Source organism: Tamandua tetradactyla, chromosome 8 (assembly GCF_023851605.1).
Source record: "Tamandua tetradactyla isolate mTamTet1 chromosome 8, mTamTet1.pri, whole genome shotgun sequence".
Lineage (NCBI taxonomy): Eukaryota > Metazoa > Chordata > Mammalia > Pilosa > Myrmecophagidae > Tamandua > Tamandua tetradactyla.
In genome coordinates this window covers 64704226-64776314 of record NC_135334.1, presented here as the reverse complement: position 1 = coordinate 64776314, position 72089 = coordinate 64704226, and the positions used below count along the sequence as shown (strand labels likewise).

The 72089-nt window shown below is 38.1% G+C and overlaps 1 non-coding gene across 1 annotated transcript; it reads right to left on the bottom strand.

Annotated features, from left to right (window-relative positions):
- Window positions 1–49256: 49256 nt before the first annotated feature.
- On the bottom strand, window positions 49257–49363 carry LOC143645323 (U6 spliceosomal RNA). Its single transcript, XR_013157047.1, has one exon. It is a non-coding gene; the product is annotated as a U6 spliceosomal RNA (small nuclear RNA).
- Window positions 49364–72089: the final 22726 nt, after the last annotated feature.

Below are 72089 nucleotides of genomic sequence, written 5' to 3'. Positions count from 1 at the left end.
AGAACTAAGTCTCTTCTGCCATGGAGCTGATAATGGAGAGAAGAGAATTTCATGTAGAGGTAACTGCTATGGGATTGAGAATAATTCCTGTGTGTGCATAGAAGAATAATGCTATTTTATAGAAGATGGTTATGGGAAGATTTAATTGGTGAGATCTGTATAGAAATTGGATTGGCACGTGGCAGGAAGCCATGCAGAAAACTGGGGGAAGAACATTCATGGCAGAGTAGGGAGTAGATCCAAAGCCTTGAGTGAGAGGGAGCTTGCATGTTCAAGAAACAGCACAGAGGCCAGAATGGCTACAGAGTGGTAGGGCTTTGTGGCAGGAAGTAGGGTTCAGGGAGACTGGTTCATGTAGAACCTTGTGGGTCATTCTAAGATCTTTGGAATTTACCCTGACGTGGACTGAAGTTGGAAGTTTTGAGTTGCAGAGTGGCCATATGTGAACTACATTAGTAAAGAATCACTCTCACCAGCTGTGGCGATAAGTTTTGGAAGACCACAGTCAAAATCAGATAACTCTGATTTCAACTAGGGTTGTGAACAGTGGTAGGATTCCATATACACATTGCAGGTCAAGTCAACAGAATTTGCCAATGATAAGATATGGTGTGTGGAAAAGAGAGGTGAGACAAGTAGGACTCTAGGGATTTTGGCCTCAGCTGCTAAGAAGAGGAAGACTTAGAACAGAGTAGATTTGGTGATGAGGGTGGAACTCAAGAGCACAATTTTGGATATGTTAAACATGAGAGGATTTCATGATTTCCAAATGGAAGTGTTTCACCAACAGTAGGATTTATGAGTCTAGAGTTCAAGGGAAAAGTCAATGCTGGAGATTTAAATTTAGATGTCATTATCTGTAGAGAACATTTAAACCACTGGATTTAATGAACTCATCTAGTGAGTATAGGGAAAGTTAAGGCTACAGGCCTGAACCCTGGGTACTGAAGCATCTAAAGGTTTTGGAAAGTAAGGAGGATATAGCAAAGGGGACGATTATCAATTGCTAAGAACATGAAGTAAGGTTTGAGCTCAATGTCCTTGAGTAATTAGAACTAGCATCTCCTGAACCCCTATACTGCACCACTCATAGGCCAGTGCCTTGCACTTGCATTCGCTCAAATATCACAAGAACCTGGCAAGAAGGAATTGCTGCCCTAGTTACAGTGAGATTCAAAGACATTAAGTAACATGACTGACCAAATCATACAATGGGAAAGGAGAAACAGGAATTAAAACCAAGTCCCTGTGGCTGGCTAGAATCTGATTAGTGTAAATAGGAGCAAACATTTACTGAGTTCCCAGAGCCTGGCATTATGACATGTATTATAATACCTCAGGCATCGTGCTAGGCATGTTTATACACCTTGTGTCACTTAATCCCCACAGCATCCACATGATGTCAGAATGATTATTTCTATTTTTGTAGTTGAGAAAATTGAGATGCAAAGACTTTAAATCACTTGCCCAAGGTCTCACAGCTAGTACAGACAGGATGGGAACTCAGGCTCTGTGACCACCAAGGCCATTCTCTCTCAAAATTCTTTCCTCATGATGGGACAGTAGAGAATAAAAGCTTGAATAAGCAGTTTCCTCTGGGTTCCTATCTAAGTGATATGAATTGCAAGATAGGGTGTCTAAGATTATTAGAAATGTACAGCTATAGTGGAAAAGAAGCACTTATTTATTTATTTATTTATTTATTTTACCTCCAGCAGTTCTTCCTGCCCTTTTCTCTGTTCATCAAGGCCCCTGTTCCTACAAGAATTGCTCCATACTGAAATAGCATCCTGAACCAATGAAGGAAAGGCAGAAATGCCTCATCTGCCAGGACCTTTTGATAGTGGATAGCTATTAAACTGGGACACACACTCACGAAAACATTATAATTTGATGTCAACTAAAATGATCTGGCCCTTAAAACCAAATTAGAAATTCCAGGCATGGCTGGCATTGGAGGCTGTGTTCCTTCCCATCATGCTAAAGGATATTTCCCATATGGTTGGAGAGAAAAGGAAAATGACTCTGTGACTACTACTTGTGGATGGGCTACTATGTTCTAGGCACTATGTGTGTGCATGTGTATGTCACAATAGCAGTGAAAAGAAAGAAATAACTAAAATCCACATTTTAAAGATGAAGGGACTGAAGCTCAGGTGAAGTACATTTCTCAAGGCTATATGACTAGTAAGTGATATTCAGGTGTTAGATCCAGGTCTGTCAGAACTAGAAGCCTGTAACTGAGAAATCAAAAGCAAGGCAAATCTATAAATTATGCTCTATCTGTTAATTAACATAAACCTCATAAAAATATAAGGATAAAACAGAACAAAACTTCAGCTGTGGTTTGTAATTAATGACCTCAAAATAAGTTAATTGTCACATTCTAAAATTTCATTTAAAAAATACTCATAAGGGAATTAAAGCCTAGAATGTAAGCTCTTGTTGCAGTTACATTTTTTCCCTAAGTTTTAATTATTATTTCTTAATTCTGAGATGCCCTTTTGTGTGTAACCTGGTAGTTCCCTGGAACTTTGGGTATCTATGTGACACCTGATACTCAAAGTTAAGGTTCTCCAACTCTACAAGTGCTAAAGAAGCAGAATTAATTCTAAAAAGATGACACCATACAGCACCTGTTAAAAAAGCTAAAAAGAGGGCGGGCCGCGGTGGCTCAGCGGGCAAAGTGCTTGCCTGCTATGCCGGAGGACCTCGGTTCGATTCCCGGCCCCAGCCCATGTAACAAAAACGGAGAAACAGAATACAATAAAACAAGAAAATGTTTAAAAATGTTTCCCTTTCTTCCTTCCTTCCTTCCTTCTATCCTTCCTTCCTTCTCTCTGTCTTTCCTTTAAAAAAAAAAAAAAAAAAAAAAAAGCTAAAAAGAAAAACCCTACAAAACATCAATTGAACAAGTGAACAGGCTAATCTAAGTAAACACTAACGTGAATCAGAATACAAGGAGAAAAGTAATATCAGTATTTTAGAACTTTGATTTCTATGAAGGACCAAAAAAGAGAAATTTATCAAAGTTTAAAAATTTTTCTATAGCACACTATCTAATTTAATCTGTCTAATCAGTCCATTTAAATAACCCAACTCAGCTTTATTTAACATAGAACCTAAGATAGAGAACAAGATTTTATTATTCTGTACAGATAAATGAAATATGCTGATACATTTCAGAGTATTTTAGACATAAAATAAAAAAGTATTTGCAAGGTCCCTTGAAAGAATGGAGAAAGAAAACATGAAACTGTTTCTTTCTATGGGGACATTCCTGCTGTTCTTTCAAATGATAAGGAATTCCCAATTTACTAAAACTGTAATAAAGGAATATTTCCAGCTCTACACACTTAAAATCCACTCCTTTTTGAAAAACATAAATTATCCCCATTTAAACTTATACAGGGAAACTTATGAAAATAAGCTCCAGAACATATGAGCCCTGCTTCATAAAAAGGAAAATATGCTGATAAGCTAAATCCTCACTCTTAAGGATTGCACTTAAAAAACTTATTTCTGTGTTGACATAATGTGTAAGAGTCAACCCTTTAAAAGTCGTTTGTTATTCAGATTTGGCCTCTCTAAGCTAAACTCTGTAAAGTTTTATATCTTTGTACCTTCCTCTCTATGTGGTACCTGACTTCTAGGGATGAGCCTCTCTGACACATGACTCCCAAGAGGTGTCTCCCCTGGCATCGTGGGATTAACAATGATTTCTTGACCAAAAGAGGGAAAAGAAATAAAACATAATAAAGTTTCAATAGCTAAGGGATTTCAAATAGTCGGGAGGTCATTTTGGAAGTTATTCTTATGCAGGTTTTGGCCATTTTGCCAACACTGCTCCTGAAAACCCTAAGGAACACCCCAGGTTCTATCTAAAAATCTAGAAAAAGTTTATTTTTCAAATGTAGCATAGTTATAATTCATATAATCATAATCCTTCTATTCCTTTTATTTAAATGCATGATTTTCAATGTACTTATTCAGTTTGCTTTTCAGAAATGTATAACTTCTGGATAGTTCTTATGGCAGTTTAGCCCTGAAAGTCAGAGGCACCAGTCTCTCCAGTAACATCAGTTATTCCCCAGCCCCTATGGTTGGTGCCTCTTTTCAGCAAAAAGAAGTTGCCCAGTTTTCCTCTATGATTGAGAAATGGACAAAAACAAAAGGGAGGAACTGCAACTGACAAATTAGGATTTAACAAATAATGATGATGACTGAATTACACAGATGCCCTTTTCTTACTTTCTAGTATATTGTACAAATAGGCAAAAGAAAATACCTGAAATTACTGAAATCCACTGAACTGCAAATTGTAAAACTTCATGACTGACCCCACTTTTGCCCCCCTATTCTGTTTTACAACTTTGAGTCTTATAATTACACAGACAACCTCCTAATGTCAATAAAGGAACTTGTAGCAGCTCAGAACTAACCACTGACTACAGTGTTTATACTTCTTATGGTAATGCTTATTCTAGTTTAGTTTTAGCTTAGCTCCATTACTTTATATTTGTAAATTGTAGTTGTTTATACTTATAACAAGTCCATCTCGCCTTGCTGTTTGAATCCTTGCAAAACCCTAAATTCTTAGGCTGGGTGAGACAGATTTTAGGCTCATAGGTCTGATGTTCTCCTTGCTTCATGTAGCAATAAACTCTTCTTTTGAAACTCTGGTGTTACAGATTAGCAGTTATGAGCATTAAGTAGAGAATCCCACATTTGCTCAGCATCAAGCCTATGCACTAGAATGACAATAGAATTATTTCCATTGCATTTTGTTTTATTTCATTTTTTCCCCTTAACACTGACCAAAACAGAAAAGGGACAAAGAAGCCAGGAAAGAGAGAATGCCCTCAGAATCTTTTATACTGATAGGATCATTTTAGGAAGCAATTAGAACCAGAACTTGAAGCACTAGAACTAGTGCCAGAACTAGAAGCATTAGAAAATAAATAGAAGGACCCTGAGAGCAGATCTTCTTAAAATTTAATGCACATATTAATCAACTATGAATCTTGTTCAGATTCAGATTCTCAATCAGTAGGTCTGGGAGTCAGTGCTATTCTGCATTTCCAACAAACTTCCAGATGTTGTTGGTCTGTAGGTTATACTCTGTGTAGCAAGGCCTTAGAAAACACTAGTGGAGGTGGGGAAAGTTGGTGATGTAGGGAGGTATAGAATTTAGCTAGTCCCCTAAGGCAGCTAGTAAATAGTCAGGAACTATCTGGAACAACTATTGGGATTTGTATGACTAGACACACATCGTACACCAGTCTGGAACAGCTGGAAGGTCTGAGATCATAGCAGAGAACTGTAGATAAAGCTTCCTAAACTGTGGAGACTGGTACCCCCCTCCCACTGGCATGGCAGGCTGTGTTAGAGACACTACTCCATTGGAAAAGAATCAGTCTCTACTAGAAGCAAGGTGAGGAGACCTCAAGCAATATCCAGTTGCTTATTTAATTAACAATTCAGACCGCCAAATCCAAGCTCTAAGCACAGATAAACCCAGATCAAGCAGGAAAGGAACCCCGAGGTCTCTCCCAGCAGAGAAGATGCAGGGCTTACAGAAACAGAAAGCAAACCAAAAACAAAAAAGATAAATAGAGGCTTTTGGAGTCAGCTTGACTCAGAATACTGGAAAAGGGCTGTTTCCCAAGAAAAGGGGAACATAGAACTGGGTACCAACACAGGCTCTTGATTAGCAAAACTGGGGGGCTGGGACTCACTCTGAACAGGATTTTTAAATATTTTTTAGCAGCTCATTAAAAAAAAAAAAAATCCTCTCAGGCATTTTCAATTGTCAGCACTGACCCAGACAAGGGCAGAGTTAAGGTTTGGCTGAGAGATAAAGTAAATAGTCAATTGAAGGAGATAATTCCCTAAAGGGCATATCTTAGAGAAAAGATGGGTGAGGCAGGGCCCAGCACAACTAGTGGCTCTCATTCAGAGAAATCAGATACCAGGGGCTGGAAAACAGAAACAGCTTAAGCCTGACTTTTACCTCAGCCTCTATCTCAAACATACCTCTGATAGGGACAGAGTCCATTGAGAATTAAAGGCACCATACCAATTTAGGCTAGTGGGCAGTTGTGGGCTGACAAATCCCCCCTGCAGGGCAAAAAGCCCAGAGTCAGGAAGCTTTGCAGGAAACACTGGCAACCTACTGGGTGTCATCCTCAGGGAAACTTGATACTGATTACACCCTCTTCCTGAGACCTGGGCCTGTCTTGTCTGAGAAAATCTTATTGGGGTCAATCATATCTGGAGAGACTCTCTTCAAAATAAGGTTCCATATAGGCAGGGCAAGAACCAGAAAAAGAAGAGCTGAAAAATTCTGATCAGCTAAACAGAAACAATGCTAGAGGTCTAGAGGAAGTTGAACTGAATGTCAAATAACAGATAGAGAATAAAGCCAACTAACATGAAAATCCTAGGTAAAAGAGAGAAAACAACCTCTAGTATAAACTAATCAAGGAAATTAGAGGCCTAAACATCAGCAAAAAAGCAACAAGTCACACTGGGAAGAAAGAAGATATGGCCTATTCAAAGGAGCAAACTAACACTTCAAATGAAATACTGGAGTTGAAACAACTAATTAAAGATGCTCAAACAAATTGTACAAATCATACAAATGAGGTGAAGGAAAATATGGCTAAAGAAATGAAGGATATAAAGAAGACACTGTAAAATCACACCAAATAATTCAAAAGCTTGAAAAATCAAATGGCAGAACTTATGAGAATGAAAGGCACAATAGAAGAGTCGAAAACACAATGGAGACATTAAACGGTAGATTTGAAGAGGCAGAAGAAAGGATTAGTGAACCCGAGGACAGAACATCTGAAATCCTACACACGAAAGAATAGATAGAGAAATATCAAATAGAGAATATAAGCAGGGTCTCAAGAACTTGAACAACAGCATTAAATGCATAAATATACATGTAGGGTGTCCCAGAAGGAGAAGAACAGTGAAAGGAGGCAGAAAAAATAATGGAGGAAGTAATCACTGAAATTTTCCCAATTCTTAAGAAAGATATAAAATTACAGGTCCAAGAATCACACTATAACCCAAAGAGAATAGATCTGAATAGACCCACTCCAAGACACTTACTAATCAGATGTCAAATATCAAAGACAAAAAGGGAATTCTGAAAGCAGCGAAAGAAAAGTATTCATCTTATATGAGGGAAGCTCAATAAGAGTATGTGTGGATTTTTTTTTAGCAGAAACCATGGAGGCAAGAAGGCAGTGATATAATATATTTAAGATACCAAAAGAAGACAACTGCCAACCAAGAATTCTATATCCAGCAAAACAGTCCTTCAAAAATGAGGGGAAATTTCAAATATTTTCAGACAGACACTGAGGGAGTTTATGAACAAGAGACATACTAAAGGGAATGCTACAAACATATACAAAAAGACAAGAGAGAGAGGTTTGGAGAGGAGTATAAAAATGAAGATCATCAGGAAGGGCAAAAAGAAAGAAAAGAATAAGATATGACATATAAAATCCAAAGGACAAAATGGTAGAAAAAAGTAGTGCCTTTAAAGTATTAACATTAATTGTCAATGGATTAAACTCCCCAATCAAAAGACAAACTGATAGAATGGATTAAAAAAACAGAATTCATTCATATGCTGTGTAAAGGGACTCACTTTAGAAACAAGGACAAAAATATGTTGAAAGTGAAAGGTTGGAAAAAGATTTTTCATGCAAACAACAACCAGAGAAGAGCGGGGTCAGCTATACTAATATCGGACAGAGTAGACTTCAAATGTAAAACTATGAAAAGAGACAAAGAAGGACACTATATATTAATAAAAGGGACAATTCATCGAGAAGACATAACAATCATAAATATTTATGCACCAAGCTAGAGTGCCCCCAAATATATGAGGCAAACACTGACAACACTGAAGGGAGAACTAGACCCCCCTACAATAATAGTTGAAGACTTCAGTACACCAGGTCCATCAAAGGATAGGACATCTAGACAAAGGATCAATAAAGAAACAGATTTTTGAATCATGTGATAAGTGAATGATGCTTAGCAGATATTTACAGAACATTATACCTCACAATAGTGAGATTCACATTTTTCTCAAGTGCTCACAGATCATTCTCCAGGACAGACCACATGTTGTGTCACAAAGCAAGTCTCAATAAATTAAAAAAAGACAAATTTATTTAAAATACTCTGTCAGATCATACAGGAATGAAGTTGCAAATCAATAACAGGAGGAAGGCTGGAAAATTCTCACATATATGGAGGCTAACCAACACACTCTTAAACAACCAGGGGATCATGGAAGAAATTACAAGATAAATCAGTGAATGTCTTGAGGCAATAAAATGAGAACATAACATATCAAAACTTGTGGGATGCAGCAAATGCAATTCTGAGATGGAAATTTGAAGCCCTAAATGCCTATATTAAAAAAAGAAGAGCTAAAATCAAAGTCCTAACTGCATACCTGGAGGAACTAGAAAAAGAAAAGCAAGGTAATCCCAAAGCAAACAGAAGGATATAAATAATAAAGATTAGATCATAAATAATTGAAATAGAGAATGAAAAAAATAGAATCAACAAAACTAAAAGTTGGTTCTTTGAGAAGATCAATGAAATCAACAAACACTTAGCTAGACTGATGTTCCCCTCTCCCTAGAAATCAAGGAAATAATGAGAGGATATTATGAGCAGCTATAAGCTAACAAACTAGACAATTTGTATGAAGTGGGTAGCTTCCTAGAAAAAGATGAACAGCTAGCACTGACTATAGAAGAAATAGAAGACATCAACAAATCAATCACAAGTAAAGAGTCACTCATCAAAAACCTCCCAACAAAGAAAAGCCTAGGACCAGATAGCTTCACATGTGAATTCTACCAAGCATTCAAGAAAGAACAGACAAGTGGATAAACAAAATTGGTATATACATATGATGGAATATTATATAGCATTTAGACAAAATGATGTCCAAAATATATGACAATGTGAATGAACCTTGAGGATATAATGCTGAGTGAAATAAGCCAGGCACTAAAAGGCAGATGCAGTATGATTCCATTATTATGACTCTGATAAAGCTGTCAGTGTTTTGGAGCAGCTAGAAGGAAAATCTGAGATGAGGGCATGGTAGCCCATGACAAACTCTGGGAACTGTTCTGTAATGTCTTGTTGAAGCATGCTTTGAAAATTACTTCTTTTTCCTTTCTTTTCTTTGTACCAATGTGTTGTATTTTACAACAACAACAACAATAAAAATGGTAAAACAAAACAAAACAAAAAAACTATAGGCAGTTATAGTAATATTAGATAAAATTTGAAAAAAGAAAAAATAATTAGTTCAAATCCTACTCAAACTTCAAACTGAAGATGAGGGAAACCCACCTAACTTATTCTATGACTCTAACATTACCCTAATATCAAAGCCAAACGAAAATATTACAAGAAAAGCAAACTACAGACCCATCTCTTTAATGAATATAGGTGCAAAAATCCTCAAAAAAAATTTGCAAATTGAATCCAGCAGCACATTAAAAAATTATACACCATGACCAGGTATGCAACGGTAGTTCAACATAAGAAAATCAGTTAATGTAATATACCACATCACTAAATCAAGGCAAAAAAACCCACATGATCGTCTTGGTTCATGCAGAAAAGGCATTTGACAAAATTAAACATGCTTTCTTGATAAAAACACTTCAAAGGATAGGAATAGAAGGGAACTTCCTCAATATGATAAAGGGAATATATGAAAAACCCACAGCTAACATCATATTCAATGGGGAAAGACTGGAAGCTTTTTCTTTAAGATCAGGGACAAGAAAAGGATGCACATTGTCACCACTGTCACTCAATGTTTTCTTTGACGTTCTCACTAGAGCAGTCAGGCAATAAATAGAAGTAAAAGGCATTCATACTGGAAAGGAAGAAATAAAACTCTCAATGTCTGCACATGACATGATCCTCTATGTAGAAAATTCTGAAAAATCTTCAGTAAAACTACTAGAGCTAATAAATGAGTACAGCAAAATGGCAGGGTACAAGATAAACACACAAATATCAGCAGTGTTTCTATCCAACAGTAATGAACAAACTGAGGAGGAAATGGAGGAAAAAATTCCATTTATGAAAGAACCAAATATTTAGAAATAAATTTAACAAAGGACATAAAAAACCTTTACATATAAAACCACAAATATTGCTAAAAGAAATCAAGGAAGACCTAAGCAAATGGAAGTGCACACCATATTCACGGGTTGGAAGACTAAACACAGTAAAGATGTCAATTCTATCCAAATTGATAAGATTCAATGCAATATCAATTAAAATTCCAACAACTTACTTTGCAGAAAGAGAAAAACCAATAACCAAAAAAATTTGCAAGGGTAGGGTGCCCCAAGTAGCTAAAAGTATCTTAAGAAAAATGAAGTGGGAATTCCCACACTACTTGACTATAAAGTTATTACAAAGTTACTGTGGTCCAAACAACATGGTACTGGCATAAAGATATGTATACTGACCAATGGAATCAAATTGAATATTCCATTGAAACAAAGACCCTCTCATCTACAGACAATTGATCTTTGATAAGGCGGTCAAGTAGACTTAACTGGGACAGAGCAGCCTCTCTAACAAATGGTGCTTGGTGAACTGGCTGTCCACATGCAAAAAAAAATGAATGAGGACGCCTATCTCAAATCTTATATAAAAATTAACTCAAAATAGATCAAAGACATAAACAGTACTAAGACCACAAAATTTTTAGAAGAAAATATAGGGAAATATCTTATAAATCTTGTGATAAGAGGTAGTTTCCTAGATCTTACACCCAAAGTGAGAACAATGAATGAAGGAATAGATAAATGGGATTTCCTCAAAATTGAATACCTATACATATCAAAGGACTTTGTCAGGAAAGTAAAAAAGCAGCCTATGCAATGGAAGACAATATTTGGAAACCATATATCAGATACAGGTTTAATAACCAGAATGTATAAAGAGATTCTACAACTCAACAATAAAAAGACAGATAACTCAACTTAAAAATGGGTAAAAGACATGGACAGATACTTTTCTGAAGAAGAAATACAGATGGCTCAAAAACATATGGAAAGAGGATGGGCCACAGTGGCTCAGTGGCAGAGTTCTTGCCTGCCATGCCAGAGACCTGGGTTCAATCTCAGTGCCTGCCCAAGAAAAGAAAAAAAAACATATGGAAAGATGCCCAACTTCATTAGCTATTTGGGAAATGCAAATCAAAACCATAATGAGATCTCATTTCACACCTACTAGAATGGCCATTGTAAAAAAAAACAAAAAACAGAAAACTACATGTGCTGGACAGGGTATGGAGAACAAGGCATACTTACACACTGTTGGGGGAATGTAGACTGGTGCAACTGCATTCTGGAAGGCTGTTTGGCGATTCCTCAGGAAGCTAAGAATAGAACTGCCATGAGATCCAGCAATCCCACTACTAGGTAAACACTCAGATGAACTGAAAGCAGGGACATGAACAGACATTTTTACACCAGTGTTCATTAAGGCTTTATTCACAATTACCAAGAGATGGAAACAGTCCAAATGTCCATCAATGGATGAGTGGATAAACAAACTGTGGTATGTATGTGTATATATATACAGATACACATATATATATGATGGAATGTTACATAGCTGTAAGGCCAAATAGAGTCATGATGCATGTAACAAAGTGGGTGAAGCTTGAGAATATCATATTGAGTGAAATTGGCCAGAAACAAAAGGACAAATACTGTATGATCTCACTAATATGAACTAAGTATAATGAGCAAACTCTGAGAGTTAAAGTTCAGGACACAGGTTATCAAGAGATAAAAATAAGGTAGAGATTGGTCATTTGATGCTGAAGGAGTACAGAATGTTCAACAAGATTAATTGTAAAAATCCAGAAATGGATAGCACAATACTATCTGATAGTAGTACAATATTGTAAGTATAATTAACAAAGCTGTGTGTGAATATTATTGAAAGAGGAATGTTAGGAGCTGTTTGACACCAGAAGGAAAAACAAAGAGCAAAACCTGAGAATGTATAACTAGCAAAACATGAACACTTATGGTGATTAAACGTACAAACAGAAGAAAATTTTTACATTAATAACATACATATATAAATGAACGTCACCATTGCAAGGTGCAAAAAATGGGAGGGTATATGGAAAAATACAATCAATGCAATCTAGTGTCTATAGTTAACAGTAACATTGTGATATTCTTCCATTATTTGTAGCAAAGGCAATATATTAAAGCTAAATGTCCGTAAGAGGGGAATTTAAGGAAGGGTATGGGATTCCTGTTTCTTAATTAAAAAATAATAATAATAAAACAACAGGGGAAGCACCCACAAGTTAGAAAAGTTTTGAAGACATACTAGGACCAAAGTGAGATTTTTATTTGATATAATGAGAAGGAATAAAAGATAATTTAAAATGGGTGAAGTGTTTTTTTAACTAAAAATCTGCAGTCCCACTGTTGACACTCATTTCTTCCCAAGGAAACACCGATGGATTCTACCACTTTCAGGATTGCTTTCACTTGCTCAAAGGCACGTGGCTCCTTTAATTGCAGAACCAAACTGGTATGCAGCTCTTTCAACCACTTTATGCTCATTTCTGCCATTCCACCACAAACTTCAACTAAAACTGTCCTCCTGTCTCTCCATTTCCATCCATTAAAGAGGCATGGGTAGGCATTAAGCAAGTCAACACAAGTTCATTGCATTCCACGTTGATTTGTTATTCACATTCAAAAAAAGAACTTCCTACCTACTCTTAAGAATAATTCCTCACTTTCCAGGTGAAGATTAGATTTAACCCCTTCCTATATTTCTTTTATTCTGTCACCCCAGGGGGTTTTATTTCCTTTCTCTGTTGAGCCCTGGTCCACAGGTATCTTTCTGAAGTGCTGTCTTGTTTACATTCTTAGGTGTTTTATCTCAAATGCCTTGAAGCTCTTTTTTTTTCTATAACCATTTTCCCACCATCAAAATTTCTCAGCCTCTGGCTGCAGATAACCACATCTGGTTGGATGAAGGCAGCATATGTAAGTGGGAAAGAACCAGGGGATCCCTGTCAGGAGACCTGGGTTGGAAACTTAATTCTTCCAGAGGTGTGTGTGTGTGTGTGTGTGTGTGTGTGTGTGTGACCTTGGGAAGTGATAGCTTCTCTGACCATTTCTCTCCCTCCAAATTAGGGCTATGAGTTCTCTGGCCTGTCCAAGCCACTGGGAATTTGTGAGGATTTACTCATCCTCAACATCATATTCTCATACCATCAACCATTTATTGAGCACTTATATATATCAGCACTCATTTACTTCACTTGCACAATGATTGCATCCAGCTACAGGTAAGGTAGCTATATTGCCTTGACTTTTCAGGTCAGGAAATTGAGGCTCAGAGAAGATGACTAAAGAAAGATGGTGTAAAAACTGGGATGCCATGAAAACCTAAGGTGGTACCTAAGACATCCCATTACTTATTTCAGGATTCATTCAATTCCTATTTACTCAGAGAAGACTCTATATTCAGTCTTGGGCTAGTATATTTGGATGTAAGAGAAACAAGGCATGCCTGTGCCTTAAAGATGTGGACAGTTTAGTTGGAGACACTAGGAAATGTCTATAACTGTATACAATATGATCCTACTACACAATAGAAATGCAACTGTGGTTCAAATTTCTGACTTGCCTGCCCCTAATAGTTGTACTTTGGGTAAGACTCTTAACTCTTAGGTCCACATTTTCATGTCTGAGTAATCAGAATAAAATACTCATTTTACAAGGTTACTGTGGCAAACAATTGTATGTGTAGAAGTAAAAATATCTAAGTTCTGGAGTAAAAAATAACTATGAATCTTGAACCCACCAATAATTTACACTTTATAGCCCTAGGCAAGTTTCATAACCTCCTAGAGCTTTGTATAGGGGTAACTCTTTTTACTTGCAGGGTGTTTGAAAAAATTAAAGATAATATACGCAAGTACCCAGAATAGTGTCTGGCACCTAACAGGTAGTTATCGAGGTTAATTTTCTTCCTACCTACCCCAAAACTGTTTTCAAAAAGAGAAGAAGTGTAGAGAGTTTTTCCTAGTGATGCAATGGCAAACTCACAGAGAAGGTAAAGAGGAGAACTGTGAAGGCCTCTTCTGTGGGATCTAAATGATTGGAGATAAAAAGGAAAGGGCAGGCTTAGAGATGGGAAAATACAAGTGCTGTTTGGAGAAAGTGGACTCTTTCAGTGTGTGGCACATGGGGGAGGCTGGGAGGCAGTGAGGCCCGTGGCTTTCTTGGGAAGACCAATATTCACTATAAAGGTAGAAGAAAACCTAGAAACATGAATCTCTTAAGAACTTCCAAAGACTCCTGATTTCCAACAAGATAAATCCCAACTCCTCAACTGGCATGCAAATCCCTCACGTTCTGGTTTCCAGTTGTGAGGTACTAAAAATGATTAAGTGTGTTTCCAGGTTTATGTGAGATGCATAAAAAGTTTTCCTTGCTACCCGGTGACTAAACAGCAGAGAGATAACTGGCCTTGAGAGCAAAGTTCTGGACATGAGAGAGGACTAAGTTAGACTCCCAGCCCTACCACTTTCTTGCTGGGTGACTTGGGTGAGTTATTTAATTTCTCCAAGACTTAATTTCCCCATATGAAAACTTCTGCCAGTATAAATAAATAATAATATTTATTGCATGGGGTGTTCATGAAGACTAAATTATATAATACACTTAGCATAGTGCCTGACTACAAAGGATGGATTGAGTAAACGGTATCTATTTTTATTTTTAATAAAGCAATTTGCTCATTTTACCAGAACAAAAGAACCAGAAGAACTTTTCCCCTAGACTATTCACAATGGCCATAACACAAAGGAGGGAAGCGCAATTCAAGCACAATTCCTGGTTCCCCAGGGTTAACCCTTGGTCTGCCTCCTCTCAGTCATTCCAACTTCAAGAAGACATTGAGGGAAGCAAAGTCACTTTAGAGATTTAGGACTGGCAAGGAACTTTTATACTGTCTCAGAGTCTTGGGTATTCTTTAGGGTTGTCAGGAATACTGTGGGCTAGGGCTTGGCAATCCAAGGTAATTAGCAGTATCTAGCTGAGGCTTGCAAAAGAATAACCCATAGAATAGCCTCTCAACCCTATTGAAATCTCTTAGCCACTGATACCTTTTATTGCTACATTTCTTTTCCCTTTTTGGTCAGGTAGGCATTGTTGAGCCCATGGTGCCAAGGCTAGGCTCATCCCTGGGAATCATGTCCATGTTTCCAGGGAAATTTGCGTCTCTCCACATCATGTCCCACACAGGGGAGAGGGTAATGATTTTTCTTGCAAAGTTGGGCTTAGGGAGAGATAGGCCATATCTGAGCAACAAAAGAGATTCTGTGGAAGTAACTCTAAGGCATTATTGTAGGTAAGCTTAGCTTCTCTGTTAAATAAATAAGGTTCACAAGAACAAGTCCCAAAATCAAGGGAGTCCTTAATGTCTGAGAGAGTATCAGAGGTTCCCTAGGTGGGAACGTTTAATTCATATTTTTTCTCCAGTCCCTCAAGGGACTTTGCCAATATTTTTGAAGTATCTGCCCAACATACTCTGGAATGTATTCAGGTATTATATTAAGCTACACAGCATTGCAAGACCTCATTCCTAATTCTAGGCTCCATGCGTTTAGTTTGTTTAACTGAAATGGCCAGACAGGTTAAGTTTAATTGTGTGCTACAGGAAATTTAGGTTTTACACAAAATAGACTTCTCTTCCTTTGGTCTCATATAGTAGGCAAAGTTCTGAAACACAGACAATATCATCCTTTACCCTATATTCTGATTTACCTTAGTCCAACCATATTGACTTCATTCCTATCTCTAATTGGAGCCTGATCTCTTTTTTTGGCTTCTTTAACATTTGCTGTGTGTAGCAATGCTGACTTTCAGAGTTGCAGAACTCCAACTCTGCATCTTAGCATATCTCTCATTTTACAGATTAGAAAAACTGAGGCCCCAACAGAGGAAATTCAGAACTCTGCTCATTATCCAGTAAGTTGATGGTAGAGTGAAGCATAGAACCCTAGTTTTCTGATCCTCAAACATATACTTTAAAAAATTATTATTATTATTATTATTATTGGTTAAGTTGTTAGAATCAGAACCTCAGAATCTCATATCTGGTTTCTCTTTTATTCCCCTTCTTATTCTTATTGAATAAATGAAAAAAAAAGAAAAAGAAACGAAAATAAAATAGAAACCCCTGTGTCTCGAGGCTTCTATTTCGTTTGCAGAAAGTACAAGGTGTAAATAAACAGAGAGAGTTAAAAATAAACCTCCCATTGTAGTGTGGCTGTAAGATTTTAAAATTTAGCTTTTCCCCCTCGCCCAATGGGAAGACTAATGCCAACCCTGAATGCAGGCTGGCCCAGTACTTATTGGAATTGAAGAGGCTATAGATGATGTGCTCTCTTATCTGGACTCTCTGTCACTATATCAGCTGAGGCATTATTATTAGGGTTAATGTGGCAAAAAAAAAAAAGTGAGCTTTAGGATTGGTATGACTTTATTCATTCACATTCTCATTCATTCATTCAGCAAATAAGTACTTACTTACTGAGTACTTAACTATGTGCCAAATTCAATGCTGAGCCCTGGAAAGCCAGGGATGAATATGGCTTTGACTCTCTCTTCAGAAACTTTACCATCTAGGTGGGAGACAAACAGCAACTAGAGTGTGTGATGATGGGGGTGGGTCAAAGGGCTGGGTCCGCAGTGAAGAGACCCCACCTGGTCTGAAGCGATGGGAATGTCCAGAAGAGCTGACTTATGAAAGGGTATGTAATTATTGCCCACTTTGGCAACACATACTAAAATTGAAGTTATAGCAAGCTGAGAGGCTTAGTGTACTGAAAGAAATCTTTAGAGAGAGACTGTGGAATAATTTAAACAGATATTAAGCTTGGTTTCTGGTCCTGGCTTTACCATTAAATTAGAAGATAAGTGGCCTGAGACAAGTCAGTTTCCTTCTCTGCAGCTTAACTTTCTAATTTTTAATACCAAAATGTTTGTTGTAGATTGTTTCTAAGGTCTGTTTCAAATAGTGTAGCTTGCTAGAACATGTTCTCCTTGAGTTCAGGATCATGTCTTATTTATGTATGTTTTCCCAGAGCCTTGCACAGTTCTTGGTGCATAGAGCAATCTGTGAATGTTTGTGGAGTATAATAACATTTTAAATTAGACCCCTTTGGTTGAGGCTGTGAATAAAAAAGGATGACATCTTTTCATATGATGTCCTTAGGTTGAAATGGAAAAACCTATCTCCAGTAGTAGACTGTGTGACTCATGGCTGCCTATGAAAATTGTGTCATAACTGGAGAAGAGAAGCCCAGCAAGTACTTAATAAAGGGTACAGTTTGCAGTACTGGTGTCAGTGGGAACAGGAGTAGAGCCAGCCTAGACCCAAACATTCCCCTGTGGGGTTCTGGACTAATAAATCTTCACATAAAGACTGCAGTCACAAATTCTTTCAGGAACAGTAATGGAATTAATGAGGCCAGAGGTAGTCTGTGAACAAAAATAAGAAAGTAGCAGAAGATACAAAGGTCTTTATCACTAGAAGGTAGGAAATAAAAGGGTAAAACTGAAAGGGACACAGTCATGTCAGCAATGAGAGTTGGGAGGAGCTTCAGAACAGAGCTCCTGGCCAGATATCCAGGGGGCTGAGGGCCATGATGTGACTTGGACGCTTAGTTAAGTTGCCTTTCTGCCTGGGTCAGGACAAGGTGTAGACATCAGCCTCGCCACCAAAATTAGTCACTCTCTGTGCATGAGAGGTCCTGGTTTATGAAAATCCCTCCTTTGGGACTAGGGAGATGGCAAAATGGACATAAATGGGGAGACGAGAAAGAACTATTGCTGTTGTCAACGTGGTTGTTGTCATCATCATCATTAGTTCCAAAGTTGGAAGCGCCAAGTGGGAAATGCTCAGCGAGGTTTGGGAATCTCCTGAATATATACACTCAATTATTTGCTAGTGGAATGACTTGGGAAGTTATTTTTGCAATGCCTATGGCTCTGAAGACTCTGCTATAAAATTGGGTATACTAATAAAAAGTTTGTTCTGAGAATTCATTCACGGAGAGTACTTGGCATGTCGGAAATGCTCATTTAAGGACAACCTATAGGAAAACCAAACCAAACCCACCGTGGAGGATTCTGTCTGTGTGAGGCCAAGCAGAACAGGGGAAAAAAACCAAAAAACCCAAGAAAACTGGGAGCACACTCAAGTGCGTGATGTGGAGGGGAGGATAAGGATATTGAAATGATTGGACTCACGTGGGAACTGGTTAGAAGGGCTGGCCTCCTGAGCTACTTAAGCAGTCAGAAATGCTAACTTTTATTGTCCTCAAAGTACTCATGGCTTCAACTTTCTAGAGAAGACAAATAGTCACCATTTCTGAACCCCAGTAATAAGCATATGGGTCTATGGCTCAAGACTAACTGTTGCTGCTCCCACTGGCGCCACAGCTACTGCAAGCAGTGCCATTTAAGGAGCACTTGCTGTGTACAGGTCACTTGTGATAAGTTCTTTGCAGGCCCTACCTCCCTTTATCCTCACAATAACCCCTGAGAAATAGGTACTGTAAATACTGCTGCTTTACAGATGAGAAAACTGATATTCAGAACATGTGAATTATTTATAAAAGTCACCCAGTTAGTAAAGGTTGAGCCTGGACTCACATCCTGGTCTGCTTGGCTTTAACTTATAACTACTTTCCTAGCCTCTCTGGCAGCATAGCCTGGAACTTCTCAGATGAATTGGGATGAGCTGGGACAGGGGCAAGTCTGACTGCTATTACTTCATCAGTGAATGCACCCTAAGGTGTTGTATTATTTCCTTTACAATCGACAACACTGAATTTCACAACTTGACAGAGTCCAGCTATCTTACAGTTAAATATTTCTTTCAAAAAATTTCTGGCAAATAGTAGAAGGGGTCCCATCTAATTTGCACCACATCATCATATTGGCCTGCAGAGTGGTCAAGTGTGCATTATTTTTTTCTGTGTGAGGTATTTGTACTTAACCCATCAATACATGCTACATCTAGAAGTCCTGCTGTGGAAGTGTACTGTACCACGTCTCCTTCCCCAATTGACAACAGATGACATTCTGAATCAATGACAGCCACAGGCTAGAAGCCAAAAATTGCGGCCTATACTGGACAGGGACTGGAATTCCATTCATGTTCCCTCTCTAAGTGATTTATAATGCCAGATATGGTTGCGAGTGAAGGATGGAGGGAGAGAGAGAGAGACAGAGGGAAGGAGGGAGGGAGGAGCAGATTGACTGACAGATAAATTTTATTATCCATGGTGGCAGGTGCAAGTAGATGAGAGAAATAACAAACAGGTCAGGTGACTATTGGTGGTGTACTAATGTAGTGAGCCATGGATACCTTTGGTTTCCATACAAAGGGACTAGCTCAGACTTTAGATTCATACTCCTTCTGAAACTCATACCTTTGGATTTCTCCTCTGTTCTCCCATGTAGCCACTTCCTCACATTTTTCACCAAAGCTTAGTACTTGAGAGTCCAAAGTGATCCTTATGTCTCATGTATGATATAATTCAGTTCTCCAGAGCTAGTATATTGGTATAAAGGCTTTTATTGGTATTAAGGTTTAAAGCAACAATTGTTTCTTTGCCTTATTTTGTTCTCTCTACTTAGATCTTCACAAAAACTCTAAGCAAGGTAGAAAATTAAGGTAGAAAATTTGGTTTTCCAGAATTCTTTTTTTTTTCCCAAGCCAAATACTATCTCATCATTATTTCATTCATTATGAAACTGAGGTTCTGGAAGGTTATTTCACTGGCCCAAAGAAACATGGTAGTAGTAGTCAAGATGTGAGAGCATTTTTATCTGAGTCCTGGATTTTTGCTCTGTCTGTGACATCACACAGCCTTCCACCATAGATCGGCTTGTCTTTCTAATCCTCTTTTCCCTTCACAGAAAGCAAAGGAAAAGAAAAATCTTCTTTTTGTTTGAATCAGAATTTCCATTCCCCTTAAGACTGTCACACAATGGGGACCCAAATAGGTCATTTTTCCCTTTCTGCCATGGACCATCTTGAAGTCAGAAATGTGAGTATTTGCCTCCTTTCGCAGGGTAAGGAACCACGAGGAGAATCTAAGATTTCCCAACAGGATTACTGTCCTCTTCTTACAAGGAATGCCTAAGGCAGGGCTACTTGTTACCAAATTTTACTGACTGCTGTCATAAAATAGTAAAATTGATAATGATTACTAATACTAATGAGTTGTTTTCAGTTTATATTCATTCCATATACTATCTCATAGATCAATTTATTCAGGCCTTTTATAAACATCTCTTTTGGGTCAGGTCCTGTGCCAGGCATTGAGAATTACAGATAAACTGAAACAGAGAAAAATGTTATTCTCTTAGCAGCAGGCAAAATGATTTTTCTAGAGAGTGACCCACTATGTTTTGCTGTGCTTTGATTAGTCTGTTTATGACAGGAGGGTCCTGGGGTGACTGGATGCCTTCTGTTCCCAAGGTTTCAAAGAAGTTGATGAAACTGCTCTGTATGAAACAAGAGCCTAATTATCTGGTCCTTTGGAAAGGGGAGAAGGCAACAGAAGGAGAATGGGAAAGTCAGGGAGATGGTGAGAGCCCTGCATTAGGGGATGGGCTGAGTCCTCTCTACAAATCTCCTGCAAATCCAATGTCAAATTGCCAAATTCACACGATGCCTGGGGTGGGTAAATTCTACTTATGGGAACTGATGTAAGGGACTGATCAGTAGCAAAGCAGAAGCAACAATGACAGTGCCAAAGCTGGAGGTGGAAGGGAGGAAAAGAGGCTTTTTTGGACTTAGTTTACAAAGAGAAACATAATGCTAATGTTGCTCTACTCGAGGGCCTATCACATGAACTGTAAGCAATGGTTTCTCAGCAGTCTTGCTACATGGTGAGTTCCCCAGTACCCAGAACACAACTTGGCATATTGTGGGCATCTATAAATGTCTGCGCAATGAATGAGGGCATGAATGAGTCAATAAAACATGAAATTTATGTTGATCCTATCATATAATTCTGCCTATTATTCATTCATTCGTTCATGGAGGGATTATTATTAATTTATTGTTATGTTGACTTTATATTATTATTACTTTAATATCTGTAAAGATGAACCAGACATCAATGTTTCCAAACTCATAGTCCAGTATAGGAGGCAGCAGAGGAATATATCTAACTGTGAGCCAAGGCAGCAAGGAAACGTGCTTAAGTGCATAAGAGAGGGTGACCTGCCAGGTAAAGGAAGCTCAGCGTGGGCCTCGGTGAGAAGTGCCCCTTTGCAAATAGGGCGGTGGTTTGAGAGCTGTACAGTACACCTAGATTTTCACTTTGAACTTTTCAAATGTATGAAATCAATTAACATTTGGAATAGGTTTAGACATTTGGTGATAATAAGAAGCATCTCTTCCCCTACTTTCCTGCTGTTCTAGTCCAACACTGGTTTCCCTAGATCCTCCTTATCATGGATATTCAAGATTAGAACTGGAGTAAACAGATGTAAAAGGACCAACTTGCAGTTTAATTAATTAAAGGCCTAGATAAATCACAATGTTATTTATTGCTCAATTCTAGTAATTATTTCATCTATGATTTTAGTACAATTATCTCCCTTTCCACTGCATGGTTTCTGATTCCTCTTTTAACTACCCCCTCTAGTTGTGGGTTTGTGTTTTCTTTGTCACTGAATATCCTTTGGGGGAAAAAAACAAGATATTAAATCGCAAAGAAACAAATGCTGGCCCAGAGAACTCCAAGGCTGAAAGTCCTTCAGTGACTCATTTCATTTTACACGTGAGTAAACTGAGTCCTGAAAGGCAAAGTGGTTGTTCAAGAAGACAGAGAACATTATTGAGAGACCAGGGAGGTGGGCACATGTTGCAGTACATGCCACAGCACAGTCACAGAGTGGGGGCAGGTCTGAAAGCTTCTCAAGTGACTTATGGTAAGGATGTCCTGTTCTCCCGAGTTTTGCATCAGCTCTCCATCTGCCCCACTAGCTGGCTTGTGTAAAGAAACAGGAAAAGTTACCCATCAGCCAACACCCTTTCAAACTTAGATCAGGTTTGTATTATGATTAAAAAGGAAGGGAAGAAAATATTTATGGTTTTAGTAACTCTGATATCTGTGATATCCCAGTTAATCCCTAGAACAATATTAGATTGTAGATGATATCCCCATTTTTATAGGTGTGGAAATCAAGGTGGTAACCAAGAGATTTGGAAGCTTCCTCAAGATGCCACAAGGCAAGCCTGAGACTTCAAGATCTTCCATCCTAATCGTGACATTCCTCTGTCCCTCTTGAGGACGCTAAGAGCATTGGCTCTAAAGTCAGTAAAATATGGCTTCAGATTCCCACTCACTGTTACCAATAGCGTGAACTTGGGCAAGTTATTTAATTCATCTTAACCTCAACCGTGTGTTTAATGAATTAAGAATAGACTGTGTTGTCTTACGATAATTTCATAACAGATGCAGGGGACAAAAAGGTTGGAAAAGTATAGAATGAAGTGATGTTATCTCGGAAGAGAGTGGATATCATTTTGTGGTTAACAATGATGCTTTGGGGAGTGAACCTGTCTGTGTCAGGTATGAGTGATGGGCAGGGCAGATGGAATGACATGGGAACAGCACATTCCAACTAGTCCCTGTTGAATTGTACCCGTCTTGGTGCCAAGAGAGAAGGAGGAAGCTCCTGGAAATGTAAAACATGTGGCAGCGAATTAGAACAGCATCACACAGGAGCTCTGCAGAGTGATATGTGGATCAAAGTGAACTCATCTGCAAATAGACATGTGGGGAAAATTGGGCCCATAATCCTGGCCATTATGATTTATACTGCTGCGTGTACGGCAACTGCTGTTAATTGCCATGTGCTATTCTTTTCCCATGCTGGAAATGGACCACAAAATGTATTTTGAAAGGCAGGAAATCTGTGGTGAGAATAGAAACCTTCTTTATCTTTGTACAAAGAGGCTAGCATCTCACAAAAGTGGTTAAAAGCAGCATGATGGTTCTCTTAGGGTAGAGTCCTGATTACAAAATGAACATGATGTGTTTGTTGTGTGTGTGAGTGTGCATAAGAGAGGAGAATAAGTGAAAAGGATATGCCACCTAGCCGATTGTGTTTCTTTACCAGAGAATGTTGAAGAGCGATCCTACACTTGAAGCCCTACATGCACAGAAGGCAACAGCTCTTTGTCTAGATTTTGAAGGAAGATACAGGAGGTTGAGAAGTTTGTATTCTGTTTACTGTTGGCTCTATGATTTTAGAGGCCAACTTCACTGGGTGAAGAGGCAATATCTCCCTAAGGGTGTGTTAAATCTTCAGAGACGTTCCAAGAAAAGAGGGTTTTATGGTCATCAAAGCTTGGAAATGAAATGCATTGTATTAGTCCACCTAAAAATTCATAATGCTTTAGTACTTTTAGAACTTTGGGAGGTCCTGCAATAAAGAAACAAACTTATTCTTTTATACAAAATGTTTTTGATTTCTAAATATATTTGATTCTATACATTTTTTAATCACAACACATTTCAGTAAATGTTAATGTATAAGATTCATACAGCACCAGGAATCAGGACCCCTGAAGCTTTTTCCTGGCTTGGATACTTGCTGTGTGATGCTAAGCAAGGGGTTCATTGTCTCAGTTTACTCAACTAGCAAATGGATATAATCCTTTTGGCTCTAATAACCACAGAGAGTTGCACTGTACATCAAAAACTTTCATTGAACACATTATCACATTCCAGAGTTTAAATACTAACACACACTTCTTGGTAACTATGTGATGATAAGAAATCCTTTATTTTATTCTCAAGTGAGACAGTGGTTCTTTTATTATTGTAGCAGAGCGTAGCCTATACTGGCAAGTATAGTGACTTTTGACATTTTAATTCCTTAGAACATTAAAGTATCATCTGTAAAATATGGATATTACTAATTCATTTTCTAAAATATAATGTTTAAATATTATTTATCATTAGTTTATCTGAAATTATATCCTGAGAGTTTAGTAACAGAATAAGAATAAAAATAAAAACAAAACAGAAAGTATTAAAGTATGATTTTTTATGATGTTTTTTGCTATAGGGTCAGGACTCTTCTTAGTGTTTTACATGTTGGTGTTATTTTTGTCTGTTCAGAGAAGTTAAATAAATTTATCAAGATATGGAGTTAGGTGCAAGGAAGAGCTGAGTCCTAAATTCAGGCTTATTAATTCTTAAGTCCCGCTATCCAAACACGACTGCACTATACTTACTATACTTGAAAAGCAATTGTTATTTATTTCCCAAATTGAAAATTCCCTATTTTCTCCTTCATATTGAATGGAATGATGGAGTTGCCCAGAAGGCAGAAAGCCATACAGTATACCTTCTCTCCACATGAATATTTATGGTTCAGGGAGAAGTGACTCTGTTGGCCGTTCTAAGTCCTCATCATAAATCCTCATGCAGAGGCTGTTCTGGTCACAGACGTTTGCAGATTAGATCGGTTGAAAGAAAACTGAATTTGGGAAAGGTTCTTTGATGATACATTATCAGATTATGATAATTTCATCAAAACCCATTTCAAAAAGCCGCCATTTACCATTAGTTTGTGTGCCTTCTAATTGCTACATGAGAAATAATTTCAAGCTTGTTATTCTAACTTGAGAAAGCTTTTTGATGCAGTGCATGAGGCAGATATATGGCATTGGCATATGGGTGACATTTGCATCTGGGACTTATTTGAGACAGTTTTTTGAAAATGCCAGAGGAGGTGACATGTTTTAAAAGATTGATAATAGTAAGGAACATTAATTTCTCTCAGCTACTTTCTACAGTAATGATATTTTCTTTGCCTCCAAATAGTAAGCAAGTACTTCCCAAAAGCAAAAATTACTTAGGGCACACAAAGTTCCATGCATCAGAATCCTTAAAAATGGAATCACTGACAAAAGAAGGCACTCAACAGCCCCTGCAATCTCCAATGCCCAAGAATCTTTCCCCTTCTGTATCTTCTATCTGGTTGGGGGCACAAAACCTTCCACCCACTGTTACAAGAGAGAATACTAAAAGTCATCTTTGACACCATCCTTCCTTAACCATCAAAAGGCAACTAATCTGTTTACTTTCTTGATAATTCTCTTTGATGTACAAATGTTTTAAATTTTGATTAAGCTCATTTTATCTATTTTTCTTTTGTTGCTCATGCTTTTGGTGTCATATCTAAGTAACTTTCAAAATTGAAGTTATAAAGGTCTCTCCACATACTTTCTTCTTAGAGTTTTGTGATTTTAGCTCTTATGTTAAGGCCCTTGACCCATTTAAAGTTAATTTTTGTATAAGCTATGATATAGGGTCCAACTTCATCTTTTGCATGTAGTTACCCAGTTTTTTCAGCACTGTGTGTTAAAGAGTCTGTTCTTTCCCCAATGAATGTACTTGGCACCCTTTGTGAAAATCAGTTGACTGTAGATCTATTAGCTTTATTTCTGAACACTCAATTTTGTTTCATTGATCTATGTATCCATCTTTAAATGAGTACCATACTGTCTAATTATAATTACTTTGATGAAAGTTTTGTCATCAAGAAGCATGAGATCCCCAACTTTATTTTGGCTAGTCAGGGTCCTTTGTGCTTTTTTTTCTATTGCAATATTGTTTTGGCTAGTCAGGGTCCTTTGTGCTTTCATTTGATTTAAGGATCAGCTTTTCCATTTTGTCAAAAAGAGCGCCAGGGTTTTGAAAGGATTGTTTGAATCTGTAGATAATTTTGAGGAGCCCTGACATCTTAACAATATTAAGTCTTTCTATCCATGAACATGGGATGTCTTGTCATTTATTGAGGTCATTTTTACTTTTTTTCAACAGTGCATTGTAGTTTTCAGTGCACAAGTGCTTCACCTCCTTGTTTAAATTTATTCCTAGGTATTTTATTCTTTTAGATGTTATTGTGAATGAAGTTTTTTTAAAAAATTCCATTTCAGAAGGTTCTTTGCTGGTACTTAGAATCACAACTGATTTTTGGGTGTTAATCTTATAGACTACAACATTGCTGAATTCATTTATTAGTTCTAGCAGTTTTCTTGTGGATTCTTTTGAATTTTGTACATAAAAGTTCATGCCATCTGCAAATTGATAAGTATATATCTGATAATGGTTTAATATCGAGCCTATATAAAGAACTGCTTCAACTCAACAACAAAAAAAGGCGAATAATTTAAAAATGGGTAAAGGATTTGAATAGACATTTCTCCAAAGAAGATATACAAATGACCATTAAATACATGGAAAGATGGTGAACATCCGGGCCTCAGGAAAATGCAAATCAAAACCACAAAAAATAACATATAAGGATGCAGAAAAATTGGAACCCTTATACATCGTTGGTAGGACTGTAAAATGAAGCAACTGCTATGGAAATCCATTTTCCAAGTTCTCAGAGAGCTGAACATGGATTGTGCTTCAGAGAGAGAGGAACACATTCCCCAGGTATCGGGGAGTCCCAGGCTACCACCCTACCATTCTGAAGCAGTTGAGTGTTTGCCCCAGATATGGCACAGAATCCAGGTGTCACCCAGGTGTTTGAGGAGGGTGGGGATGAGAACAAGGTGGTCTATCCAATGCTTGTAAATATTAGAATTCTCATGCCAGCATTTGGAGAAAGCACGGCTGGTCCATAAGCCCTTGGAGAGAGTGAGCTTTTCATTCTCTCAAGCCTGGAGGATAAAACCTCTTTCTGTGAATGACTCTCACTTGAAATACAATGGAGCTTGCCCTGCAGGTTTTCAGAGCTGATTAGGAACCTTGACCCTTGTTTTCTTTCCAATTTTCTCCCTAAGAAAATAGGAAAGTTTATACTGTGGTTGTTCATCCTTTGTATATTGGAAGCAGATAAATTGTTCTGAGTTTCACAGGTCCATAGCCAGAGGAGAATTTCGCCTTAGGACAAATCACACCGGTAGCTGATTTTGATATGACTTTGTACTTAACATTATTACTGAAATGAATTAAGCTTTTGTGATATAGTAATAGAATGAATGCATTTTGCAAATGGAAAGAACATGTCTTTTGGGGGTCCAGGGGTGCAATGTGTGGTTTGAGTCTGTTATATACCCCAGAAAAGACTATTACCTCATGCCTATGGGTGTAGACCTATTGTGGGTGGGACCTTTTGCTTTGGAGATGTGACTCATGCAATTCAAGGTGGGTCCTAATCCTTTACTGGAGTCCTTTGTGAGAGGATAAAAGACAGTAAAAACCTAGAGACTAGAGAGATAAAAACCAGTGAAGGAGCAGACAGAAAGAAAATGCCAGAAGTACCCACCCACAGGAGCTGAGAGGCCCATTTTGAAACCAGAATCTAGGAGAGAAGGAACAGCAAACATTGCCACGTGCCTTTCCATGTGACAGAGGACCCTGAACCTTGCCATACCAACAGCCTTGCCTCAGAGACGGTATCTTCCTCTTGGTGTCTTAATTCAGACATTTTCATGGCCTAGGACTGTAATTTTGTAACCTAATAAATACCCTTTGTTATCGCCAATCCATTTCTGGTGTACTGCATTCCAGCAGCTTTAGCAAACTGAAACATGGAGTTACTATATAATCCAGCAATCCCACTTCTACTATACACCCAAAAAATTGAAAGCAGGAGACTCAAATAGATATCTGAACACAAATGTTCATAGTGGCATTGCTCACAATTGCCAAAATGAAGAAGTAACTCAAGTATCTATCAACAGCTATATGGTTAAACAAAAGATGGTGTATATATTCAATGGAATATCTATTATTTGGTCATAAAAAGGAATGATGCTCTGATACATGCTACGGCAAGGATTAACTGTGAAGACATAGAATGAAATAAGTCAGATGCAAAAAGATATACCCATTATGGTTAATGGGTTTGGGTGATGGGTGTTGGTGATAGTACCACAATAGTGCAACTATAATTAATTCCACTGAATTGTACACTTGAAAATGGTGAAAATGAGAAAATTTGAGTTTCATACATGTTATGACAATAAAAAGTTAATTTAAAAAAATTCAATGAATTCGCCACATCCTATCTTAGATGTTCTCAAATTCATCTACTTTGCTTCCTTCGTATATACACCACACTAACTAGGGTTGCCATCCTCTTCCTTTGAACCAGGAGTCAGCAAACTACGGCCCCCAGGACAAATCCAGCCTGCCTTGTGTGTATATGGGCCATGAGCTGAGATGTTTTTTACACTTTTAAATGGTTGAAAAAATCAACCAAAAAGTAGTATTTCATGATGTGATCATTATATGACATTCAAATTTCATGGTCTACAAATAAAATTTAATTGGAGCACAGCCATGTCTATTCATTTATGTATAATCTATGGCTGCTTTTGTGCTACAATGGCAGAGTTGGGTTGCATGGCAGAAACTATGAAGCCTGTAAAACTGAAAATATTTACTATCTGGATCTTTACAGAAAAAGTTTGACTATCTTTTCACTGAATTATTGTTGTAGCCTCCTCACTGTACTCCTATGTCTAGTCCTACATCTTCTAATACATTCTCCATGCTGTAATAACAACGATCTACCTAAAATTCAGCTGTGACAATGCTGATTCCTGTGTAGGATCCCTCAATGACTCCCTAGCCTATAGCACATAAAGACCAAGATTCAAGGTCCTTTATGTTCTAGTGGTTCCTGTCTCATCTGAAAAACTTGAATTGTACCACTGATATTCTAGATTCCTCAAATATGCTCTTTCTTATCTCCCCTTCTGTGTGGACTGGCCCCCATCCTATTACTCATTTCCAAATTCACCTGACATGCCTATTTATCACGAAGACAGACCTCTGCCAGGGAGCCTTCACTGGCTCTCTAGCCTGTCTGGGTGCTCCAAGCAGAATGCTTCTTTTTCTTCTTTTACTGATTATGTAGATTATTAGAGATATTCAGTGACTATGAATTGGCTAATTAAACGTGATGCTTTACTTCATTGTTGAACTTCTGTTCGTATTATAAAAATTTGTTCAACTGTTATCTTCTATTTGGGCCTTTTCTAATCATCCCCATTGGCCCATCCCAGGAATAGTCACATTTTCCTTTGCAAATGGACAATAATGGATTATCCGTAAGGCAAGAAATACACTTCACCCATAAAATAGTCTAAAGCTATTTGTATTTTCTCTAAATTTTCATTATATTGTCTCTTTTCCTTAAATAAATAACTTCTATTATGTTTATTAGATAGAAGTTGAGCACCAAGAATAAAATTAACTCCTAATTTTATAGTATTAAATTAATCAGCTAATAAAATTTAGTTTTTGTTTTTCCTAGCTCAGACTCTGGGAGAAATGCTAAAACGAACATTGCTTGGGAGCTAAGGTAATGGGCTAAAATTACCTCTGGGCAATCAGTCCCAGTGTTAAAGTTCTATAATTATAAAGGAGCTATCTTGACTCCATCCTTTCTTCCTGTCCATCTCTCTGACATTTTTATTTTCTCTGTTGTTTCCTCATACCACACTCATTTTTGACAAGTTAAATGATATCCTCTCAGGCCTTCTACTCTATATAATGGATTTTTGCCAAATCTCAAGTTGTAGTAATAATCAGAGTAAATCAGCTGGATGGCTATTTTACAAATCAGGGAAAGAAAGCTATCACCAGTTGAGTATATAGTGGTAACTACAACCCATTTATACTAGAGTTTTAGCCCTGAGCTATTTCTTAAGTTAAATGCTGAAGTACATAACTAATTGACCTAATTCAGGCAGAAACGATTTATTTGCTTTCTGATTTTCAAGTCAGAAAAGTGCAGGAAATAAAACCTCTGCTTATGAGGACTCATCACTCCTTTCTTTTAATTACCCAGCAAAGTGCAAAGCTGGAAGTCTTCAAGACTCCCTTGAAGATGAAGGTGAACATGTATCTCTACCCTCACACTTCTAGGAACCTGTCCTAAAAATATATAGAAAATTTCCCAGGAAGGAATAGTGACAAGAAAAGAGGGTGGAGAATGGGCCCTGAAAGATATGAATATTTGAGAACTAGAAAGGGAGTAGGAGCCTGCAGAGGAGATGAAAATCAATGGGAGAGTTGGAAGAAAAGCCAAGAGAGTGGTGGCGTGAAGACTAGGACAATTCACTGATTTTGGCAACAAGATGCTGTTCTTTTGTTCTGCAGCAAAGCCATTAACAGGGGAGTTAGAAGGCAGCTATCAAAGGGCTGAAGGTTGACAGAGAGATTGTACGTAACTCAAGAACTTTATCTGTCTATGGGAGGTGGAACATAAGAGGAATGGATAAAAGTCAACTAAGGGCAGAGCTGAAGAAGCCAAGGCTCAGAGAAAGTTAAGGAATGGTGATATTCCCACAGATATTTGGGATTTGAATCCAGGAATTTCAGGCATTAAATGTTACACTTTTTTCAACTGGTGTTAAGTCATTAAAGGTTTTATCATGAAGTCAAGTTCCGACCTAAAAAGGAAGGTATGTTTACAAATGGGTACACAGATGCTAGTACCAGAGCCTGTTATCCCCCAGAGCCAAACTGCCTGAGTTTGATACTCAGCAGTGCCAGTTATTAACTGTATAACCAGGGATAACCTTTTATTTTAAAAAGGTTATTTAACCCTTTTTGTGCATGTGATTTTACTTATCTATAAAGTGAAGTTAGAATTCTTGGGAGATTTAAATATTTTGATAAATATGAAGCACTTAAAACAGTGCCTGGCACACAGCAAGTGCTCAAAACATTTGTTATTATTGGACAGACAACAAAAAGAATGATTAGCAGAAAGTTTCATGACAGAGCCAATAGTTTATGCTTATTTAAACAAAATTTAGAGAGTCACATTGTACTCAAGATGGGCAACTGGGAATAGAAGACAGGCTCAGTCTGAGGTCCTAGCTATAGACAAGCTTTTCTGTAGATCTGGGCTGCACACAGCTTGTTAGTAAATAGCTCTTTCAGCTTTTTACTCTAGATTTCAACTCATTTTCTAACTTCTTAAAGACCTAGAATATTTAGAATAAGAAATATGGAATAGCCTGAATCATTACTATTTATCCCCAAGTGTATGTATAAGATTTTATGGTTTGCAAAGTGTTTTCAGATATATGATCATGTTTGATATTGAAAACAGCTCTGTTATTGGTAGTTCTATTGCTATAAGTGTGCCTGATACCTGTTTAAGTAGTAAGTGACAGTGTGGGAATTAGAACCTTAGTGTTCTGCCTTTAGAACACAGAGTGGATGCTAGCTATAAATGGCCTGTAAGGGCTATAGTCTAGATTTAGAATAGCCCACTTCAGAAAATTTTTATTAGTGGCATTGTGATACTTTATGCATTTAACTCTAAGTCTCTTAAAAGCATGGTCTGTACTTATCATCTCTTGTCCATGGGACCTGGAACTAAATAAGTGCTCAGTAAATGTGTGTCGATGTGAACTAAGCAAAGTATCACCTTGCCAAGAGCATCACCAGGAAATAGCACTCCTGAGCCCAAAGTAAGCCATCCAGTCCTATGATGGTGAGCAGTACACAGTGACACTAGCAATGTTGCTTTGCTTTATGCATGGCTATATTTTTTAAAAGAGGGAAAAATGTCCTGGATGTAGTTACATAATATAGATCACTTTTCCTCTTCAATTCAAAGACTGGTTCCATATTAAGCAAATGTTTATTTAGGGGGAACAAAGTTAGTAATGAGTAGAGTAAGGCTCATTTAGACTACTAGCATGAAGAGGGCTGATCTACTATGTGAACAGCTATTTCATGTACTCAACCAATTTGGAGTGGTGACTGAATTATAATGAAGCCCTGGATGCAGGAATAAAACTGTTAAGAGAATGGTGTCTCTGGTTAAAGGAACACTGTATGGGGGGAAGTTAAGAACTCTTCTGCCAGGATCTAGAACACAAGGCCCACTCATGTCAAAATGGATTCATCAACAGCAAGGAGGAAGAGTTGTAAATTTGGTTGGCAGCAATATTAGGTTGCAGACAGAAAGTTTTAAAAGTAGGTAGAGTTTGTCCCTTACCATTGATTAAGAGCTTAGCATCTATCAGACCCAATATACAGTATATTACATGTATCATTGTCTCGAATCCATACCATACTCACACAGTAGGTATCCTAATTGAAGAAAGCTGAGGATCAGAGAGTTTAACTAACTTGCCCTGGGTTATATAGCAAAAAAGAAGCAAACTTTTTTGCTTCTTTTAATTTGCTTCTTTTTAATTACTGTTTGCACTGTAATTAGCATGTGTCCTGGATGTGAAAAGAGATTTGTTGAATACGTAAGCACAGTGCTAGGTAGAAAGGGGAGGGATGCGACTACCCAGGACCCATATAACTCACCTCACATGCGAATGTAAGGCTTCAATTTCCTGAAAGAAATAACATATAACTGTCAGAAATGTTACCCATTTCAGTCAAAGCACATGAGACCCACTTTGTCAATTATGAAACATAAATTACAGTTCTATCATTTATTCTGCAGCATAAACACCACCACTTTTTAAAATAGGAAATAGAATTACAAGAAAAGCCAAATCCAGTTTCATGGAAAGACTATTTACCCTAGCTCAAGAATCCAAGTCCCTAGACCATGTAAATGTGTTTCCCCAAGTCTGAGCAACCACTTAGGATGGGGGACAGCTCCATGCTGTTAGGAATGTAAATGCTAATGCTCCACAAACATTTGGGATATGATATGTTAAAATAAGTGTCATTATATCCATTTTATAGTTGAAAAAAGAGATTCTCAGAAGACTAGGTAAATTTTTGTTTTCTGCCCTTCAGGAATTTATAGTACAGAATGAGCAGAAATCTACAATTTAATATATCTCATTGGTGAGGTCCAGCTAGACCCAAGGCAGGTTCGACTTTTCTTTTACTTCCCCCAAACAATTTTACCCAAGGCAAGGGCTAAATCATACTTCCAGACCAACCCTGTGAGATTCAGCTTCTACCCACTTTGTCATGGTATAGTGGTGGGTTTCAAGTCATTGTGTCCCATCTTTTCCTTTACCCTCTTTTCCTCTCCCCTGCTAAAATTCCTCGACCTGAGCTTTTACCTTTCTTATCCTCTCATTTAATCCCCAGTCCTAGAAATAAAGAAACTGAAGCTTAAATTGGTTAATTAACTTGCCCAAGACCACTCAAATTTGTGCTGTAAGACTCAGGGTTTGAACTCAGAACCGATTTAAAATTCTGTCTCCTTTCCATCATATACTGCATGTACTGGGTCGGGTCATGAAAGTGGGTTGGAACCCAGTTGTGGATAATGTTAAATGCCAGGTAAAGTATCGGAACTATATCCTAGATGCAGAATATAGTCCTAATTGGCTCTAAAGCAGGGAAGTGGTTATGTCTTTGTCCTAGAAAAGAAATTTTGGCTGTAACATGGAAAGTGGGTTGGAGGCAAGCTATTCAAAATTATAAGGCTGCAACAGCTGCCTTGTCAGAGCTGGAGAAGCAGCCAGGAAAAAGTCACTAAATTAAAGACATCTAAAGGCTACACATTGACAGAAATACGTTTTTATCAGATTAAGCTGCATTTCCATCGTAGAATGGAATTAGAGAATTAGAAATAATGCATGTGAAATACTGAATTCAGTGCTTGCTGTTCTTTAGCTGTTATTATTATCGTTACTGTGACCATTGTGTCGTTGCACTTCTCCAGCCCCGAGCCTTTTCTGACTTTCTTCCCTCAGCCAGACATATTAGTGCACGTTCTCTCACTCTTATTAAACATTTGAGGTTTACATCACGTCTTAAAATCACCGAATCATAGCACTCTCAGAGCTAATAGGAGACCCATAGATCAGGTTGATCACCCTTTCTTCCTTTCAAACCCAAATTTCATTGAGAAGGAAACTGGCTCACTAAGCTGGCAGAGTCAGTGTTCCCATCCTTAGGATGTTTGTCTGACATTTTGTAGGGCGCCAGGTAGTTTCCTTGATTCTCATCCCATTACTATGGATCAAACACTCCTTTCTCTGGATTCCCATATCTTCTTTGGTCCCTATTCAACCACTCCTTTGTTATTTTGGATACCAATTATTTGTAAGACTGTCTCCCCCACTCACTGTGAACTCCCCAAGGGAAATGTCTCTGTTGCCCAGACCAAGTCTGTGCATAAATATGGTCCCTCAATCCCCAGCATTTAGCTTTCTTATCATTCTTCACTTTTTTATTTACTTGTTTTTTATTTTTATTTATTTTCAAGTATCTATATTTTCTGCAAGACTATAAATTTGTAGAAGGCAGAAGAAAATATCCAATTCTTGAGTGCTGTAAATCCAGTGCCTACCAAAGTGCCTGGTCTACACTGGCATTTAACAAATATTTGATGAATAAATTAATACATTAGTCTCTGTATTTTCTATGTGAATGCAGTAAGTACCACATAAAAATGCTCATTATTTATGTTTTTTTTTAATTGGTGTTTCAATACTAACAACTTGAATACAACCCCAAATGCGTGAACCTCAATGGACGCCACCTTTCTCAGAGAGAAAAAGTAAGGCAGATATTTAAAATTGGACTCAAGTCTAATAGTTCATTTTTAACCATGTATTATTTATCATCTGAAATTTATTTTCTCATTGAGAAATATGTGATATGACACAAATAACATTAGCTCACTTAAATGTTTGAATAAGATGACTTTATAATTTGAAATAATAAAAACATTCTTTGCTTTCTGGTTTACTGAGGTTCAGACATAACTAGTTAGTTTTTAAAGGTTATTTGTGTGACATGCACATCTAAATGTATGAACCTGAAACTGCAGAAATATGTTTTTTTTTTATTATTGTGATGTTTTTGTCTTTTTATTTCTATTCATTATTTCATCATTTCCCAGTTTACCAATATTTCATTGGGTGGGGTGGGTGAGCACGATGTGGGTGGGGGATATGATCTGAGGTTGAGATTGATAGGTCATTTGAGACAAGGTCATGCATCTCGCAAATCTTTGTTTTTCAGAAAAGTAAAGAGGAAAGAGCATAAGATTGGGGGTCTGGCAGATTTGGGTTTGAGAAGCAGGAGAGCGTCTTCCGTTATTTGTAATCTCTTAAACACAGATATATTTAATAATACCTATGCAACCAGTTAGGTCTGATCATGTTATTTGTGGGGCCTAGTGCAAAATGAAAATGTGGGGCCTCTTGCTTGAAAATTATTAAGAATTTCAAGACAGGCACAGCAAAACATTAAACCAAGCACTGGATTCTTCTAAGTATGGGCCCTATGCGGCTACACGAATCATAACACTCATGGACCAGTCCCTGCTGCCAGCTATGAGAATTAAATGAGATTATCTAATGTGCCTCACACCATGTCTGACTCAGAACAGATATTTAACAAAGGTTTCTCCATGTTGGTTTTCAAGTTCAGTCCCATCTAAGGCATTTGATTGTCTCTGTGAGAAATGGGTTCTCTACACCGTGGGGACAAGGATGATTCAAACGTAATCCATTTAGCAATCTCTTTGGGAACAAAGGGAGAAAAAAATTAAAGAGAAACAAAACTCAAAGCATCTAAGGCTTGAAGAATTGGATGTGTCCCAGTGCAGCAGGTTGTCCCACATGGCTCTGTTCCCACTGGAATGCTCACATGTTCAAATCATGGGCTACCTGGAATTCCAGATGGTCACATTAAGGCACCAAACCATCAAGTAGAAGGTTCTGGTTTTCAACTATGATAATCTTAGTTGCATTGGGGTGCGGGTGCAGGGTAGCATGTTTCCTGATGAAGGTGGAGAAAACCCAGAACTGATCTGTCCCAGATGGCCATAAAAATGGGCTCTTTTGGCTTTCGTAGCTCCTTCTCCCCACCCGCAAATTTGACTATGACATTAAAGAAGATGATTGGTTAATGTAAGACTATAATCACAGAGTTTTAGAAAACCTTCTCTTTGTGGAATGTATATGACATCTGGAATTAAAGAGGTATTCTCTTTTAATCACTGTTCAATCTTCCACAGGGACAAATGAGTACATGGGTAGCTTCCAGCTGCCCAAACTGATTTAGTTAAATAATGTAATCTATTTGTACACAAATGTGGAATAAATGTCACTGCAGTTCCTTAGTGTGCAGTTATAATGAGTTATCCCTTTCTCAAGGTGATTAGATGTGTTTAGGTTTTTTTTCAAACGCATATCAAGCCTCATGATTGCCAATGAGCCAGGGACAACCTAAATTAGCCTCCCACAGCTGCTGACCTTTGTAGCTGCAGCAAAACCATTCCTTTGGGGCAGATGAGTCTCCTCTAAATGGTAATTTTGAAGCTGTTGTTTTTTTTTTTTTCTCATCCCTTCTAAAGTGTAATGCTCTTTATGGCCTCCACAAACCCTGGTCTCTTCAAAGCTAGTTAAGGAAAGGCAACTGGAATTTTTACATTGAACATGACCTTAATGCTCAATTAGTTTAAACATTATTTTACAAATTGTTGGAATCTGAGGTCCAGAGAAGTTAAATGGTTTGTCCAGGCCCACACAGAATTTTGAGAGAAACCCTAGATTCTGACATCCAGGTCCCTGCTTTTTCTCACCCACAACCCTTCTTACCTTGCCAAATATTAAAATGACACATTACTGGGCGCAAAAGGCAACATGGTATGGTGGGTAAATTGGCCTTTAGAGAAAGGACAAGCAGGTGCCAATCACTGCAGAACAAATGTTTTCATTATAAACTTGAGTAATTTTCTTATTAAGTGGAAGACTTAGCTTCTGTACCAAGAAAACGGGAGTATGACCTGCTTTCTAGGGTATTCTATTCTAACAGACATTTTCCAGCATTTGCTTCTTTGAATATTTCCTTTAGCTAATGTTTTTTCCTGTTCTCAAATACATCTTCTCAAGAATCTTTTCTATTTTGCTAAGTGATCAAATCAAAACAAAAGTTACAAAAATGATGGATGATAAACGAAGAACGATTTCAAATATTGTCTTCTTTAAAGAGAACGAGCATACAAGAAGGGAGATATAGCAAAAACCACCAAGTCAACAAAATGAGATTGTGCTTTTTGCTGATGAATATCCATCTTCCTGTCTTGGTCAGATAACTGTGGAAGAAGTAGTTCTATCATCATGTGCAAAACTGATGCTTCTGCAGCTACACCTTGCTTTCATGAGAGAAAGTAATCATTGTGTGCTATTTGAATGTCTTCATAAATATAATTTATGGCTATGATACTGATCAGTCCTGCAAGGTCTTAGAAGATCAATAGTGCCATGTTCATTAGTCCTGAATTGAATAGCTCTCAAACTTTGGGCAGAGCTGGTAACTGTTTTTAATGATTTTTTGCCAGTTGGCATCAAAAGTGGATTCTGTGTCACTGGTAATTTTCTTAAGTTATCTAGGGGCTTTTCTTTCCCTCATCCAACCTTGAAGGTCAGAGAGTTGCTCTCTGCAATGACAACTGGCTGCATTCTTGTACTGTTAGGATAAAGAATATGAGTATCTGGCAAGAGCTAGGTAATAGTTGTTTCCGCTCCACCCTATGGTGATAGAGAAACCATAATACATGTCTGAAGGCATCATGCCATTTTCTAAAGCAAAGGGAGAGACATGAGTTATAATTCCAGAAGTGCCACTTGTTTGTTGGTTTTGAGATTTGGGAATTTATTCAATGTGGTAACTTGTCACTTTACTTGCTCCCAGTAAACAATGCCTTTCAGTATGTATGTACTTGTATAGTCCCCTTGACCCTGGGACGCTTTAATCATGAGCTATTTTCCAACAGAATGTGGAAGAAGTTACATTCTTCCAGTTGTTGCACTAAATCTTAAGAAGGCTGTGCTCCTACTTTTGTGTTCAGAGGGAAGATATTCTCCAGGTAAGAAGCCCGATAACCTTGAGGATGCCATGCTATGAGGAAGCCCAAGCAGCCATGTGGAGAGGCATCAAGGATAAAAATGGAGGCTGTTATTGATACTGGGCTGAGTTTCCAACTGATGGCTGAGGCCATTTTGGACCTTCTGCTCACCCAGTGGCCCATATGATACAACATGAAGCAGAGGAAGAACTAGCTTAAGCAACCAAATTGTGAAAAGTATAAATGGTGCTGTTTTAAGACACTAGGTTTGCAGTGGTTTTTATAAAAAGCAGCAAACAACAGAAACAGTCAATTTTTCAAGCCATTCTCTCTGCACTTCAATTTCCTATCTGGAAGAAGAGGTATGAGACCAGAGAACTTATACATTGCACCATGTACTTGGGCATTCAAGGCCCTACTCAGTCTTACTTTGACTATATTTCAGGCTTCCTCTTCTCTGACCCCAGAAATGATACCTGAGTCATTTCTAGCCATTTTATAATGCTATTACATTTGGCAATTTGTAATTCTCTCATCATTTGAACTGTTTGCAATAGCTCAGATACTCCACAACTTGTACAGATTTGCTCTTCTTTTTCTCTTTCTGTTTCTCTGTCATGAACGTCCTTCCTTATCAGGTAAAATGCTGTGGCCTGCCACCTACACCCCTCTGACAAAATAATTGCCTCTGAGCTTCTTCAAATTTTATATTAAGGCAGAGTTCTTATTATAGTGATAGCTGGGAATGAATTACAAATTCCTTCAAGGGATAGGCCAAAAGATACTTCCATCTCCCAGACCATCAGTAATCTTTTCTGGTTTAATCTAGAGTTATTTTAAAAATGCAATATTATTAGCTTTAAAAATCAGATTATACAACATATACATATACACACATATGTATATGTACACAAACACAATCTAGAATTTATTAAATGCTCACCATGTGCCAGGTATAGTGCTAAATATTTTACTGGATTTACCTCTTAATTTTCACAATAACCCATAGTACATAAAGATTTCAATATTTCCATTTTACGGATGAGGAAACTGAGGATCAGAGGGGTTTGAAAACTTGCCCAAGGCTGCCAAGGTGGTAAAGACTTGGTCTGGATATTAACCCAGGGGCTTAATTCTGGAAACAAAGCTTTCCCCACTGCTGCTGAGAGCCTTTGCCTCTTGAATTCTGTTTCTCCAGCTGTGTTAAGAGTATCTTGTACAGAGCTAATACTTAACAAATATTTGTTAGACAAACAAACAAATGAATATGTGGAGAAATACACAGTTCAAATGCATAAATAGAGTTTCAAATTAAAATTGAGGTAAGACAAAAAATAGTCTACACTTCATAAAACCACTGTTCAAACCAGAGTCACGCTGCACAGAGGCTCTCTCTAACAGGTACACATAGAGGGCTATGAGAGGACCTGCTTGACCCTGGGACAGCATCTCACTTATTTCTCGATTTCTGAGACTGGGTACCTGAGGCACAATACCCACATTCCTCTTTGACTTGACTAGGCACTCGGTGGTCTTATGAGAAGAGCAGATAGGTTTACGCCATTCTCATGGTGTTATAATGTTTCGTTATGGTATATTTACAAAAAACCTCATCTGTAAATATGTGAGTGAGGCAAGAAGCACCAGAGGTAAGGGGTTCACACTGACTGATGGGTCAGGCATTGGGCTAGATGGTCTCGGTATGTTATCTTATTTAGTACATGTTTAAAGACAACTCCAGAGATTATAAGTTATTGCCCCAAGGACATATAGCAAATGAGCCAAGAAGTGGGCAGTAGTTTAAAATCAGCTCATCTGATTCCAACTTGGTGCTTCTTCCATTCCATCTTCTTGCCTCTTATTGGGCCCTGTTCTTTAAGAATTCAAATGGCACATGTATATATAAGTTATCAAACACATGGGATGTTCTATAATTAAATACCACTTAGGAGTCACAGATAATCATTTTTATAGGAGCTCATGGGACAGGAAGTCACTCTATGAAAGTATAGTCTGAGAAAGCTTCTTAGTTGAGGTAAGACTTGATATGGAACTTGAGAGACACTGGGAGATAGATTGGTAGAGGAGAGACCAGAGAAAATGTGCAACTTTATGTAACCCTTATTTAATTTAACAACTTTTACTGAAAGCCCACTATGTGCAATACACAGTGCTAGAAGTTTCACACAGCATGCAATGATAAAGACCAGACTCTTTCATGCTGCCATGCCTGCCATGTGCATTCTGTTCCTTCAGCCTGGCATGTTATCCCTTCACTCATCCATCTGCTGAATCCCTCATCACTCAAGATCCAGACTGAGCTTTTTCTCCCGTATGAAGCAGTTTATCTTAGCGGTTATGCCCATGGGTTCCTGAGCCAGTTTTGGACTTAATTTCTCTGTGACCCAAGTCCTCATCTGTAAAATGAAGATACGTACCTCAAGATATTGTGATGAGAATTAATTTTGTTAATACACATAAAAAGTGGCACAGGCTTGGCAGTTTGGGGGTCAACAAACATTATCTGGAATAATCATGGTCATGATGATAAAGGAAAAGGAGGAGGGATGGAGAAGAAGGACAAACAGCTTTTTTTGATAACCCCTCCCATCCAAACACAATGTATTATGATGCTGTTTGGGCCAGCACTATCCAAGTCACAGGCAATGCACAAGTGTAGGTCTGTCTGCCTACCTGGTCCCTACTCCATCTCCACCTGCCCCGCATCAGATAGTGAGCTTCTTAAGGGCAAGTACTGCTGGGCACCAATAGACCTTTAATAAATGCTGGAAAAGGCTACTGATGAGTTTATGGAATGCTGGTAAATATATTACTACCTATGAGCTGCCCGAAAGGGAACGAGGTGAGCAAACAGTCAACAGGAAGATAAAATTTTTAAATATGCACAAATAAAAGAAAGAATTCTATCAAAAAGAAGTATAAATTATTATGGAAATGGAGAGAATGGAAGAAAGGGAGCTAGCATCTGTTGAATACCTACTATGGGCTAACCACTGTGCTAGGACAGATACATATATTAAAGTTAATAATACTACCTATAGCTTCCATTAATTAATACATATTATGCAGCTGATGACTGTATAAGATAATAATAATAGTACTAAAAATAAAATCAGTTTATTAACTGTATTAAATATCTGATCTGAACAAGATACCATCCTAATCTTACATGGACCTCAGAAGGATTCCTTGTGGAAGGTACTGTTATGTACATTTTATAAAAGAGGAAAGCAATTCAGTGAAGTTGAATGACTTGACCAAAGTCATGCAGGTAGGCAGGGGCAAGGCCACTTCTAACCATATTCAGAGTTATAGGTTGTGTTAGTTAGATTCAGTTGTCAACTTGGCCAGGTGAGCATACCTAGTTTTGTTGTTGCGGACACAAGCCAATGGTACGTGAACCTCATCTGTTGCTAATTACATCTGCAGTCGGCTGGGAGGCGTGTCTGCTGCAATGAGTGATGTTTGACTTAATTGGCTGGTGCTTAAATGAGAGAACGCAATGTAGCACAGCCTAGCAGCTTGGCATTCCTCATCTCAGCACTAGCAGCTCAGCCCAGGCCTTTGGAGATGCAGAAAGAAGTCACCCCGGAGAAAGTTGTTGGAACCCAGGGGCCTGGAGAGAAGACCAGCAGAGACCATCTTTGCCTTCCACATAAGAAAGAACCTCAGTGGAAAGTTAGCTGCCTTTCCTCTGAAGAACCAACAGAATAAATCCCATTTTATTAAAAGCCAATCCGTCTCTGGTGTGTTGCATTCTAGCAGCTAGCAAACTAGAACACTGGTCATCTATATGAAGTAGTGGCTAGACTACTAAAAGTTGTCAGAACCCATTGGATCATACCTCCAAATTATCTGGTTAAATTCATTACCAAAAATCAGAATTGACCCATAATGTTGCCAAAGTGATTCTTGTTTTGTCAGACTTGGGGTTATTGAAATCTCGTTTGAAAGGAAAAAAAAAAGAAATGAGATGTGGAAATTGACACAGATCTGAAAACAGATGTTGCTAAAGTGGCAGCAAAGCAGTGCCTAGGTTTTCCCATGAACCCTGAGATGCAATGCACGAACTGCCCATGAGAAGGTATCTTGTGACTACTCACTACAGGGAACTTAATTAAGCAAAGGCCTCAGCTGCTGCTCTTTGATATCTTTTGCTGTTTGTACCAAGGCCGTGCCTCCCACAGGCTTCTCTTGGCCAAGGACTAAGTGTGGCAAAGTAGATTCACTCCAGGGAAACCGGGACTCCTCTGACAAATGTCTTTTGCTTGAGGACTCCACAATGGCTTTGTTGGACTTTCCTAAGCACGCATGACAGCCTAGGACACCCAAACTTCTCTACCTCTGTCCCTCACTTGGTATCACAGATGTGCCTTATAATCTGCTGGTTCTTCCAGTCTTCCCTGGTAGCCTGCCTGTTTTCTCTCTTACAAACATTTCCCCTAAAAAACCCTCACCTGTTTAATTCTGTCTAGGGGTCTACTTCTCAGAGGACTCAGACTAACAAAATGCAGAATAGCCACGTCTCAGCAAATTACCTCATGACCTAACTCTGTTCTGACTGAGTTTTTTATGCAAAATGAGAAAATAATCATAAAGCTTAAAAAGACACAAGAATAGGATATCAGTATGGGCTATCAACTCTTTTAAAATTTGAAAAGAGATTTTAAAATGTATTAGGTCTTTTACATCTAAACTCTTGTTATTCTTAACCACAACCCTACAGTGTTACTATTATCTTCATTTTCCAGATGAAGAATCTGAAACTCAAAACTTGTAGAACTTTCCCAGATATGCAATAGCTTGGTGGTGAGCTAAGGCTCTAGTTTAGTCTTCTGACTTTTAGTATTTTCATAGCTGTGGTTTTCAAACACTCAAGACTGAGTATATATATCATTTGTTGCCTGTGTCAATATCAGCTCCACATTATAGTAAAAAACAATGAGGTTTAGACTTAGTTAAATGATTACACATTTCTGAGAAGAGACCCACACATGTGCCCATACAGGCAACAAGTAAGTATAACACATGAAAAAGTCTTAGGATGTTTACCAAACATCTAATAACTTAGAGGCTATGCAAATTTGAATGGATTTGTTTCGGCTTTCAGCTTTAAAATATCATTTTGTTTTTTTAAAAGGAACAATAGGCACACAGCAAAAAATAATGAATAAACATAAGATTGTGGTAAATAGTGGAAGCTGAGAACAGAAGGCTTTTTAAACCTACGGACTACAGATCTAACATTCGTACAGTAAGTTGCAGCTTGCTGAGCACTTTCACACATAGTTGCCCATATAATCTTTACAACAGCCCCTGGCAGGGAAGAAATGGGGAGGATGAGACTCAGAGAAGAAAATAAAAACCATTTTTCCTCCATGCATGGCTCTTTCTTAGCTATAATGGTAAGGGATCCTGGCTAAAACTAAAGGGGATTGACATGTCAGGGTAGGACAGGGCACAGTTAAGGGCCAGATGCCTACGGTGAGCCCATGTATGAGTGAATTACCACAAAAGGAAGTGGCCTGTCAGGAATGCATTTCAATGCTGGACACAGAATACTGGATTCAAGAAACCGCAGCTTTGAGAACATTGGTTGATGACATCCTTGGCTGAAAAATGGGTGCAATGGCAATTATGGGTCACCTACCAGTGGTCTTGTAGCCAAAGAACATCAGTGTTAGGGATGGGGAAGAATGTGCTAAATGCCATATGGTAACTAGCCAATGAACCAGTGTTTGAGGACCCCCCCCCCCCCACCTCCACTAATGACTTAATTGGGTAAGCTTCTGCAGTGGGATGGATGTCCTGTGTGCAGGTTTGGACAAGATACAGTTAAATTCGGAGTTTTACTTTTAACGTGACTTTCCTTTTCTCTTCTAAAGACTGTGGAAATCCAAATTCAGATCATAGTACTATTTAGACATTTTAGGTGGCACCGTGGTTGCAGCACAAGAGCCCTGACTAGAAGTTGGACAGCCTGTATTCTGGTACCAGCTCCCAACTAGCTAGTTATGTAACCCTGAGCAAATCACAGCTGCTTTCTGATCCTCAAGAGAGTTAAACTAGAGGTACAGGATCTTCAGGAGGCACTTAGGGCAAATCTGTGTTTTATGTGACAAAAGGGAGTGGTGTGGGTTTTAGTGAATTGAAGAGTATAGTTGTTCAAAATAAAAAAAAAAAAAATTAATACTCAGTATTAGGGAAAAAAACCCACAGGCTAAATTTTGTCTGCAGGTCACACATTTGCAATTTCTAGACTAGATGTTTGCTACTCTAAATTTGATTACTTCACAGAGGGATGGTAACACTGTTTCCTTCTCAAGGAAAACTGATAATTGTTGCATTTACCGTAAGATGGGGAATATTGTTTTCATATTAAACCATGTGGTTTTTTTAAAAAATATCTTTCATTTCTACTGATTATAGAAGCAATGGGGACAAGTGTTCTATATGCAGCAGGCTCAGGATGATAGGGATTAATCAGAGAGAATAAGGAGTCAGAGGCTAGGCTTTGAGTTTGTAAGTAGACTTTTGCAAAGAGTAGGAGATATAAAAAGTTATAATATAATATTAATATGTAATATAAAACACATAATATAACATAGTACAAAATAGGAGGTCCTGAGCCTAACTGGCTTAGAACATAGCTTTACGCCATGAACCACAGAGGACGGTGGTAAAAGCACTCTTAGCATACAGGTGATGAGAGCTTAGATGACGGTGGGAGCCTGAAAGGGGGCCCACATTTTAGAAATCCCAGATCAGTTCTGAAGAAGTACTGGAGTTGACACAATTAATGATTGTCTTCCGAGGCTAGTGCCCAGGAGATTGGATGGAAAGTCCTGTGTCCCACGTAACACAGAAGCAGTAGGCTAGCATAGGCTGTGGGGCTGGGGGAGTTTGCTAGATAGGCTTGGCAGCAGCCTTAGAGAGTCCTGTGAGTAGCCAAGTTGGGGGGGGAAATCGGCCTTAGTTCCCAAAACCTAAAGGGAAGGGGAGAGGAAAGGGCAGAGGGTGCTGAAGTGCTAAGACGGCTGGCCGACTGGAGGACTCGTATCAGAAAGAGAATACAAAGTGGGAAAACCCTGCTACTGGAAGCCATGGTGAAACCTAAATAGTAGAGGTCAATATGCATAATATGGAGCTGGTGTTTGCTCAGTGGTAGCTCCCATCAGTGGTCTTCCCTTATCTGAGAGGAGAGCACACAGTCAATACACACTACGTTTGGGAATGCCATTTACTGGGCTACTTGTTAATAGTAAGAGGTAAATGTGCCCTGGTCCTGTGGTCGAGATAAAATGTACTCAGGAACATTAGCAAACAAGGAAGGGAGTACAAAGGAATTCACCTGGTGAAATAAAAAACAGGGAAAGGTATTCTATGGAAAGGTACCTAGAGATGAAGCCCTTAAGAGCCAGTGAGTGTGAAGTTGACTGCCCTGGGGGATGAGATGGTTATGGATCATTTGTGTGTAAAGAACAAAGAAGTTAAGGAGCAATATGAGAGAGTAAATAAAGGTACTCAGGGTCTATGACGGGGGAATATCTAAATAAACACAAAGGAAAATGGCAATGAATATGAAAGAACCCAAAAGAGGACTCATCACCATGTTAGAGAGGAGAGCTGAAGAACTAGGGCTCTTTTTTCTTGGCCTAAATAATAACAGGACTAGCTCTGTATTCCCCTAGGACAGAATAGTGCTTGGAACATAGTAGGTGCCAATAAATTTTGGATGAATGGATTAGTTTCTGCTCAAAATAATGACATGTTTCTAATAGTAAAAAGTGAAAAAGCTCAAAAATAGGTTGGGTTTCCCAGGTACTTCAAACTGGGTTACCAAGGTCTGGAGTTGGTCCATGCAACCTTTTTATTTCCTTTGTGTGCTGAATTCTTTGAGCCTGGGCTTGGAGATGGCAGGTGGAGGTGGATGAGGGGCATGGGAAGGTGGAGATGCTGAAACCACAGCCTTTGTTGCTTTTGCCACTTGGTCTGGGGCCAGTCTTGCTAATTATCCATGTGGATGGAGGGATGGAAATAAGTGAGCCCTTTGCGCCAGCTGCTCCTAAACAGCCTGCAGGCATAGCCCAAGTGACAGTAAACAGTCTGTCAAAACATTCCTCTCAATGTACACCCACCCTCTCTCAGACACTAACATATTGGCTTGCAGCAAATTGAACATACCTGGCTCCAAAAATGCTTCCTGAGCAGAGTTAAAAGCCCAGCAGAATTCCCCTGAAGATCAGCACATATGTCTTGCTTTACTTCCATCAACCAAGAAAATGGTTCAGCCAAAGAAAAAAAATAAATAAATAAAACAAAACCAAAAAACACTCCACAAATGTCCTTAAAGAATGTCTCATTAATTTGGGGGTCTCCTGAACACATATCTTTCCAAGAAGCCGTAGGGAATCAAGTGAAAGGCAAGACTGCTTCAGTGATAAGAAATAGCAAATCTAAGTAGACTCATTAAGTGAAGAATTAAAAATTATTATAATTGGTGTTTCTACGTAGGTTGCCCAATAATTGTGTAAATGCACACACATGCAAACAACCATGCCCAGATGAAGCTGTGAAACCTTTTTTTTTTTAGGCATAACAATGAGATATTAATTTGTGTGATCATTAATAGAGTTTAATGAATTTTCTGGTTGAATAATCTTTGGAAAACGATATTTCCAATTAAATAAATATCAGCTAAATAAACAGAAACAAGTGAAAAATTAAGGAGGCTGGAGAGAAAGCATTCTAACCTATCTATATCCCCTTGCTTCTTCCCTGTACCCTGGTTTTAGCCTTTGGATTTTGCCATGCTCTTTCTACCTAGAATGTCTCTCCCTGAAGGAATCTTGACTTGTGAACTGATGATCTTGGTCATTCCTTCTGCTTCTGCTCCCAAGCCACTCTGGGTGATGCATGCCCTGCTTCTCCCCAGAGTTACTGGCTCTTTGCTACTTGTTTCTGCAACATCCTGTTTTGGCATTTATTATATTATCTGATCATTAATTGTTCACTCGCCCATCTCCCCTGCTTGTGCATGTGCTTTTCATGGGTAAAGGTTATTTCTCTTTTATTTCTGTGCCTTCAATGTCTGGTATAGTAGGTTCTTCAATATTTGAAGGAATCCATTCTCATAGGTGTTCATTCTTTCTTTTGTTGTTTCAAGTAATAAGCACTTAGTGTCCACTATTCACTAAGAGTTGAAAGATAAAGATTCCTTTGTTGCCCTTACTGAATTGATCTGCCCCTTTTTTTTCTGCACATACCATTCATCAGTCAAGATTTAGCTCAAGAATCTCTTCAGAATTTCTTCCCTCATTATGCCAGTCCTTGTTATTCTCTTTGTCATTGAACTTCCATACTACTTGCTCTATACTCTGCCATCTGATTTATGCTTACCTTCTTCTTTGCTGTTATATGAGGGTAACTGAAGGCCTAGAGAAAAATTACACACCTTAGTTTCTTAATATGGGATTTTTAAAAATATGACTTGGATTTAAAAATTGCATCTAAGCTTGTATATTGAACGCTATTAAATTCCAAGTCAATGCTTAGGCCTGGAATGGCCAATTAGATGGCAGACTCAAGCTTCCTGACATATAGACTTTCATAGAAAGCCTTATACTGATCATAGCCACATAATAACTCAAGGGTCATAAAAGCCTGGGAAAATGCAAGTCTATGAGAAAGGGAAGCAAATTACAACAGGACACCAAACCAACTCTGATAAAATCTGGACCAAATGGAAATGCACCATTGACTGCTCAAACTTGGGCCACTGCTTATTCCTCAAGAGATGTGAAAATATTGATGGGATGCTGTGTGTGATGAGATGAAGCTTACGTTTAGGTGGAGAAAACACTGTACCCAGAATCACCACCACAGTGCGAGAAGGCAGTTTTAAAATTTTCATGGATATTTATTTTCTCACTGTTAAGGAGCATAAGCCAAGTGAAAAAAAATTCCGGATATTGGGCACCTGTTGTTTACAATGTCCTTTGCTCAGCTAGGTCTTGGAACAGTGAGTGTCAATGTGGGAGCTACCAAATTCAATTAGATGCAGTTCACAGGAGATAACTGTATAGCAGAACAGATTAAGCACGTTTATAAATGAGATCAAATGACAATTTCCTTTGTGAAGTGTGGAGTGCAACACAAAGGTAAGTTTTTCTCATAAATCACTATCAGACAGTCCTCAGGGGTATTGTTCACATGGAGACAAAATGGAATGGGAGCTCAAGAGGTGACTTCATCTCCATTAGAATCTTGCACAATACTGGGGCCAGAGTAGACACTCAATTACTATACATTTACTGGTAAGTATTGATAGGCTAAGGTAAAGCTTTCTCTTCTTCCAGCATGGATACTAAGGAGTGATTAAGCCTTCTTCCATCATGTTTTCCTCTTCCTTCTTTTTATTGATATCCATAATATGATGCAAACAGTATCACAGCGGCAATACAAGAATTTGGGTAAAAGCCCAGTACTACCACTTGCGTTCCACCAGGACCATGGCTTGACAGTTTCCTCAGCTGTGATACTTTCTACCTTATATTCTAGTCTGTATAGACTAAGTACAATCAACGAATGTTCAGCACAGAGCACAGTTCTTGATAGAAAGAAAATGATCTTTCTGGATTCCTCTCTCAATTTCCTGGCCTGGGAGGTTGTGAGATGGAACCCTTAGTGAATTGTACTTTATCTTCTCTAACCCCACCCTCACTATGAGTTTTTTTTTTTTTTTTTTAAAGGAAAGACAGAGAGAAGGAAGGAAGGAAGGAAGAAAGGGAAACATCTTTTAAACATTTTCTTGTATTCTGTTTCTCCGTTTTTGTTACATGGGCTGGGGCCGGGAGTCGAACCGAGGTCCTCCGGCATAGCAGGCAAGCACTTTGCCCGCTGAGCCACCGCGGCCCGCCCTCACTATGAGTTTTAACCTGTGAAATCAGGTAATGGTTGCTTTGACTGTTGAAATCAGCTGTGGGGGATTAAGAGACTGGCAAAAGAAAGATGAATGTTACAGCTTTTCTTTTCACATGCTTTAGTTTTTGGAAGTTTGTGTGAATAGAGCAGGCAGGTGATTTTGAGCACTGTCTCTCATCTGGTAATCCCTTATTTCTTTACTCTGCACTCTGCGAGTGCAGAGTGTAACACATGGAGGAACTGGGACCGTCTGGCTGATCCTCTAGATTTAAGATATTGAGTGAGCCAAGGTGCAGAAGAGTTTGATTCAATCATACTTCCATTATTTACTATTATCGTGGACAATTAAGTAATTTTTTTTTAAATATGGAATGCTTCACAAATTTGCGTGTCATTCTTGCACAGGGGTCATGCTAATCTTCTCTGTAGCATTCCAATTTCAGTATATGTGCTGCCAAAGTGAGCACCAATTAAGTAAATTTTGAGCCTCAGTTTCCTAATCTATAATGCATGGATATAAACAGTACCGATCCCATGCGCCTGCTATAAGAATCTAATAGAATAACTTATTAAGATTGCTTTTGTTGCTGTTAGGTATCCACAGTTTTGGATGATGATTGCAGGGAAAAAAAGAAAATTGAGTTCTTAAACTACTCAATAAACAAATTTAAACATAACAAAATTTCTTTGTCCAGAAGTATTTCATTATGTTCTCACTTGGAATTTATTAATTTAATTATTTAAAGAGAAACATTGGATAGTTTTTGGTGCAAGGTTAATATTTTTGTTACTTGCCACATCCTTTAAAAATCTTATTAGGTTATATCAGAGGAAAAAATTTTTAGATTGCTGTTTAAGTTAGTTTATGACATGTCATTTGAAAATGACAACTAAGAGTCAAGGTTAAGTGGTGAGTGAAGTTGCAACTTCATATACCATATTATCTATTACACTCTAGAGGGGTTGATAGTACCTAATCAAACAAATGAATAGCTAATTTCATTATATTAAAATATAAAAGAAACAAGGAATGCTGATAGATGAAATTATTTATGTGCATGGGAGATCTAGTTATAAAAGTGATCAGGGAGCACATTGAGGAAGCAATAATTAAGCTGAATTCTGAATAAGACTTACTGTTAAAGTGTCTTATTTTCTAGGTGAATCTTGGAAGCCTACTCAATTTGGATGACAGAATGGACGCCATGTAGGAATTTCCAGATGGATTCTCCTTTAATATTTTAAAATCCTTTGCATTATATGCACTGACTCCTATCCCAAGTCTATCCATCATTTCTGCTAATAAAACAAACCTGTAATTCCAGTAATATAGTAGATGAGAGTTTTTTGGAAATGAACTTGCTAAAAATAATAGATATTTTTAAAATTCATAGTCAAGCTCATTGACAGTCAATTGGGTTTGCTTTGACATTTGCACATAAAGAAATCCCAAGGCCATAAATACAAAAAGAGCAAATCAGAATGACAAATAAATAAATGCTGAGTGGTTGATATGGGAGCATTTGCTAGAACCGAGTATCTAGGGTCGTGACTTTCAAGGGCTTTAGATGCTCAAAGGATGAGGAGTTAGAAATAAAGTCCTACAAATAGTTGAGATCTTCAAAAGGCTATATCCATATGAAAGGGTGACTTGAGGGTAAAAAAAATATCTGCCAGCAAGGGAAAACCACAAAGAGGATTATGGGTTGGCATTAGCTTTGGGGTGGATGAAAAATGTCGCAGTGAGAATTTATAACTATGGGCCATCCCTCCATAGGTTTGGAGTTTGAATCTATACTATTGCATTTGGGAAACTTTAAATATAAAATACAGAGGTTGATGTTTCCTTAGGGTTCACAGTAGTAGTAAATTCAAATTCTCTTTAGAGGAATTAAACCATCAAGAGTAAAAAAACACAGATATAGGAATACGATAACATAGAGTTCATGTTTTGAACTATTACACAGAAGAATATTTAAGACATTTAAAGCAATAAAATATGGAACTAAAACATAAGCATGGACTATGGCAAAAATGAATGAAAATGTTGTAAAGAATAAAATATAACTAACAGAAGCAAAACCATGGACATCAAAGGAAAAGAAAAAGATGAAACTATGCAAAAAAAAGTCTATGAGTAAAAAGCAGTAGACATAGGTAAAATGGGAATTAATGAGCTGGAAGAGATACTTGAATCATTTACATTGAATTCAGCACAGAGAAACACAGAGACAAAAACGTTAAGAAACTTAGAGAATAGAATGAGAAGGACTAACATAAATTTAATAGGAATTCCAGAAAAAAGAATAAGGAGAATTTGGGACAGGCAGTACAGTACCATTTTATGTATCAACATGTTGCGAACTGATTAAATAAGTCCTTAGCATCAGAAAACAGAAGGGTCTCAAATGTATGAATTAATAAAACGTATATTCAGATGTATCATGGAGCTTTACAGACTAAGCAAAAACCTTAAAGTAGTCATGAGGGTGGATAAAAGGGAACAGACAAAAAACAATTAGACTTGACACCTATCTTAGCAATAATGGAAGTCACAAGATAGGACAGTATCCCAGAGATATACCCTAAGAGAGAAAATAACTGTTAACCTAGAATGGTGTAACCAACAAAGGTATCTTTAAAAAATGAGCATTAAATAAGGAAAATTTTGAATAAACATGAATAGAGTGGACCACCAATAGACTCCCACTAGAAAAACTTAGAGAACGCACTTTAGAAAAGAGAGCAATCCTAAAGGGAATATCTGAGATGCAAAACATAATGGTAAGTAAGTTAATTATTATACTTGTGGGCAAAAATAGTAACTATTGAGTGGGTAAGAAAATAAAATGCATAATTTTAAGATTTTGAAAACATATATAAAGCTAGAATATAACACAGCAACTATATATAAGGCAGGAAGTCTTCCTAGAGCTTTCAAAAGTAAATGCCTACATTTGAAGTAATGCTAAGTTTGTTTTGGATAAAGGTAAAGAAATTGATTATGGTTAGAATTTAAAATGAAAATTATAAGGCAAATCACTAAGAGAATAAAAAAAGAATCTGAAACTGCTAAAACAGTAGAGGGTAAGATAAAATGAAAGAAGTTAATATGAGGAGAAAAGTATAAGCCATAAAAAAGCAAAAAATAATAATAACTGATATGAATAAATAAAAATATATTATTGGTGATATTAAAGGAAAAATAGAGTTTAAGACAGAAAGGCACCGCTGAGGATGAAGATCACTATCTAATGATAAATATTCAAATCAATGAAAGGTATTGATTTTAAACAACCAATGCTGTTATTCCAGATTATATGAAGCAATATGACTGATTTAACTGAAACAGTAAAAAATTGATAATTCTATAATCATATGAAAATTTTGAAGAAACATCTCTCACTAATTGATATATAATGCAAATAATATTAGTAAGAATCAGATTTGAACAACAATATTAAAAAGTTTTATCTAATGCTCATGGTCCCAAGAACTATAAAACACGCATTATTCTCTATAACATATGGATTGTTTTAAAAAATTTACCAAATATTAGACCATAACAAGACTCTTCAATAACATGGTATCATATGGCTCAACTCTTCTGAAATAAAATTATACTAGAAATTAATAACAAATATATAACCCAAAATGTTATGCCACTATAAAATTAGATCTAAAATAAAATCGGATATTTAAAAATTCTTGGAATGAAATCTCATCTATCAATGCTTCTAAGATGCAGCTAAAGTATCACTTTGAAGAATATTTATAGCCTTGGGTTCTTAGTAAAGAAGAGAAACCAATAATTCATGAGGTAAACATGAGATTCAAGATTAGATAAATAATAAAATCTCCAAGGAAATAGAATACAAGTGACAATAAAGGTCAAAATGAGTGAAATAGGAAACATAAACAAGGATCAACAAAGACAAATAATGATCAGCCTGATAAAGAAATATCTATCAATATTTATTATGGAAAAAAGAGAAGGCATAAGTAGAATATATGTGGGATAAAGAACGGGGCATACTTAAAGCTAGAGCAGAAATAAAAATAGAGAATATTGTAAAACCTCAGTGCCAAGAAACTGGATAACTTGTTCAAGATAAAAATAGGAAATCTAAACATGGCTAGTACCACTAAAAATATTGGCTCAATAGTTTAATATATACTAATCAACAAAATATCAGGTCTAAATCATCTTTATAGTTGAATATACTAAAATTTACAAATAATCTCAATATTAAACACAATATTTCAGAGAATAGGAAGAGGGAACATTTTCCAGTTCACTTTATGTAGTATAATATTCATAAGTAATTCAGCATGTATAGGAAAGTGCTTATTATATTACTGTATAGGCAGTACTTAAACCATTCTATTCTTTGATTTTTATATGTCATACCTGATTTTTAAATTTCTTTTTACTCTTTTTGTTACCCTTACCGGTAATCTTCATTTCTATATTTCCCTCCGACTCTTTCTCTTCTGTCTTTTCCTTTCAACCTGCAGAATTCCCTTTCATATATCTTGTAGAAGAGTTCTCTTTTTGCCAAACTCTCTCAGTTTTCTGTTTGTGAATATTTTAAACTCTCCCTCTTTTTTTTTTTTGCATGGGCAGGTACTGGGAAGCAAACCCGGGTCTCTAGTATGGCAGGCGAGAACCCTGCCTGCTGAGCCACCATGGCTTGCCCTAAACTCTCCCTCATTTTTGAAGGACATTTTTGTTGGATAAAGAATGTTTGGTTGGCAGATTTTCTCTTTCAGTACCTTAAATATATGATACCACTGCTTTCTTACCTCCATGTTTTCAGATGAGTAATCAGTGTTTTTCCTATTGTATTTCCCTTATATATGATGAATCTCTTTTCTCTTGATACTTTCAGGAGACTATCCTTATCTTTGGCATTTGGCATTCTGATTAGTATGTGCCTAAGAATAGGTATATTAGGATTTATTCTGTTTGGAGTATGTTGAACTTCTTGAACATGTTTATTTATGACCTTCATAAAAGTTGGGTAATTTCTAGCTATTTCCTCAAATATTCATTCTGTACTTTTTCCTTTCTCTTCTCCTTCTGAGACACAATGATGTATATGCTTTTGTGCTTTGTGCTGTCATTGAAATCCCTGAGACCCTGCTCAGTTTTTCCTATTCTCTTCTCTTTCTGGTCTTCTGTCTTAAGAGTTCAACTGTCCTGTCTTCTAGCCTGCTGATGTTTTTCTCCTGCCTGATCAAATCTGTTGTTGTATGCCACTAGTGTATTTTTAATCTCCTTCTACTACGCCTTTCATTCCTATCATTTTTGTTGCTTTTTATGTTTTCAAATTATTTTTTGTGCTCACATAGTGTCTTGTTAATATGCTTTATCTCTTTAGACATTTTTTCCTTTATCTCCATGAATTTATTTAGGAAATTTGTTTTCACATCTTTGATTATTTCTTCCAAATTCTGTGTCTCCTCTGAAGTTTTAATTTTTTCCTTTAACTGTGCAAACAAAATCTTCCTGTTTCTTTATGGCTTATAATTTTTTGCTGATGTCTAAGCATCTGTTTATCTTGATGAGTTTACTCTGGAGATCAGTTTCTCTCTCTTGCCTAGAGTTTTATTGTGGATTGGCTTTGTGTTGGCATTTCTTTGACACATTTCAACTTATTGTAGACCTTTAGAATAGCTCATCAGATTTTCAGCTTTTATTAATTTGATTCTTTCCCTGGATATATGATATAATTTTTGATATTGCACCATGTACCATTGTTTCATTCCCTGGAGAAAGCTTCCTTTGCCTTGTTACTTCTCTGGGAATGTTGATCTGTTCTATTTGTTTTTATTTTTTTTCTATAGTTTTTAAATACTTCTTTCATCTTCTCTAGCTGCTTTTTCCTGAAGGATAAATTCTGGGAGGATTCACCATGGAGAGAACTGCCCTAAGTCAGAATTTCCCTGTCAAAACAGGACCAGGAACCCACAAAAGGGGCTTGGATTGGTTCCAAAATGCCCAGGGAAGGATGCCAAACTTCTTTTTAACAACTCTTCAATCTATGCTTTCCTGGCCTGCCCAGCAGATGACACTCTTCTACAAACTGTTCCCCACAGTCCTATGGTGGTACTGTACCTTTAAGTCTCAACTGACTCTGTCCATGTCATTGGTGGTGTTGAAACAGAGGCTGCTTGTTACTGTGTCCAGGGCAGGTTGAGACCCTGGCAGAGACAGGATCCACCTGTATGAATTCACAAATCAAATAACAAACAGTGCTGGCCTGTGCCTCCCCACCCCTCTTCCTGTGAAAGAGCTGACCTTCAGCAAACTGTTCCCTGCAGTCCTAAAACAAAAGGCACGGTGACTTTAGACTCACTCTATTTCTATATGCTTCCAGTAAATTTTGTCCTGGACTAGTTGAAACTGTAGCTGCAGTAACTCAAACTAGACAAAACAGCATAAGCCAGGAGGCAAGAAGTTGGTAAAATTTGATGACATTAAAAACGAAAGCTATCAAAAGAGAACATAGAAGGCCATAAGATAATTTTCTAGCATATAAAAAGAATTTAAAAACAAACTAAAAAGTCAACTAAGTAAGTGGCATAAAATATTAATAAGTAATTCTCAGAAAACACAGAAGTATGAAAAGATAATTCAATGGTAAACAGAGATAACTTGAATCCTCTTTGAAATAACTTTTTATACCTAGCAGAACGGTCATAATTAAAAGGCCTGACAGTGTCAAATGCTTGTGAAAATATGGAGTAACAAGAATATGCATAGATGATAAACTTAGTAGTATATACTCTACTGGGAAATTCATTAGTAAACAATGAGACACAAACAAGAGAGTTCAAAGAAACATTTAAAAATAAAAAGGCACAAAATGTATGTGCTGGTTTGAAAGGAAGTATGCCCCTTAAGAAAAGCCATGTTTTAATATAAATCTCATTTCTTAAAGGTAGAATAATCCCTATTCAATACTGTATATTTGAAACTGTAATGAGATCATCTCCCTGGTTGATGTGATTTAGTTGAGAATGGTTGTTAAACTGGATTAGGGGATGACATGTCTCCACCCATTTGAGTGGGTCTTGATTAGTTTCTGAAGTCCTATAAAAGAGGAAACATTTTGGAGAATGAGAGATTCAGAGAGATTCAGAGAGAGCAACACTACAAAGTAGAGAGTCCACCAGCCAGCGACCTTTGGAGATGAAGAAGGAAAACACCTCCTGGGGAGCTTCATGAAACAGGAAGCCAGGAGGGAAAGCTAGCAGATGACGCCGTGTTCGCCATGTGCCCTTCCAGCTGAGAGAGAAGCCCTGACTGTGTTCACCATGTGCCTTCTCACTTGAGAGAGAAACCCTGAACTTCATCGGTCTTCTTGAACCAAGGTATCTTTCCCTAGATGCCTTTGATTGGACATTTGTTTAGACTTGGTTTAATTGGGACATTTTCTCGGCCTTAGAACTGTAAACTGGCAACTCATTAAATTTCCCTTGTTAAAAGCCATTCCATTTCTGGTATATTGCATTCCAGCAGCTAGCAAACTAGAACAATGTATAAACAACTTAAATGGCTGCTAAAATAAGAATGAATAATTATTTTATATTTTTGAGTGAAGTTCTGTACAGCAACAAACTGAAGCAGAGATAGACTGTGGTGGTACTCATTAATATTGGTGAATATTGCAAATGTTGATTGTAAAACAAGCTGTAGGAGAATATTTTTCTATGAAGCTGCATATATGTATATGGATGTGTATACACACACATACAGACATACGTAGTCATTATATTAAAACATGCATGAGTATCATCAACACCAAATACAAGACAGGTTTCTTCTGAAAGGAAGGATTGGAAATGCTATCAGAAGTGGAAGTAGAAGCTTCGACTGCACTGGTAATGATTTATTTCCTAAAGGAAGTAGGACAGAGGTGAGTGTTCTATTATTCATTTCATGATTTTTTTATGTTATAGCTTTTAAAAAATATGCAAATCATTGACCCCAAGTACAATATCCAAGGCAGGATACAAGGAAAGCCTGACTTTTATCCCTCTGTTTAGGTTCCTGTTCTGAGCCTTGGTTCCCCAGGATGTCAGAGGAAGGGCTAAAATGATGGAATCTAAGTGCTCTGGAGAAAGAAGGAAGAGACAGAGGCTCCAAGCAATATCATTTTGGTTTGCTGAGGTTTCTTCTCTCCAGTCATGTTTCTGTTCAAAAGACCCTTAATTTCCTGAGACATTTTTTCCTTTAGGAAATCTTCCCTTTCCTTTCCTTGAATTATCTTATGCATATCTATCTCTAGTTCTTATGTCTAACTTCCTATCTTGAAGTACATTATTCATGCATATGCCTCTTCTCCTCTACTCCTCTCCCCAAACTGCTTGAGGGTGGAGTCTGTATTCCTTAAAGCACAGGGTAGTATTTGCTCAGTAAGAATCAGAAAGGAGACTTGTGGTGCAGTGAGAAGAACATAAGCTAAGGAGTAAGCTAGACTTACCTAGTTTCAAATAGCAGCTCCAGCCCTACTTGCTGTACAGTCCCAGTGAGTGGCTTCACCTCTGTGAGCCTCAATTACTCAACTAAGAAGTAGCGACAGTAAAACTCAAATCACTAAACTTTGTGATTTGACTACAAGTGCCGATGATAACGCCTTCCCCAGAGAAGGCTCCCAACAAACATCAGCTCCCTTGCTCCTTCTTTCTGTTAGTTTTGAAGATCTGGAAGTATCTCTAGTCATGAGAGTTGTGTCAATGTCAACTTTATAGAAAGCACAGATTTAATGGTGATCTGTCTACCTAGTGAGCCTAACTGCTTTATTTTACTTTAAATTGTTTTTAGGAACTCAGTATTTATTTATTATTTTTTTTAAATTAAAAAGTGCAATTAGCTGTATTAGTGTTTCATCTTTAGTTCCTGGTGTTTTAAAATACATCCAGGTATCTAATTTTTTCTCTTCAATGATTTTTTTTATTGAGATATAATCATCTAAAGTGTACAATCAGTGGTTCACAGTATCATCATAAAGCTGTGCATTCATCATTACACCGAATTGCTTTAGAATAAGCAGCCATTATACTTGGAGTGTAATGAGGGATTATAGATGATGATTTAATGCACCGAACATTTATACTTAGTACCTAGGTAGAAATGTGCTAAAGGCTGACACATTAAAGCTGGTAAAATTCAGTCTGTGAAAGTTCCCAAGGACACAGGGACACTTTCCCTGACTCCACCCCTCCAGTACAGAAATCAAACAGATCCCTGGCTCTTAAGGCTAATTTCCTGCCATTGCAATATCATTCATTTTCACAATAATCCATCATTAATACAAAAAATGAACACTCATTTTAATCTGAAGTTTTTTCAGTATTTTTCTGAAGATGTGAACCTTTTCATCATTTAAATCATACATTCCTGATGCAGATAAGCATGTCATTCTTGCCAGAGGATTCCTGAGAACATGTATTCCAGGAATATCATCTGGCATGAGCTTTACATTCTAATAAAATTGCACATACTTGGCCTTTTCTGCCCAGGACAACTACTCAGAGGTTTGAAGACATGGTTTAGTCCTCTTTGACTTCTCTTTTTCAGATACAATATACCTTCTTGCGACCATTGTTCAAGATATATTTTATTTTTTTCTCTTAAAATGGTCAATAAAAGAGTGAACATGTTCAAAGGTGTTGTCAGAAATTGACAATATTCTATATGGGCTCAGAACAAAACCTCATAGACTAGAATTATTACCCCCACTACCTGCCCCCCATTCTTCATATGATACTTGTGTTAATACAGCCTAAATTTGCCTTAGAACATGGCATAGTTCTACTTCTGACTAAATACTAAGCTTAGTGAGAACTAAAATTCACAAATCTTTCTATGAGCTGTTGCTGAGTTGTGCCTCCTCCTTTTGAACTTGCATGACTTGTTACCTTAATAGATTTTATTAAGTTCTCACCCTGTGCCAGATACTGGGCTAGCTGCCTGAGATAGAATTTAAGAAATAGTTGCAAATTTCAAAGTGTAACTCGTCTAGTTAGTGAGACAAAATAAACTCAGTGTGATCAGTTCTACAACACGCATACTAGGAGGTCCCAGAGGAGAGCACGGAACCCAAACTTGGGAAAATCTGGTAAGAAATGAACTCTAGGATCACTGAGAATGTTTCAGGCCAGGAGGGTAGAACATACCAAAGGGAGAAGAGGAACTTAAAGCCAAGACATGAAATAATATGGAGTCTGAGAATTGTAAAGTGTACAGTTTTATTTATGCTGCATAACAGACAATCCCAAAATTTGTGGCTTAAAGAAACATCCACAACTTATTTTTTATGAGTCTGCAATTTAGGGAGGGTTTGAGGGGGAAGGCTTGTCTCTGTTCCAGGTGGCTGGGGGCAGGGGCTCCCAACTGAGGCCAGGCCCAGAAAAATTGCTTCCAAGATGGTTTATTCACACAGCTGAAAATTTGGGGCTGGCTGTCAGCTGAGAGCTCTGCTGGGGCTGAGGACTGAAGTCCCCACGTGGGCCTTTTCAAGTGGCGGGAGCTTCCTCACGGCACAGTGGCTAGGTTCCAATGCTTAAGGGTAAGCATTCTAAAACACTCATTGTTCAGAGGTCACATAATCTCACTTCAGGCATAATTTATTAGATGATAAAGTTGTAAAGGTTCTCCCAGGTTCAAGGAAAGGGACCACAGACTCTACCTCTTCGTGGAAGATTAGCAGGGTTGTGGAAGAATATGCATTTGAAAACTACAGTCTACTATACAGGAAATTCAGTATGTTTAAAGGATAAAACATGACAGGTTGAGAATAGATCAGAGACAGGACTGAGAGAAGAAAGCTTCAGTTTGTAAAATATATTTTTGCTCCAATCTCCATTTTCCATTAGTTCACATCTGTCCCCATTCCATTTCCCTGTGTTTTCTGCCAAGGTATTAGAGACAAAGAGAAATAAGGCCCTAATATATTATAAAATATGCTACTAAGCCCAAGTAATATAATGCCTTAAGCTGGTAAAGCTCATCAGTATGGTGGCAGGAATATTTATAGATACAAGAGCTCTAAGATGTGGATCATATATGTGATATGGAAGAAAAGGACAAAGACTAAAGTCCTGACTTTCTTCCCTAAACAAGCTATAAACTCCATTAGGACTCAGTTCCATCATCCATAAAATATGCATAGTAATAGTAATGAATTGTTGAAAGGAAAAATAAACTAATGCTGTGAGAATGTGAAATATCGGCATGCATCTCAGATCAGCCTCAAGTATGCAAACTCCCTGAGGGCAGGGCACTTTTCCTTATTTTTAAACCTGGAGTCCCCAAAGACTAGAACAATACTCAGCTCATATAAGAGGTTTAGATACTTATCAAATGAAGAGTTGTCAGATAAAGCATGGAGTGTTTGTGTAGTCAAAAAAGTCAATTGCATGTTGGAGAACGGGTTGTCAGAGGGAATTTTCCCAAATGGTGATGGCAGGTTTGGTTACTAGAAGTGTGCTAAGGTCACAGACTCATTGACTTGGACATCTCAGAAACTGCAACCCTGTGGGAGTCGCACTTCAGATAAATAAAAAGAGAGTACCTAAAGTTTAGAGACATGGACAGGGGCTGATCATCGTGGGGCCGCACAAATGGTAAATGAAAGAACTGGGACTAGAACTCAGTTCTTTTGATTCTCATGCTGTGTTTGTGTGTGTGTGTGTGTGTTATAAAAGTGGTGTGTTTTCTCCATTATGCATTGCTGCAATAGTTATGATTCTAGATGGTGTTCATCTATATCTCATTATAAATGAGACCCATTGATTTAACTAGTCAGCACCCTAAAGAAATAAATAGAATTTATTAGAAGCCAGAGTTAGTACAATCTATACTGTTATATAAAGCTTTTTGATTTTCACAGGCAACAGTCTCTTTTAATATTCATTGCCTTTCCTTTCCCGGAGGCCTTCCTTCTGTCCCTGGCTGTGTATCCTTCCTCAACACAGTTGGCGTGTTGTAATGGAGGCTGCCTTGGGAAACCCTCCATTTAAGAAAAAGAGCCCATAGCAGGTGTTAAGGAAGGGTGGTAAAGACTATCCACATTTATCATATACTGAAATGAAAATTTAATGAGCTGTGAGGAAAGATTTATCAGAGAAGTAGCTATTCATTTGAAAGATTTTTGGGTTGCTGTTGCTGATAGGTTGTTTTTGGTAAGAATGGAAGATGACATTGGCTGAGCACCTACAACAGCTTTACATGGTAGGGATTCTGAAACCCATCAGATACATCAAGAAACTGAAGCTCAGGGAATATGACGACTGAACCAGTACCCCAGGTTCTGGCAATAAAAGGAGTAACTCCCAACTTTGGTTGTATATTAGGACCACCCAAGGAACTTTACTTGTATTGGTGCCTGGGTCCCACTCAGAGATACTGATTTAATTGATTTAGGTGAGTTCTGAGCTTTGGGAGTTTTAGAAGCTCTCCAAATGATTCTAATATGAAAAGGTGAGAACCACTGGTGTAGAATAGGGGTCAACAATCATTTTCCGTATAGAGCCAGATATTAGATATTTTCAGCTTTGCTGACCATATAGTCATGGTTACAACTATTCACCTCTTCTGATGAGCATGAAAAGCAGCCACAGACAGTACATGAATTAACATGTATGGCTATATTCCAATAAAACTTTATTTATGAAAAACAGGAAATGAGCCAGGTATAACCCATAGGCTGTAGTTTGCTGACCCCTGGTCTAGACTCTAAAGCCATCAATTCTAAATTAGAAGGGTATATATTTAAGACCAGGTGATGTTATTTTATGGAAGGGGAGTTAAGTTTGCTCAGGAGAGCAATTAATACTGGCATAACAATTCTCCTAAAAGCCAATTTCTAAAACCAGTCATAACAAGAAAAAAATTCTTTTTTTCCCATTGGAAAGTTAATTTTATAATTCAAGAAAGGTCTGCTATGACTAATATTAATATTTTTAAAAATCAGTGCTACCTTCTGTTCAAATATTTTTGTATAGACATGTAAACATACATATACCCACTATTATGGCTGATATCTTTGGAACATTTTACACAAAGGATTCATGGTCCATGCTATATTTCTACTCATGTGTTTGGAGAAATAATGAGGCATGCAAGCTCATCATCTGTTACCATCATATTTCAGACTGTTACCTTTGAAAAAAAGTAGTATTGTGGGGGCAGCCAGAAAGTTTGCCTTCCTTGGTGGAAAGGGAAATACTTTGCATTTAAAAGTGTAATTTGGGGTTTTTCCATTTGGCTTCAGTGTTGGCTACATCTGGGCTTACCAGCATTGGGGCATGGCTTCTGTTTTTCCTTTGGTAAAGTTGTGACTTTGCCCAGCATTTCCCAGCCTTGTTCAATTACAGAAGTCAAGGCCCAACTAGGCCTGATCAGGGCACAGGGCACGTCAGGAGGCCTGGCACCAGTGGCGGTGGGAGTGAATTGGTGGGTTGCTATGTGGCCTACATAGGCAGGGAGGTAAGAGAGGGACAGACTTTTTCGTGTTCACAGCCTCTTGGCTTTCCCTTACCCCATGCCTTGATGGTCTGATCTACACAATGAACTTTCTGTTTTTATATCCTATTTGTTGTTACCACTGCCTCTGCTTCTGAGCTCTCAGCATGTGTTATACTCTACTCCCAGGTCCTGCTGAAACTGAGATTGAAGTCTGAATTTAAAATTCAATCCCACTGTCTGGACATGGTAATGATGATAATTATGTTATTGAAGATTATTAATACCAATAATATCAGCCAATAAATTGAGAGCTTTTTATGTAGAGGCTTTGGTCAAAACATTTCACATGTATTATCTCCGGCATTAGTAGGATACAGTCCTTTGGGAGGAATATACTGCTGGTTCTCCCGAGAGTGCCTATATCCTGTTAATGTCTATGATAAGCGCCCCCTGCACTCCTTATCACTGCCTGGAAATTTACTTTGAAATCATTCCCAGAGACTTCTCCAGTCCCTGCTCATACACTTCATCCTGGATTATACCAATCAAATGAAACATCCCTGACCTTCGGTAAGGACTGGCATTACATCTAGTTTCAAAACTCCCCTCTGGATACCAGAGAGAACAAAATGCCACTCCCTGTAGGGCTTCCAGAAAGTAATCTGTCCTGTTGATTCTCCAGTCCAGCTTAGGCCTTGCTTTTTCTAGCTCGTCAACAGGTGTGAGGGCCCTAATATGCCACACATCTGTGCCTACTCAGCACTAGCATGGAGAACACAGAGATGAAAAAGAATCAAGCTTCCATCCAGGAGGGGGTGAGAGATTAATCTGGCAGACAGAAGGGTAAGCACATCATCCTCACCACGACCCTGCCTTGGATATGGTGGGATCTGGCTCTGCCCTAATACCATCGCAGCCACCAACACTGCCTCAACCACCTCTGCCAACACCACCATCTGAACCCTCCTCGTCACTACCACTGTCACCAGTGCCACTGATACCCACCTTTACCATGATCACTGCTGCTGCGAGCATGCCCCCCCACCTCCATCAACCCCACCACCTCCATCACCCCCCACCTCCATCAACCCCCCCTCCACCCCCTCCATCCCTCCCCTCCCCCACCCTCACCCCCACCACCTTAGGCCTCCCACTACATTTATCACCACTCTACCACCACCATCTCCATCATCATTGCCACAACTTCCATTTCACCACCATATTACATTTATTCCTATTCAGACAGTAGGAAGTTTACCCACACTTTACATAAATCTTATGAGAAAGCTCAGGATAATAATATAGAGTCCAATTTACAAATCAGGAAATTAAGGTTCAGAGCAGAAAAGTAATTTACCTATAGCCACACAGCTAATCAGGGACTGAAATAGAGCTGGGACTGAAATCCCAGGTACTTTTCATAATGAAAATATCTAAGAACTTTCTGTGTACCAGACACTACTAAGTACAAGGCTTAATTCATTTAATCCTCACAATAACCCTACAGAGCAGGCACTATTATTTTCCCAGAAAACAAGGCAAATAAAAGAAATTGAGGCACAGGGTGATCAAATCCTTTGGAAAAGTTCACTTGGTTTCCAATGTAGGCAGTCGAACTCCACAACTGGTATTCTAAATAAACTCTAAACTTCCTTTCATGGATACCACCAAGAAGCTTACGGAACACATTACCATGATGAGAGGGCAGTGCTGAGCATTGAAGGTAGAAATCAGTTAACCTGCAGAGTTTGGGAATATTTCACAGTGCAGATGTGTATGAGCTAAGTATTCCTAGGCATGCAGATGTCTGCAAAGCAGAGGGAGTCAAGATAGAATTGCCATTGTGGTTTTCTAAGCTGAAGAGGGCATTTAGCTCCTAAAAAAAAAGGTTTTATTCCCCCATCACTATAGGTTACCCCAGCATTAGTTTCAACTTCTTGTATTATAAGCAAGATAACACCCTAAAATAGCTATTTATTTGTGATAGCATTAAAATTGATACATCTAGTTTTATTGAATTTTATGGCTTATATTACCACTACAAGTAGCAATAGGCCAGTCAGACACATTGGTTAAGAATCATAATTTGAATTTCGAGAATTTGTTCTGATGTTGAATGTCTATTCAAAGAGTCAAACGAGCTGCTTGAAAAGTTTTAAAAAGTTCACTACGTTTGATGGGGAAGTTGGTAAAGGGGGGTATCCTTTTCACAAAAGATATGTCTCAAGAGTCTTTGCGGTTGAAGATTTTGCTCTTGCTTTGATTAGTGGCTCGGCAACTCAGAGAATCACAAAAGAGTAGCCTCCGGGGAAATTGAGAGCTCCCTCGCAAGGGAGCCCAGTGGAGCAGGCTATGTGGCCTTGACCAACTATACGCCTTTGACATCTGTCAAATGGGAATGACAGTGGCTTCTATCTCACAATGTTGAAATGAAGAAGAAATAAGTCAACATTTTAAAGCACTTTGAAAAGTGCTTTGCAATTGTTTTTAGATATTAAAGTTCAGAGGCCAACTTCTCAAAGTCTCCAGTGAGCTGGTTTTTGGCAGGAAAAAGCCATAACTCAGATAATTTGACTGCTAGCTCATCACTTCCATACTGGGCAACTCCATCTGATTATGTGGGAATACTTATTTGGGAATTATTGGGGAATACTAGGGCACAATACAAGGTGCTGATTCCAAAGCAACAGAGCAGAGCCCAGATCCCACCCAAACCAAGGTGACTAAGGTGGAGGGGTGGAGATTAAAGTGCTCCTTTTCAATCCACTCAAGCCTTCCTAATACCTGTCACTCTCCCAAGGGCATTTTACTATCTTTGGTCCCATGACAGTTCTACTCTGTTAAAGTTGTTGCCAAAGCTACAGTTATTATAGTTATTAACATTTTATGGGCTTGCTAGTCACCCCTTAAGCTCCTTAATATGAAGTGGTGCATTTTAAAAGCACAGCACAAACCTAATTTATTCTGATATAAAAAGGTTGCTGGACTTCTTGGGTTACTGTCTTTGCTTCTGAATCTACAAATGTACTAATGGGAACAAAATAGATTTATATACTTAGAAGTGGTACAAGACAGCTCAAAGTTTTCCTGCTGGAGAGTGCATAGTTGTGTTAATTTCAGGAAATTTCTCCTTCCATTGTGAAGGATGCCCTTTGTTTAACCCCTGGATTTATTTTTTCTTGCAGATGCATCATAGAATGTCAGGCTCTGAGAGGTTCAGAGGTTCCTCTTCACGCAATGGTAACTCACCTTTGGAACATGGTTCTTCACGATCGCTAAATTTCACCTATGGAATTATGCCAATGCCAATGACTTTTCTCAGTCCTTGTGAAATTAATCTCTTTGTCTTGGAATAGGCTCTGGCCTGAAAGTTGGAAAGTTTATGCCTTAGACCTATCGACATCCTCAGTCTCTATTCACTCATCTAAATATGGAACAAATAGTATTTGTTCAGTATGGCTCATAGGAGTACTGTTAGGGGCCACATGATGATTAGAATCTGATATACTTCATTCTCATTCCCATGATCTTTCATTGAAATATTAATGAGAAATGAAAGTGCTTTAAGAATGGCAAAGAGATATACAAAGCAAAGAAATTATTATTGCAGTCATTCACTGGCAGTTTACGTAATTCTCTTTTTTATTACAAAATAATTAAAGGGCAGATGGAGGTAAAAAAATGGTGATGATTATCCTTATGATCTCTATTTAATAGCAGTTTAGCATGCATTTTGTATTTGTCTCAGTCCAAAGGAAGTGGCAGGGCATCCAGTTCTTCAGAGAAGTGGAATATCAATACAATTTGTTCTTGGGCTGAGATATTGGACCCTTCTCTTCCCAATGGAGACTCATATTTCCTTCTGAGACTCTTGCCTTGGATGGGGTTGAAACGTCGATACCCAAGTTGGGACAAAAGAAAAGAAAAAGAGTCTCCCTTTTCCCTACGGCAATAAGGTAATGAAACTATCTGGAAAGCTGGTTTATCAAATACTTGTAACACTAAGAAGTAAATGTATTAATCATGATGGTAAGAACAGATCTGATTTTATTTCCTCTTCCCACAAATATTTACAAATTGCCTATTTTAGCTTCTGTCTAACCTTTATCACCTCCCATTGTCTCTTCCATTCAAGCTTCTATCTCTACCATCTCTACAGACTGGCCATGCCAAGGTTACTGATCATCTTGAGCGTCACTTCTCAAGGTTACTGATCATCTTGAGCATCACTTCTCTGATATTCTGTCCCCTTCACTCTCAGCAGTGTTTGAAAGGACTGACCTTTCCCTCTTTGGTGAAATATTTCCTTCTCTTGCCTTCATAGTGTGTGGCTTTCCTCCTACTTCCCTGGTACTCCTGTTCAGTGTCCTTTGTGGTCTCTAAATGATGGACTACTGAGGCCTTTGTCCTTGGCCCTTTTCTCTAAATCTACTCTCTCATTCAGTCCCATGAATTTCAATGCTATGATTTCACACATCCACATCTCTAGTCTGATCTTTTCCCAGGACTCACTCAGAACTTAAAAAAAAAAAAAAATTCTTACTATGACTTATGGAAAAGGAATTCCCTATCTCATCATCTCCTACTCATGTTTCTGACCTCATCACAGGACACTCTCTCCTTGGCTCATTACGTCCTGGTCACTTAGCCTATTTTTTTCTTTTTTTAAATTATTTGAACACACAAGTTTGCCTGTGTAGTTCTGTGTAGTTCTGTGTAGCAGCCCTCTGATTTAAGGCCCTTTCTCCAATATTCACATAGCCTGTTCTTTCTAGCCATTGGCACTTTATTTACAGTAGTCCACCATACTCATTTTCAATTAACTTCAGATTAATTCTTTGCATCACTGATAACACTATCCAAGACATTTTCCTGTTTTATCTTGATAGGTTGTCTGATTGTCTTCCCTTCACTCGTGTCAGCCTCACAAGAACGGCAACTTACCGTTCAATTAACAATTGTTAATTGATTTATTCCAGGTCTGTAACACTGCCTGGCAATGGTAAATTCTCCACAAATATTTGTGGAGTGAGAGAACAAATAAATATCAGTTTTTTCCCTACAAAACATGTTGGCAAATGCTGTTTGGGTGAACTAAATGAGAACCATTATACTCATCTCCTCACAGTAGCCAGCATTTGTAAAAATCTATCACAAGTTTTATATTTGAATTGCTCCATATAGTCTTTACTTGGGCTAGTGGGTTTATTTTGTCCTGAGTTTGTCCCCTTGGCAGACAATCTTAATTTCTTTGAACATATTGACCTTGATCATATTCAAAAGGAAGTAGTAGTTGGCAGCTGTCACTAACTGTAGCTGCCTTTGAAGGGGTGGGTACTTCTTTCTAAACTTTGTGGGCCTGGAATTTTCTTCCTGAATTTCTGAGGAGGTTATTTAGGAATATCTTGACATGGAGAATAAGATTTTTATGCGCCTACTCATGAAGCATGGGGTAGTGTGCTGGTTTGAAAGGAAGTCTGTACCCTAGAACAGCCATGTTTAAATCCTAATCCTATTTTGTAAAGGCAGCTGTATCTTCGAATCCCTATTCAATACTGTATGTTTGAAATTTTAATTAGGTCATCTCCCTGGAGGTGTGACTCAATCAAGAGTGGGTATTAAACTTGATTAGATAGAGATGTGACTCCACCCATTTGGTTGGGACTTAATTAGTTTACTGGAATCCTATAAAAGAGGAAACATTTTGGAGAACGAGAGAGATTCAGAGAGAAGAGACAATGCTGCAGCACCACGAAGCAGAGCCCATCAGCCAGCAACCTTTGGAGATGAAGAAGGAAAATGCCTCCTGGGGAGCTTCGTGAAACAAGAGAAAGCTAGCCATGATGCCGTGTTCACCATGTGCCCTTCCAGCTAAGAGAGAAGCCCTGACTATGTCCACCATGTGCCTTCTCACTTGAAAGAGAAACCCTGAACTTCATCGGGGTTGAACCAAGGTATCTTTCTCTGGATGCCTTTCATTGGACATTTCTAAAGACTTGTTTTAATCAGGACATTTTCTCGGTCTTAGAACTGTAAACTCAGAATTTATTAAATTCCCCTTTTAAAAAGCCATTCCATTCCTGGTATATTGCATTCCAACAGCTAGCAAACGAGAACAAGTAGTTATACTGCCAGTGCGAAATAGAAGATTGACTAAAGTTCAGGAGGAAAGGTTGCAGAAAACAAAGAGTTAGACAGGGACACGTCTGGTTTCATATTTGAGCTTGGATCTTCTAACTGGTATGATTTTGAATGTGTTGTTTATTATTTTAAGATTCAAGTTTCTTAAATGTAAAATAGCTATAATAATATTTACTCCATTAAGCTGTTTTTAGCATGAAGATGAAATCAATATTTCATTTGTTCATACTTAGTATCTTTCCAAGCACAGTGTAGGTGCTCACCATTTTAAAAACAACCGTGGCAACAGTAAAATTAACTGCCCTTTCTGAGGACTGGCTCCTTCAAAGAGTGGTTTTGTTTTCTACGTAACTTTGGCATAGATTTTTGTTCAAAACATGTTTAAAGATAAGGAGTGGAGAAATGAATGAGATTAAGGATTAAAGCCTTACACTTAAATTGGCCCAAGTGATTTTGACTTCACTTTCCTTACAGCTACTGCCACATAACATTGCAGTGGACCCCATTATGAAGTGCTAAGCTACCCCTTGCAGAGGACAGTCAAGCACTGTTCATCAGGGAAGGATATTGTGTTGATAAGTTTTTGTGTGTTAAAGTATTTTCCTTAAATTCAATCCAAGTAATATATTTTTAGCCCATATATCATGCTAGCACTCTACTGAACACTTCGACATGGGCTTTCAAGGTATCTAATGAGGCAGTCACGATTATCACAGTTCTACAGATGAGTAAAGTGATGGTCAGAGTAGATAGTAACTGGTGAAGGCATAGAACAAGTCAGTTTTCAAACAGAAATGTATCTAATGTCAAGGTTGGTCTCCCATAGTTTTGGCCTCTTGTGTCTTTTTCTTACCTGGACTCACCTTAGTCCTAACCAAGAAACTAAGTCCTACCTTGCTACTAGAGTTTGCAGACCATCTCTTTACTAGCCACTAGTAACTTGGGGGTGGGTTGGCACACAGAAGGTTAATGAAATGGTTACCATAGGTGTCACCCTCTCACTTGACCTCTTCCCCTGAACAAAGTTACACTGGTTTTCCATCCATATTCTGTGTGCATGTGTGTGCGTATAACTTATAACTAGGATATCAAACAAGCCCTCCCAACTCTCTCCTAGGACAAACTTGACAGGCAAAATCTTCAATAGGAGTCAAAGGCTTTCCCTTTAACTTTTGTTTACTAGTTCACCTCTTGCTCAGATCCTTTCATTTCAAGGGCCTCAGGTGCCAGAATATATTCTTATAAATCTTCCCATTTTACCCAGTTTTAAGGATTCAAAGACTTCTACCAGGGCTTGGTCAAGTAAAATAGAAATTTGGAAGGTTCAGCTTGAGTTGCCAGCCAGCAACTCCGGGATCCTGTGATCTGTCATAGAGAGACAACAGGATCGCTGTGCTCACTGTTGCAGAACATGTCGACAGCTGGGAGATGCTGCATTAGCTTTTTTCTTTCAAATGGCTGAAATGGAAAAATTTCCAAGGGTAAGAGGTACAAACTTGCCTTCTCTCCTTTTATGTCAGGTTTTACCAAGGACACTGGAGAAAAAGTACCGACATTACTGTAGAAGAGTTCCTTTTTCAAATATGAACCTCTCTAATTACAACGTGTACTTAGCTGCGGGATGGAAGGACAGCGGTATTGGGGACCAAAGGAAATAAAGCATAGAGGTGGTGTCTTAGTTTGACAGAGCTGCTGGGATGAATACCACGCAACAAGTTAGCTTAAACAAACAAGCATCCACTGCCTCATGGTTTTGGAGGATAGAAGTCTAAAACCAAGATGTCGGCAAAACCGTGCTTTCTCCCAGGAATGGTAGTCAGCTGGTGAAATGGCAGTCTTCTGTCTCATCGTAACCACTCTCTCCTCTCCGATTTTTCTGACTTCTGGCCTCTACTGGTTTCTGGCTTTTATTAATTTCGGATTTCTCTTATGTACAAATTTCCTCTCTTCAGAAGCCTCCAGTCATATGGATTAAGGATCACCATGAATCAATTCGGCCTCATCTGAACGGGATCTTCAAATCTTACTATTACAAGTAAGTCCACACTTTAACAACAGTAACATTTTCAAAGGTCCTATTTACAAATGGGTTCACCCCCACAGGAATGTAGATTAAGATTTGAACATGTCTTTTGTGGGGTATGTGATTCAATCCTCAACAGGAAAGTATAGAAGAAGTTTGAAAGAAGTACATGGGAGTAAAGAAGGTGAACTAGGAAAAGAAAGAAAGAGAAGCAACATTTAACATTTATTGAAGAACTACAAGGCATAGGGATTCACCATACAGACACTGCCCAAATCAAGACAATTTGGTCCATAGATTCTCTTATTTACTTTTGATATTTAAGACACTGAAGCATAGGCAGCAGCCTTGATGTGCCAAATAGTACTGCTATTTATGGGCAGAGTCTGGCTTCATATGTACTTTTTTTTATAATTCACTTAGTCCTCTTAAAACCCTATGAGGTAAGTTATATTCCATCCATGTGGAGTGAAGGAAATGGAGACTTTTAGTAGTCAAACTCATCTGTAAAATTCTCCCTTAAATTTGATCAGGTTTCTTTATCGCAACACTTTTCAGAACTTTTATCCTACCACTTGTGACCTTGTAAACAGGTAGCACATCATATAATATTGTATTGTTTAAAAATATTTTTGGGTCTCTTTCATATGTGAATCAATTTACAGGAACCTTGGAAATACTCAGAAAAAATGAATGAATGCCTGGCCAGGACTCGATTAGGTTAACATCCAAAGCTGATCCATGCTTACTACTTGATGTTGGGTAAAACATTTAAACCTACAAGCTTCCATTTTCTCCTTTTTACTACAGGAGAAATACTTTCTGTCATCTAAACCTCATAGGCTGCTTTAGTTTCCTAGGTTGCTCAAAGAAAATACTATGAAATGGTTTGGATTAAACAATGGGAATCTATTGGATCACAGATTTGAGACTGGGAAAATGTCCAGATCAAGGCACCATCGGGACAATGCTTTTCTTCCTGAAGACTGGCTGCTGGCGATCCTTGGCTCCTCTGCCACATGGCAAAGCACATGGTAGTGTCTGCTGGTCACTTCCCCCTCTGCAGGGCTTTGCTGATTTTGGGGTCTTGCTGATTTTAACATCTTGCTTCTGTGGCGTTTTTTCTTTCCCAGTTTAAATTTCATTCACTGAAAAAGACTCCAGTAATAGGATTAAGATCCATCCTGAGTGAGGTGGGACCCACCTTAACTGAAGTAACCTTATCAAAAGATCCTATTCACCATGGGGTTGCACACACAGGAATGGATTCGATTTGAGAACATGTTTTCTCCAGCTTCAAGCCACCACATAGGTTATCGTGCTCAAAGTGCCAAAAGCCTCCTTGTTGTTACAGTGAGGAGAATTGTCTCCTCTTCCCTTTTGCTTTCGGTGCCTCAGTAAAACCCTTTCTCCACTGTAAAACACTTCTTAAGGAGGATGACAGAGCACCAAACTGAGCAAAAATCAATAACCACAGTTGGCCAGCAATTTTAGTAATTCACTACCAATGTCTTGTTTATGTGAACTCTGGGTCCAACCTATTTAGGAC